Raw genomic sequence first — 63121 nt, forward strand, 5'->3', positions numbered from 1 at the left:
TTTACCTGCCATGTGTTTTGTAACTTTCCAAACTCCTTCCTGTCTGGCTAACACACAGGTGGAGTCCTCTGTCTGTCTCTTCAGTTTGTTATTAGGGTCGTTTGGGTGAAAGTGACCGCAGAAAGGGGAAACCCAGGGATCCTCTCGTCTGCCTCTGGAATAGTGCTACACAGCCAGTGACCTAAAGGCAGACACCAGAGTGGGGCTGTCATTCTAGAACTCAAGACTGAGTTAAAGGCTAGCCTGGGAGATAGAGATATATACTGTCATAAAACAAGAATAGCAACAACAAAAGGCCACAGAAAACAAACCCCTCACCTGAATGCAGAAACAGCACACTGAGCCGCATTAATACGGACAACCAGTGAAAGTATTTTTGTTTAAAAATAGAGTATTACTAATCCAGTTTTAAAGGGAAAGTAGAAAGTGTGGAAGTTGGAGTGGGGACTGGGGTAGAGTTCATGAGCTGCACTCTGGGTAACGTCTGGATCATTCATATCTACAGGTTAAACCGTCTTCCCCACAGAGGGAAGGTCGGAAGCACCATGATGGACTCAGGAGCGCATGACAAGAGGCCTCCAATGCTGACCTCGGCAAACCAGGATTTGTCACCTCACCTCGGGGACGTGGGGGAGATAAAGCATTACCTGTGTGGGTGCTGCGCTGCTTTCAACAACGTGGCGATCACGTACCCCGTCCAGAAGATCCTCTTCCGGCAGCAGCTGTACGGCATCAAAACCCGGGATGCGATCCTGCAGCTGAGGAAGGATGGGTTCCGCAACTTGTACCGAGGAATCCTCCCCCCACTGATGCAGAAGACGACCACACTGGCGCTGATGTTTGGTCTGTATGAGGACCTGTCGCGCCTGCTCCGAAAGCATGTGAGCAGCGCTCCCGAGTTCGCCACCGGAAGTGTGGCGGCGGTGCTCGCCGGGACAACGGAAGCCATTCTCACTCCATTTGAAAGGGTTCAGACTCTGCTTCAGGACCACAAGCACCATGACAAGTTCACAAACACTTACCAAGCCTTCCGGGCGCTCAGACGTCACGGGGTTGCAGAGTATTACCGAGGCCTGGTGCCCATCCTTTTCCGAAATGGGTTCAGCAATATCCTTTTTTTTGGCCTTCGAGGGCCCATTAAGGAGCATCTGCCTACTGCCACCACACATAGCGCACATCTGGTCAACGACTTCATCTGTGGAGGTGTGCTCGGAGCCATGCTGGGGTTCCTAAGCTTCCCAGTTAATGTTGTAAAAGCTCGAATCCAGTCTCAGATTGGCGGGCCGTTCCAGTCCCTCCCCATGGTTTTCAAGACAATCTGGATAGAACGGGACAGGAAACTGATCAATCTTTTCAGAGGTGCACATCTGAATTACCACCGCTCTCTCATCTCCTGGGGAATAATCAATGCAACTTACGAGTTTTTGTTAAAGATCGTGTGATGAGGTCACTACATGGGGTGTTATTCTCAACTAACCAGACCTAAGAGAGATGCAGTTTGGCTTACGGAGCGGCTGCTGTGGTCGCTCGGTACCCAGAGCTTTAGGCTGTTGCCTGGGAACCAGCCTGGACCTGATGACCTGTCAGGGCAGCTGTCACCCGGGTGGGTTTCTTTTCCTCCCGGAAGGGTTGCTACACCGTCAGTGCGGAAACTGGCGTCAGCAGCCATAGCGCGTGCTCCCGGCCCAGGGCTTCTCAGGCTCGCTCTGCCCTCGTTCATTTAGTCTCTGCTCTTAGGAGGGTCATCGTCATTAACGCCAAGCTCTGCACGGAGGAGCAGAGATGGCGCTCGGCGCCGTGGCTGTCGCTCCAGGATGAATTGCTGGGGTTAGCTCTGGAACCAGCGCTGTGAGAGAGCCGAGATCCAGCCATTTCTGGTCCGTTTGATAGACCCGAGCAGCCAGTGAAGGCTTCCATTTGCTGTTTCTCTTTGAACACTTTGTTTAATTCTGAACATGACTTTAGGCCTTTCCACATGTCTTTGTGCCGTTTTTACTGAATTCATTGCCAAAAGGTGGGGTGTCCTCCTTAATACTGTTCTTCACCATGGTCTGCTGTTCACCTCTACTGCTTTGCTCGACTTCTCTGTGCTGCTGGTGGGGACACAGCCGACCAGTGGGGACACTGTCCCTGTGAGGAGAAACTGTCATGTCCATCCTGTTCTCTGGTACTAGAGTTTAAAAAAATAAACACTTCCATAAAGTTTTATTTCGGGAGTCTTAATCCAATCCCAGGTCTTCTCTGTTTCTCAGTGCTGCAGAGTGAGTGAGGAGCTTCCTTTCCAGTTGCCCTCCTCCCTTTCCTCTGAAAAGGAAGATGTCAGGGTTCTGACACTCTGGGAGCCGCGCGTTACCACTGGAGCTCAGGCAGGAGCCCAGCCAGGGAGTCACATAGTTATTTTCTGGGTAAATGTAACAAGACTCACAGTTACACAGGGAAGCTTGTTTTCCAGGATTTGACATAAGAAAGTCAACTTGGTTTTTTTAAACGGTGCTAGGGATTGAACCCAGGGCCTCGCACGTCCCAGGCAAATGCCGACCCACCGAGCTGCACTCCAGCCTCCCCAGTTTTGGTTTCACTTGATTTTATTTTGAGACGGGTTCTCAGCATGTAGCCCAGGCTGGTGTTGAACTCACGTGGCTCTGCTGTCTGAGTGCTGGGATTGAAAGCATCCCCAGTCCTTAAAGATAGGTTTCTTACTAAAGGTTTTCATCTCTGGGTAATTGCATACGTGCGTGTGTGTGAGTGTGTGTGTGTACCTACAAACTGAAATCAGACCCTCAGCTGGGAGTTTGAGAGAAGTTTCTGGGGAAGGTAATTCAGAACAGCTCTTTACCTCTGGCTACACTAAAGTTGGTTAAATAAAACTAACATTGCCCCACTGTAAAGGTTGGGAGCCTAGTAAGTACTGGGGTGGCTTTGGAGCGACGCTGATGGATGAGTTTGTGCAGTGTGGTGTGGCCATTAAGGGGCAAATGTGAGGACTCGGCGGACAAGGATTTGGCCGGATCCATCTAATCAGTGCTGTGTCTTCAGTGACAATCTGAAGGTGAGAGCGCTCACCAGTGAGATAGCGCCCAGGTTCCTGACCGCCGTGTCCCGTGCGTGTCCCAGTGCGGTATTGCGCACCACGGGCCTGTCCGGATGCAGCGCAGGGGAGGTGAGTTAACCAGGGACTGACTTGGCCTGAGCATTGGTCTTCAGAGAGAGGGAGGCCTTGTTTTCCTTACACTCCATGCAGGCGGTTTAAGTTTTAGTTGTAAAGCGCCCCCATGAAGTACACAGGCTTGTACAACGCTTTGCCTTGCTGTCTCAATTATGTGGCATTTTAAAGCAAAATCAAACTTCCTAATGCTTTCTGACTTCTAAGCACTTTGCCACCCTTAGAGCTCTTGAAGACTAGATTGCAGTACATTACAGAGATGGCTTTATCTCTAATAAATTTAAGTTTGACCAAAAAAAAAAATTGGAATTTGTAGCCCACTTTGAACTTTTATGTCAGAATGTAATTGATAGAAGCTTAACTAGCGTGGTGATACTTTTTAAAGCAAAAAGACTAAAGAACTCTCTGAAAAGCTTTAAAGGGGCCTCTGTGTTACATGTGTGGCACGGGTGGCTCATGAGTGCAGGATACGGAGTGTCCTGTGTCCTATCTGATGCCACCAGAAACCTACGAGTATATTTAACGCACACCAGTGCTGTGAGCCCTCAGGACTTCAGCAGAGTCAGCACAGCCTTTGCGTTATGGCACATTGGTGTTTCGCTTCCTTTGTGGTTAGAGACAGATGTTTGTGCCTGTCAACATAGTTTATCTAGTGGTTGGTCATCTAATCATTTGCTACATATTGTGACCCTGTGCAGTAAAGCAGAGCTGTACACAATAGTTACAGTGGGGCCCTGGGATTCCTAAGCTCAGCTACAGTGTAGATAAACCTGGAAGGGTTAGAGCGCTGGCCTCATGGAAGCGGTTAACAGAGAGCGAACCCTGGTTGGAGGGTGGTAAGAGCAGTGTGTGCACTCTCGGCTGGGCCGGCCTGAGGGCAGTAAGGCATTCATACTTGGGTTCCCTATGTCAAATGTATTTTTTCTCATATACAAATAAATGTATATAAAAACTTGAATATGTTCTCTCTAGATTTCAAGATTTTTTTAGTTTCTAATGCTCTTTGTATAAGCTTGATGTTGCTTGCCAAATTGGTGAGGAGGCGGGTCTGCATATATTTCCTCTTTTCATTATTAAAAGTGGCTGAACACAAAGCTTTGGTTGCTCTTTTTAGTTGTGACTATGAGTAAGGTTAAACTTTGGGGATGTTGGAGTAGAACTTAGTGTTTTGTGGTTGGGTAGTCTCTTACCATTAGAAACTGTGTGTGTGTGCGTGTGTGTGCGTGTGTGTGTGTGTGTGTGTGTGTGTACATGTGCGTGTGCACGTGCGTGTGTGTGTGTGGTGTGTGTGTGTATGTGTGTGTATGTGTGTGTATGTGTGTGTGTGTGTGTGTGTGTGTTTGTGTGCACGCGTGTGTGTGTGCCTGCCGTGCTCATTAGATTAGCCCACCAGTCTTTATAGTACATTTAGTGTACTGGCTCAGCAGTCCCGAAGGCTCAACAAGGACAAGGGCTCTAACCTCTACAGCAAAGCACTTCTCAGGTGCTTTCCTCTACGCTAGTGTGCGGCCTCACCCCACACTGATTCAGTTTGACAGTCATTTCTGCTGTAGTGACTCCCCTGTAATCATGCTTCCTGGCATGAACGGTCTGGATGTTTGCACTTTTTCATTTCTTTGGTCCCACTGAGGAATTGCTGCCATCAAATAATGGCCTACGAGCGTCTCTATAGGGACGGTTTTTTTTTTTTTTTTTTTTTTTTAAGTGGGCCTGGAACTCGCTGTATAGACATGTTTGCTTGGAACTCACAGATCTACCTGCCTGTGCCTTTAAGAACGGGGATATTTTCTGATTGCTAATTGCTCAAGGAGGAATGGGCGGTGCCTAGCGGGCCTATAGAAGGGGGTTTCCTGTGAGGCTGGAAACAAGCCCGTTAGCAGCACCCCCATTTTCCATTTGGGGTTGCAGGTTAGGGCTCCCACCCTGGATCCCCTCCATGGGATTGGCCCTTTCTTTCCTCGGGCTGTTTAGTGTTCTGTCACAGCAACCGGAAAGCAAGCATCTGATTTTAAGTTACTCCTGTTTCTGGGAAAAGCAGAGGTCCAGGCTAGGTGAGGCAGGAGGCCCAATTGTAGCATTTCTGTTTCTGATTTTGTTTAGGACATTTTAATATACTTGTCCATCATTGTAAAACTGGGTCTGCCCTCAACACAGAACAAGTTCTGAAGGAAAACAGAGCGTCTTTTTACTGAAATTCTGCCTCCTGTGCTGAATTAAACTGTGTCCTTGGCAGGAGTGACACTCATCTATGTACAGGATGCGTTTAGACTCCAGTGAGTCACAGATAAGCACTAGACCCTTCCGCGGCTGACAGCTGGCAGGGGCTTCACTGGAGGCTAGTTTCTCTTAGGACTAAAAAGTTCTGGGCTGGAGAGGTTGCTCAGTGGTTAGAGCACTGACTGCTCTTCCAGAGGTCCTGAGTTCAATTCCCAGAAACCACATGGTGACTCACAACCATCTGTAATGGGATCCGATTCTGGTGTGTCTGAAGACAGTGAGAGTGTACTCATATGCATAAAATAAATAATTTTTTTAAAAGTTATAATTTTCCGTGGAACTAAACTCGAGTGATAGAAAAAGAAGAGGATCTTGAGCCACAGAGAATGGGGGTTGGAGTAGAACCATGAAAGGAAAGCAGGAAAACACCTGAAGCACCCAGACAATCCTCAAGGGGCAGGGAAATGTAATTAGGATCACAAAAATCACTGTTTTCTCACATCATGTGAAGGCTGCACTCTTGGTCCATCTGTAATCCTCGAGTTTGCCCCTGGTCAGGAGCTTGGGGAATGGGCTGTGTGAAAGGCAGTTGGACCCACTAAGCTTCACCTCCCACACAGGAGGTATCTCATCCCACATCTCTTTACCATAGTTCTGTTTCAAAGGTGTTAATTGCTTAGGAATTTTTTTCTAAAAATCGGATCTATGTCACACATGGCCCCACTTTAAACAAGATTTGCTACTCCCCTCAAAAGTTAAATATTTAACAGAGTTACTTAAACTCACAATCACATAACTGAAAAATACAAGCAAGATTTTATGTCTAGCCATGATGAAAGACGAGAAGAGGAAATACTTGGGGAGCCACCACCCACTCAAATCTATCCTGAGGGACTAGGAAGGGGTCTGAGTATTTTATTTAAGAAGTTGGGGTTCACCGGCACATACGTTTGTCTAATCTTAGCTAAAGTGTAGTTAATACCTGTTACAGTTAATAACTATTTCATATGTAAATTTTAGAATTAAACGGAATGATGTATATTGGGTGATAGAAGCCGTTAAATGTCAGCAGAGAATCTTGGCCACTGTAGAATCCTTTCTGCTTTGCTGTGAGCATTTCATAGTGAAGAGTCCACAGTAGATCAGAACACGCTGTTCTATTGTACTGCCAAGACAGCGTGAGGCTGTGGGGCCAAAGGAAGCTCACAGGAAAAGGTCATCTGGACTAGGAGCTTCTCCACTAGTGACAAGCAAGGTGCATGCCCCTACTAAAACCCCAAGTGCTCCCCTTAGATTGTGACAGGTTTTTTTTTCATTTGTATGTTTGGTGTTGGGGATCAAATCCAGGACTTGTGCATGCAAGGCGGGGACTCCCCCGTCAGCTCCTCAGTGGGGCACTTTCACTTTGTTCTTAGAACTGCCACGGTCTGTCTGCCACTCTGACCAGCAGGCTCTCAAGTAAGAGAGTTTTCCCGTAGGGAATTGTCATGTTTAAGAAATGCTAGGAACTCCTTCAATGAAATACATTTGTTTGGTTTGTTTTGAATTTTATGTGTATGGCTGTTTGGTACCCACAGAGACCAGAAGAGGGCATCAAATTCCCCTCCTGGAACTGGAGTTAGAGAGGCGGGTGAGCTGCCACCTGGGAATTGGATTCTGGTCCTCTGGAGAAGCGGTCAGTGTGATTAACCGCTGAGCTATCTCTCTAACCCACGGTGTTCTGTAAGACAAATGATTTTGGGTTGGGAACAGTAGTTCATGGCTATAATTCCAGCACTCTAGCGGGCAGGAGGTGGACAATGGCTACAAGTTGAAGACCAAACTATTGGCAGCCACTTCAGGCCAGCCAGGGCTACAGTGTATCCTGTCTCATAAAGAACAACCCACCCAAGGAAAAATTTAGGCTAACTGCTTAAGAATAAATATTATGTCTCAATGCTTCATACGAACTGATACTTTGTATCTTTTTGCCCTTGTTACTTAGTATTTCATGTTTCAAACACATTCTGGTCACAATGAGATTTGGATCTTTAACATTTTACCCTAACAAAACTAATTTCTATTGCAAAGAGCTTACTAGTTAATGCAAACACAGCAGTTTGTCATTCTCATAATGTAAATGACTCCAAGGAAATGCTAAAGATATTAACCGGAGCCAAGATTTCTCCCGTTTAGCATCTACAGCAGTTATACCGAGATCACCTTTCTAGGAACAGAATTATGCTGTGGGGCTTTTCTAAATCAAGAGGAGGGTGGCTGTTAAAACACTCCGGTAGGAGCCGTAAGTAGTTGTCCTTGCTGTTGGTGGTAACAATGAACGAAAGCAAACAGCTAAAAGTGCACAATTCAAAACATTTGTTTAGGGATTAAGTAGAGAGCCTACTTATCAGCCCAGAGGTAGAGTTGGATACCCAACCTTGGAAAATACATACATACATGCATACGTACATGCACACACACACACATATAAAGGTGTTGAGAACTGAGGCCCTGAAAGTTGTCTTCTGACCTCTAAAGGAAGAAATTTAGAACCCTGGCTTTTAAATATTACACTTTATCTTATGCCTATGTTTTAAAATAATAGCTTAATATAACCGGTAAATAATCAAAATGTGGACCCAGCACTGTACGGTGGCACATGCCTTTATTCTCAGTAATTAGGAGGCAGAGGCAGGTGGACTTCTATGAGTTTGAGGTCAACCTGGTCTATAGGGTGAGTTCCAGGCCAATAAGAGCTGCATTGTGAGACCTTTTCTCAAACCAACCAACCAACCAACAAATGCCAAAAAAGAAATTAACAAAAATTTGGCATGAATTTATAATTTTTTCCGGAAGTTGTATGATCAGAAAAGTTATCATTAACAAATTATTCTATTGCCTTATACTCAGATTCTGTCCAAAAATGCATGCCCACATGGTGAAATCAAATTATTTCAAGCCACTATGATGAAATGTTGATATTCCACCAATATTTCAACCATGTTAATTACACACAAAAGCGTGTCAAATGTTTGCAAGCCACATCTATTTTATCATAGTATAATTTTTAAAATTATACTATGAGGTAGACCGATACTAAAATATATTTATAAGGGTTTAATAAAGCCTGGAGACGTTATGTAGGTATGTACTGTTGTCTGTAATTCTGTCTGTTCACTCAAAGACCGGAAACAATTCAGTGGGAAAGAGAAAAGCCATTTACATTTGTAGAAAGCTTTTCTATTCCGAAATGAACATTTCACATACCAAAGACCTTCTGGAAGTAGCTTTAATTATAGATTATGAATTAAGGTCTGAAATCATGCATCTAATAGCTACCTTTGAATGGATATCTTTACTTAAAAGCAGGTAAAAGTGTGTAACTCATGGTTACCTAGATGGTAAGAGGTGTGAGCCCAGGGCCACAGGCAAGTGCAGCTCTGTGCTCACAGAGGGCATGGTGCAAGCATGGAACCTCTGTTAGTGCACATACAGTGACACCTGCCCCGATGTCCCTCTCATATGCTCCTACAGAGACCTGAGTTTAATCTCAAACTAACATACAGTAGGGATTCAAATCCATGCTCAGTGACAAATGGAGTCCTAATTTAGGTTTCAAACTCACTAAGAGATACCCAGATGATGACAGCCTGTTAATTATCAGAAAACCAAACAAACAAATATAACCCAAGGCTACCTTTGAGGCTTGATATTTCCCATCACATTCTGACTCATGAGAACTTGAGGCCACACGTACTGCAGGTTTGTTTAATTCATTCAACAGATATTTATTAAACAACTACTCTGCCAGATCTTATCCCAGGACCGTGGATACAAGAATAAAGATGGCCCTGCTCTCCAGGAGCGTACAGTCTAGCAGAAGGACCAATAGCACCTTAGAACCTGCTGAGAATGTGTTCTGGTTGACAGCACATTAGCTAGAATATTCCAAGCTTGCCAAAAATACATATCTAAGTTTTTGTGCCCCCTCCCAAAAGAAGCAGAGTTTGAAAACAAGGATGCAGTCAAATTTAAAAGAAAATTCAGATATCTATTCTTTGTGTAGGGGAAAGTACAAATTGGGCCTATCTCAAAGACTGTGACCAGGTCTAAATCCTGAATGTTATTTTATTATTCCTGGGGTGTCACTTATAGCAACATTTATATATACATACATTCAAAAGATGCCTGCATGAGATAAACTCCTTGGGACTTTTCTTTTAAAGAATTATTTATGTATGTGACCACACTGTAGGTGTCTCAGATGCACCAGAAGAGGACATCAGATTCCTGAACTCAGGACCTCTGGAAGAGCAGTCAGTGCTCTTAACCACTGAGCCATCTCTCCAGCCCCTGGGACTTCTGGTTAAACCTCTCAGGTCATTCACAACTCAAGACAGCAACATTCAGGCAACTGGAGACTTTCCTCTTGGTGCCGGTTTCCATTACCATCTGGGAGAACTGGGGACCAGTTCTCAGGACATAATAGTCTGGAGTCCTCTAGAGGATGTCCACGTTATTGTCACTAAACTGTCTTAAGGTGACAATCAAGAGTACGTTTTAGTGGTTATTCAGTGTCATCTCCTAGTCTTCAGCCTACCTGGATTTTCCTTCCTTCCTTCTGCTTTTTCTTTGTTCTTAGAAGAGCCTTTGTTACCAGACTACTTCCACTCAACTAGCCCTTAACCCAGCATCAGCCCATCTTACACCCCTTACTCGGTTGCAGCTGAAAAGTAGCCCCCACCTTAACTGGGAGCTTTTTGTCTAGTTATTTTGTAGGCACCAGCCGGGGCTGGTTAGTTCCTGTCACAGCCCGTAACTTGAAGACCGCACAGAAGAAAGTGGAAGTCTGTTAGAAACGGACATATTGACAGAACACATTACTTTGCAGATATGAAGCACTTTTTAAAGCTAATATAATGAGGTAAATAATGACACAGTTGCGGGAATTGCTTACCTAGAGATATTCTTCCAATTGGTTATAGCCCTTTGTGTCCATGAAATGTCTTACGTGTATCAGAGCTCACTGGGCATCTGCAATAAAACATCATGAATATAACTTCATGATGGAGTGAATTAGACTGAGCATGCTGTTTAAAAGGCAGGGAGGTAGACTACCATCCCTAAGGAGACTTCCATCAAAAAAAAAAAAAAAAAAAAAAAACCAAAAAAACTGAAAAATTTAAAATTTGGCACTTAAAAGACATGCATTAGTCACCCAAGCAGAAGTCATCATATATATGGACCCCATCATGATGGCAGAAGGTGTTACTGAGTGACTTACACAGTGCCCCAGACTGGCCACAGAATAAAGATGATTGTCATCAGGAAGTTATCAGGCCCGTCTCCTGTTCTCAAAGGCCGAATGGAAGCCAGGTGTGGTGGCACAGGCCTTTAATCTCAGCATTTGGCAGACAGAGGCAGGGCAAACTCTGAATTGTGGGCCAGCCTGGGTTACAAAGTGAGTTCTAAGACAGCCAAAAGACACAGAGAAATCTTGTCTTGGAATAAATGAATAAAAATAAAAGCCAAGTGTAATAGACACTTGTGGACACTGCTGTATACTCCAGTGTGAGAAACGCCTGCCTTCTAAGACTCATGGTGTGCTTTCTGTATTCTAGAGGACACAGCCTTAAAAACTGTTTTACATGATTTGGTCCTCAATGCAGGAGTAGAGAATATGAAATTTATATTTTCCTTTATTTTTTGCTGTGCTGCCTTCTCAGGAATACAATGGGGAGAAAAAACAAAATATAATCATGCTTTGGGTTCTGAGGGGGGAAAAAGACTTTTTTTTTTTTTTTTTTAAATAAACAGGTTCTCACTGTATAACTCTGGCTAGCCCAGAACTTTATTATATAGACCAGGATGACCTTAAACTCAGAGAGGATCCTCCTGCCTCTGCTTCCCACTTCTGGGATTAAAGACATATGCTCTCCCAGCCCCTGAGTTGTGATCACATATGTTTTTTTTTTTTTTTTTTTCTTAAGTAGAAGGGGTTTTTAAAAAATGTTTTAAAAAAGATTTATTTATTATCTGTGAGTACACTGTAGCTGTTCAGACACACCAAAAGAGGGCACCAGATCCCATCACAGATGGTTGTGAGCCACCATGTGGTTGCTGGGATTTGAACTCAGGACGTCTGGAAGAGTAGTCAGTGCTCTTAACTTCTGAGCCATCTCTCCAGCCCAAAAGTAGAAGTTTCTTACTTTAGCTCTTTATTCATGATTGAAATAAACAAGTACTGCATATTTGATATATTTATAAGTCATTCAGCACAGCATTCCCATTAATAAACTCTTCCAAAGGAAGCTTTTAGTTAAAAGACTGATTTATTTACCAATAGTAGTGACTTCATTATCAATTAAAATATTTCTGCCAATTATAATACAAATGACTAAATAAAACAGTGAAAAAATACCAGAGTTTTAGACTGTTAAAACGAGGCCCTAAGGCCAGGCTGTGGTGGCACTTGAAAGGCAGAGGCAGGCAGACATCTGTGGAATTTGAAGCCAGCCTGGTCTATACAAAGAAACATTGTTTCAAAAAGCCAAAAAACAAAACCCAAACCAAAAAGGGACCTTAAGATATGTAACTTTCTCCAATAGTAAAGGTTTTCTGAGGCCATTCAATTCCTTGGTTAATACTGATTTTGTCTTAATCCTGACTATACCTCAGAGAGGGCAGATTTTCCCTGCCAAGTTCGCTGGCTCTGTCAGCTCTCATCTGTGTGGCTTTGCTTTCTTACAAGGCTGACCACCCTCCACTTTTTCTACACCATGGGCTCATCTGCATAGTTTTCCTGTTAGAGATGGCCTGAGTTTATGATCTCCAATCTCACAGAAACAGCAGTGTTTGGAATGATCTTTTATGGAGTACTGAAGGGAATGACCAGCCTTGAATAAACATTAGCAGAAGCACATAGATTAACAGACCAGTGTACCTCATCCTTCATGAACTAAGGGGCACAACGTTAGAGGGTAAGTGCAGACTCGGCGATAAGGAGCCCAGTGCTGCCCCACTGCCACCTGTGGCTTCAGGCAAGCCACTTCATCTGACACACTGCTACTTTCAGCATGCTTTGATGCTCATCCCACCTACCTTGTAAGGGTCTTGGTAGGGGCCAGCAGTCTATTAAAGCAGACACATTCAACACATAGTAGGTATTTAAAGACGGTGATTCAAGGATCCCTGGCTTGAGTTAGGTGACATGTGGGTACACCAAGTGAAATAGAACTCATTCCAAACTGGTATCATTTATGGAATCTTCTTTTGAGTATCAACTTAATCCTTATACAAACTAGTCTTTAATTGTGAAAGTCTTGATTGTATTTCCCTCCCAGACTGTTCTCTTTGGGAGAATACACTTTTTTCAAAGCTCTGGCAGGAAGCCTCTGATTTTCATGTGCTTGGTTGTTTTCTTCAATGAGTACAAAATCTCCAGCCTTTCCAGCATCGGTGATAAGCGCTGACTTTTAAAGACTTAGCATTCTTCTCAGTGAGACACAAGCTCTGACAGGTGTGTGAACGGCTATTTGATGGGCCCCAGAGGGAATGTTGTGTTTATTTATATATTTGGGTTGCTTAAACATTTCTTTGAGTATTGAAGTATTCTTTTACTATGGACAAAACTCAGCATCTACTCCCATGCCTTCCTTTCCACTCTTATCATCTTATTTACAATAATGTAAATAAAGACAGAATGCCCACAATCACTGGTGTTTTTAAAAGCCAGCATATACAGAAAACACTGCCCTGGCTTTACCACTAACTTTGTATGACCACAGGCAAATCATGTGACTTCGTTCATTTGTCCAACAATGAATTGGATATCAAGTTATTTTCTACTCTATAAGTGTTTATTATTATTACTATTTAAATAGAGTGAACATCTTGTGGGAATTGTGTTAAGCACCAAATGGGTAAAGAGATACCTACTGCCATTGTAAGTTGTGTTTCAAACTATGACCGAGAGGCCACCTGGATGCAGATGTGAGCTTCCGTTTACACAGTCCTGTCCTTGCCCTGACCAGATTCCTGCATCTTCCACAAGTCCTTCAGGGATCTGCGTCCCTGCACTGTGTCCCTGTATTACAGAAACACTGGCCTAAAGGGCATGTGACCAAAGAGAACAAGGTCACTACTCCATCGCCTAAATGATTCCAGCTTCTAACACAGCTCAACACAGTACCGATCAACCCATCAGTCAGTCACCCGGCAAGACATTGTCTGTTCAAACAGGAGCAGCCTATGTTTAATGGCTGTCTCCCAGACTTTCCATAACCAAGCACAAGACAGCAGTGTCAGTCAGGCCCCTCCCCGACTCTAGGGTTATGACAGCAGCTTAAAGAGGACTCCAGCTCCCTTCTCACAAACACTGACAACTGACCCTGGTTGAAGGAACAAACACAACAAAATCTTTACCTGATTTCCCTCCCACCCATTACTATGAACACATCATCTGTGTGATTAAAAGAATCACAGCCAATCTCTGTCACATCAATCTCCTCTTTGGCCAGATACTGTGCCAACCTAAAGAATAAATCTTCTGTACAACAGAAATGACCACACTTCCTACTTCTGCTCTCCGATGTTGCTGACTGGAACAAAATACCAAGTAAAGACACATGCTGGAAATTTTAAATTCATACAGGTAAAATAAATTACAAAGAGAGGTTGTAGTATTTTTCTAGAATTTCACAACAAAATCTCACATGAGATAACATGTATAATTTTAACAGGAAACTTTAAAAGATATCTTGTTGCAAGAGTTTCTAACAGTTATGAGAATAATGCCATTACTGTGCTCAATATTCAACAGCAACTTTAAAGGCCAATTATACTGATAAATGAAGATGAACCTTTTCAGTAGCCAGTGTGCCAACATCCAACTTCCCGGTTTTATTTAATACTAGTGCCATGGGTTTCTCATCCCAACCAAGGCTCCTGCCAAATGTCCGTAAAATTCATACCAAAATCAAAAAAGAGGGAGGAGGCAGGGAGGAATGGTGGAGATGGGAATGGGGAGAACAAGAGCCACATGCAAAATGACCAGGAAAACCCAAGCTCAGTGGCATAGACGGAGCCAAGGAATGCTGGCAGGACAGGGCTGCGTGGCCAAGATGGAGGTGCCCGGATGATGCTGGAAGGCCAAGTACTCGTCACGCATCTGTTCACTGACCCAAAAGAACCAAGATCTTCATCCAAACTTATAAGATCTTCTAAAAAAGAAAATACTTCACCTAAATTGAAGTAATTTATAAGCCAAACACCAGAAGAGTTCCTCATTTGATGTAAGTTGTGCCTAAAACTTTGGCTGATACAAAGAGACCCGTCCACTAAGGCACCCTGAGGCGATCTGACAATGTGTTGGAGAGAACTTTGTTGTCAGAACCACATCATTATGCGAGTACAGAGAACGAATCACCCGCAGGGGACTGGCTTCTTTGGGTAAGCAGTCAACAAGCTCACTGCACTGTTTGTCAAATCCCAACAAGCGAATCCCGTAGCCATGTGGGGAAGAAATCATTCGTCCATCAGGGCTGAAGCAAAGTTCTTTGATGTAGCCCCTGCCTACATTCGCTTCTTCAATGTAATGAGTCAACCGCAGCGAACAGCGAGGTGAGACAGGTCGCACTGGAGCTCCTTCTTGGAATTCATAGACACAAGTCCACTGGAGGAGAGAGGAGACAAAGGGAGGTTAGAGATTCCCAAACAGTGCTGCAGAGATAGACCTTTTTCCTAAGCTCAGCAGAGAGCCAAAACCACAGGAATGTTGCAATACATCAATTAGATGAATACCATCCCTCTCTTAACTAACAAAACGTGCACTCTTCATACTTCATCTTCATGAACTAAGGTTACTGTGTGCTATGATGCTTTAAGACCTCTTATTCCTGAGGCTAGCTATAACTTCTATCGTACATCTTTTTTGAGGGCAGGACAATCCAGGACCCAGAGTACATCTATCCTCTGCACCCTTCTCCTTCCCTTCAGTCTGCAGAGCCACTGAACTCCTTCAGAGTCCTGCCTAGCACAGTGGTGAGGCCTCAGTCATTTAGCTCTCCCCAGGCATCAGATTAGCCCCTTCCTTTCTCAGTCCCCTGGTCTTTAAGGAGACATTGGTATAATTGTCTTACTAACCCTCAAACCTTACATTAGGTTAGCTTAGCTAAACAGCTCTGTGTATTAGGGGGAGAGGACATATTTTTTTGTATTTACATTTCAGATGTTATCTCCTTTCCCCCCAGGCACATTCCCCCTCCCCCCCCCAGTAAAATGTTTAATATATGGTTTTGTTTGTTTTCTTAGGTGATGGGGGTAAGAATGAAAAATCTAGACATACTGTTAGCTGATAGTGTTCTTTAGGGTACTTCCCAGCTCACAGTGCCAAGGCAAGAGAAGAAAAAGAGATTGCAAAAGATAAAGCAACAGAAGGGGGTGCAGGAGTTGAGAAGCAGGGTTTGGGTAGTAATGCCCTGAGGGCAGAGACTGAGCCTGGCTATGAGACTCAAGCCTGCACACGGGGCAGAGGCAATTTGTCCAATGAGCGCTGTTGAACATGAAGCACTGCAGCCAGTACCTCCTGGTCGTCAGTGTTGCTTGAGCACCGAAGAAGGGTGGCCCAGCCTTTGGGATGCAGCTGTAAGGATGTGATGCAGTTTCCCCGATCTCTCTCACCGGGAACTTCAGGGGTTAAGACTTCAAGACTATTCCGTGGTGAAACTCCTGAGACACAACAACAACAACAAAAAAAAAAAAAAAAAAAAAAAAGAAAGAAAGAAAGATTTTGGATTTTTGTTATCCAAGGACTAAGGCAGTTGCTTTCATGAATTAAAACTAAAGCAAAGAAAGCCATTTGGTAGAACTCACTGCTGTAAGATTGGAATCCCAACTTTTGACCTACCTTCTCGTTGAGAGGCTCGTGACGTGTGCTTCTCAGTCGGACTTGAATCATTGTGATGACAAGGTGAGCCAGAAACTCTAGAACCAGAAGAACTTGATGACGTGTTCAAATCTTGAAAAGAAAATTAAAAAATAAATATAACACTTTTATCATCTTTTAATTTTTTAATGGTCTACTTAAACGTTTAAAACATCTAAAGTGTGCAAACTCTCGTGCAAACTGAATGATGGAGGTGAAGGAAGGAGCTCCTGGCTCTGTCACAGCTCCACAACCTTGTTAACCTTTCTTAGTGAGGTCTTATGTGAGATAAGAGAAAAGGCCAAATAAACACACAGATACCTGTGCCTCTCTGATGTCTAAGATAGCAGGGAAAATGTGTTAAGTTACTCCACAGAGCGTGCTTCATCCTGAATTCTAGCAGCTGTGCACTTCCATGGGCACCCTTGGCAGCCTAACTTACACAGGGACCCTGGCAACCAGACCCCCTGTGACATCAGTTACAACTTGAGTCATCCTTAGGACACTGAACAGCTTTTTGGCTTTTCAGTCAAAAATGAACAACTTGAGGGCTGTCATTCACACACCTCTAGTCCCCGCACTCAGGAGGCAGAGGCAGGAGGCAGATCTCTGAGTCTGAGGCCAGCCTGGTCTACAGAGTGAGTTCCAAGACAGCCAGGGATACACAGGGGTCTCAGAGGGGCTGGTGGGGGACACCCAAAAAGTCAGCCAACCAGAAAACCAAAACCAAACCAATAATTATTTGTTGCATGGGTAGGGAGGTTAGAAGATGTGGAAGTTGGGTCCCTAACTGTGAGCTCCAGGGATGGAACTTGGGTTGTCACACTTGGTGTCAAGTGGCTTAATCCACTGAGCCATCACGTCAGCACCAAAAGGAATTTTCAGAAGTAGCCTGCGTACACAGGAGAAAGGGTCTAACCACTTGAAGTTATTTTCTTAGCCAAAGGTCTTTTTTTCACTTTGGGTTCTTGTTTATTAATAATATTAATAACAAATATATGTCTAGGCCAGTCTCTTCATTTCCATATGCAGATGCAATATGATGCCTCTCAACTAACATTAATATAGCCTGACTTCATTTACATTTAATGAGGTCAGCAAGGAAAGAATAACAAGAGGATGCTCCAAGATGGTACTGGCCTGTGAGTGGACACAGGAGGCACAGTACAGTTAGAGCTCTTGAAATGACTGTACCTAATACCTTAAGACAGGCATCATCTTGGGCCATTGCTAAGTTTGAGGCAAGGATGCTAATGCTCTGGCTAATGGAAATCTGAAAGAGTTTTTAGAGCTAAGAGTCATTCCAGACTCTTCATTCCAGTTAGCCCAAGCTAACACTATCAGAAGGACACGGAAGCTATCACACTCTGTGGAAACCTATGAGTAACTTTCTAGAGAACGGCTCTGACTCCTCCCTGGTAGCATACTCACAACAGAGACACCTGCCCCTCGATGGCTCAGTGCTTCAGAAGACTTGTAGTCAGAAAATCTTACCTGAACTTGAAGTAGTTCTTCTTGCTCTCAAAATGGGATAGCTGCCTACTTCTAAAGACTTAGTTAAGTCCAGATCATGCAAAATCAAGAGATATCCAGAGGATGTTGAGATCAACATTTTAGAACAATCTGGTGTTAACCTCATTCGCATGAGAAAACGTGTATGAAAGAATTTCTTATGTGGACACCCATCTTCTGTGCACCTATAGAAATCAGACCAACAAACCCAGTGTTACCACAAATATAATGACTCCCAGTACCAGTCAAACTGTTTTACTCTTAAAGCAGAACTGAGAACCACACATATATTTTATGATGCCTTTTAGCTCTGGTTGTCCTGGAACTCACTCTATATACAAGGGATTAAACTTGGGTTTCAGGGTTGGTGGCAAGTACTTTTATCCCCTGAGCCATCTTGCCAGCCCATAGAGCATATTTAGAGTTTTAGAAGAATAGCTGTGACTCCTTATCCCAAGGTTGAACAGTATTAGCCAATCAAAGGCCTTTCCACTATATCTGATTTTTGCTTCAAGCAATCAAGTTTATATTTAAGAGAGTGTGGGTAAGTAGTTAATATGTTTTCTTCTCCCTGTGTTGTGTCTCTGTTCCCAAACGTCCTATGTAGCATGTCTCCTGGATTAGAAGTTTTCTCAAGTGTCTGATTATCACTGCATGCTTACTCATTTAGTTAAGAGCAAGGAATTCAAGCTGACTAGGAACTCTTAAGTTCAAGGTAGGGTGAAACCATTTCTGAAGAAGCTCTTAGTACTAGTATCTTTGAGGCAACAACTGAAAGATGCTAAAACTATCTGAATTTTACTACTCAGTCACCTTGGTTTTGGCAGAGCAATGAAGCCTCAACTGTTTCTGGTATCCTTCAATATGGCAATATTTCTATATTACCCTGTTTATAGAGATAGAAACTTGTGGTAAAATGATCTACTGTCGTTGGGAGGGGTGAGGAGTAGAGCTAAAGGTTTTAAATGTTTCTCATTCAAGTCTCTACTTTAGCTGCCCCTCTCAGTAAGGATTCTCAGAGCTGCCAATCCCTATAGGTTTTTGAGGATTGTGGGCAAACTAACTGAAGTTTTGAACTTTTCCCTCTGCAACTTAGGAATTATGTTTGTTTGTTTTAATTATTTGTGTTTACATGTGTGTGTGGGTATATCACATGTGAGCAGGTGCCACGGGAGGGTGTAGTTACAGGAGGCTGTGAGCCATTTGACATGGGTCTTCTGGAAGAGCGGTAAGTGCCCTTCCACTCTGAATCACCTCTCCAGCTAATCCTGATTAGCGTTCCTGAACATCTCCAGTGAAGCCGTCTGAACGGTAGCTACTCAGTCAGCTGCCACTCATCCGCCCGACTCCAGCTTCTCAAAGTCCATTGTCAAGTTTCTTCTCTTTTTCTACCTTCTAAGTTCTGTCTTCTCTCTGGTCCTTCCCCACTTTGGTTTTTGAGACAGGGTCTCATTATGTAACCTTGACTGACCAGGAACTTCTTATGTAGACCAGGTTGTAATAGAATTGACTGAGATCCTACTGCTTCTGAGATTATTGTAGTTTTTGAGTCTTCTTTTCTATAGACTTTATTTAAATCTTATAAAGACTTAAATTTAGGCCTCAGAATTCCTATAAAGGCTATATATTTTCTGTAAAATTATATACTTTAGCAATATGTGGAGATACACCTGCAGTTCTAACACTTAGGAGAGTATTCATATTTGTGAATACCTTAAAAAATATATATGCAACACACATATACATGTTATTTTAAAAGTACTTGCCTATAAACTGATCTCTGGCAGAAAGATAGCAAGTTCAAGGATAAATTAGCTACAAAGTGAGATTTGTCTCAATAAGAAAAAACAACCTTTTAACTATTGGTAAGGATACACTCACAACAAAATAAGAACATGATTGATTTGTACATTATCTTATACTAAGCTTTAGTTATTTTTAATTAAACAATGTATAATTGTATATGAATACTGTGTATACTTCTGGTATACAACATTTTTCTCTGTTTGTGGTGCTAGGAATCACACCTGGGCTACACCTGTGCTCTCCTACTAAGCTACATTCCTAGCCCACAGCATGTTTTAAAATGTCTACCTTATTTAGCTAATTAAAATATTCATTGCTTTATTTACCTTCAGGAACTTTACTTTTTCCTTTTTTGGTTTTAAAACAGTCTCTCTACATAGCTCAGGCTGTTCTGGAACTCTCCTTGAACTCACATAGATAAGCCAGCCTCTGCCTCTCAAGTGCTGGGATTAAAGTGCCACCAAGGCCTTCTCACAGGGATTTTTAAGTATATATTGTTATTAACTGTGGCTACTATGTTACATAATGTATGCCTCTTCAATTTGTTTTCCCAACTGAGATTTTGTATTCTCCAACCAACCTCTTCCCTCTACACCAGTTTTCAGCCCCTTAGATAACTCAGCACCCTTTCAGTCATTGCTTCTCCAAATCTACTGTCCTAGACTCTATATAAAACAGAATCTCACTCCATGTTAGGCTTATTTCACTTAAGATGTGCCCTCAACCATCTATGTTGCTGGAAAAAAATTCTTTAAGAGGCTCAATAGTATCATGTGTGTATATATGTATCACATGAAAACAGGCCCGTCATCTGCTGGCTGCAGCAGTGAGTGAAGACCTTTAGCGGCAGGCTTAAGCTGCTTTGGATGTGTACCTAGTAGAAAAACTGCTGAGTAATTATGAGAGTTCTGTTTTTCTATTTTTCTTAGGAAATTCCATATTTTTCTATAATTTATATCTAACAATTTTGCTTAATCCTTAGTAATTCTGACTTTTCTCTGAAGACTTTCTAGGATTTTCTGTATAAACAAAGGTTGGAAAGCTATGACTATGGACCAAACATGGTTCACTGGCTGTTTTTATATAGTGTTCATGAACACAGCCACATTAACTCACGGACTGTTCCTGTGTAGCTGCTCAGAAATCACACACCTCCAAATGCTAAAATACTTATCACTTGGGTCTTGCACAGAAAGTCTGTCAATCGTTGAGAAACCTGTGAATGGTATTATATTTCCAATCCATATACATATATGATGATTTTTCTTTTATTGCACCATCTCACCCATACCAATTAACAACAGTAGTAATTAATGGTGGGCACATATTCTTACCCAGTTCTATAGAGAAACTTCTAGAGATTCACCATTAGAAACTGTGCTGAAGTACTGAGATGTTGCTCAGTTGGTAGAGTACTTGTCTAACATGCACAAAGCCTTGGGTTTGATCCCCAACAGCATGTAAACTGGCCATTGATGCACAAACCTGTAATCCCTGAACTCAGAGGGTGAAACTAGGAGGGTAAGTTCACGGTCCTTTTCAGTTACATGAGTTTCAGGCCAACCTGAGCTAGAAAACTTGTCTCAAAAACAAAAGTACTTGGGCTGGAGAGATGGCTTAGTGGTTAAGAGCACTGACTGCTCTTCCAGAGGTCCTGAGTTCAATTCCCAGCAACCACATGATGGCTCACAACCATCTGTAATGAAATCTGATGCCCTCTTCTGGTGTGTCTGAAGACAGTGACAGTGCACTCACATGCATAAAATAAATAAATCTTTAAAAAATGCAACTGGGCTTTGTGCATTAATCTTCTATCTTGCAGACTTGCTCAAATTGGCTATAGGGATTTTGTGGACTCATCAGATCTCCTCACAGAGTGCAGATCTTTTTCAATGGAAGCATTTTATTCTGTCTGCACCTCCACAGCCATGCTGTTCCTTTAGGACAATGTGCAGAAAAGAGGTGCTAGCTCTGTTCTCAACTTTTTTTTTTTTTTTAAAGATTTATTACATTTATGAGTACACTTTCGCTGGCTGTCTTCGGACACACCAGAAGAGGGCATCAGATCCCATTACAGATGGCTGTGAGTCACCATGTGGTTGCTGGAAATTGAACTCGGGACCTCTGGAAGAGCAGTGAGTGCTCTAACCACTGAGCCATCTCTCCAGCCCCATATATTTTGATTGTATCTTCCCCTCTCCCAGCTCCTCAAAGGTTTGGTTAGGGAAATGTTCTATTTTCTGACTCGTAAAATTCATTAGCAAAGTCATTTGGACCTGGTCTTTTAATTATGGAAAGATTTTAAATTATCAATTCAACTTCTTTACCTCCTTCCTACAAGTCCGTATTGTCTGTAGTTTATTGCTGAGTTGTCTGTGTTCTTGGCATCTGTTTACCTAAGTAAACTGTCCAGTTGCCAAAAGATGTTCACATTACTCCCTTAGATCCTTTACTTTCTAAGTATCTTCTCACCATTTTTTGTTTGTTGTTGAGACAAGATCTTGCTGTGGGTGTCACAGGTTGTCCTCAGACTCAGGGTTCCCTGCTTCAGCTAACACAGAGATGCTATTATTTCAATGTCTGTTACATTGTTGCTGCTGTACTGTTCTGCTTTTTAATTACCACTAAGTAAAATTGGTTAAGATAACTAGTATTATCCTAACACCAAAATCCTAATCACCAATTAGGATTAAATTATAATTTAATTTTATAAAACAGAATCAAAGATTATCTAGCTTACGTTAGTATAATTAGTAGAATAACTTCATTTTTAAGAATAAATCCAACTTGGTTTTAATATATTTGTGTAATAACTTTTAGAATTTAATTTTATTTAAAATATTAATATCAGCATTCATATTTCATACTGGATTTCCTTTTGTCTTTCTAACATTATCTTTGTTATGTTTGGCTGCCCAAGTCATACTATAATAGCTTTATACATGAGGTACAAATCCCCTTTCCTAGAATGGCCAATTTCATTCAAATGTTATTTAGAATATTTGGTAAAAGTCACCTATAAAACAGTCTGTGCTGTTTTTTTTATCAGTAGATAATTTTTAATTAACCTTTACTATCTAGTTGTATTAAGATTTATTTATGCATATACTTAGTATCCCGAGCAGGTATGCCCATGTAAATTCGGGTGCCCATGGAGGCCCAAAGAGACTGGCTCTGGACCCCCTGAAGCTGCAGGTGCATGCCATTTCCAGCTGTCCACTGTAGGTGCTGGAAGTCAAACTGTTTTTTGAAAGAGAGGAGAAGCTCTTAACCACTGAGGCATTTCTCCAGGCCCCAACTTTTGTTTTGTAATGGTCATAGCAAAAATAATGTCCGCTGGTGTGTAAACACTGGGTACTGAGAACAGGTGAGTGGAGCAGGGCCTCTGGGTGATACTACTGGGCAAGGGGGCTTCAACTGCTGGTTCATGGGCTGATCTAGAGGAGGAGAGGGTAACAGAGGGTGCAGAGTATGATCTAGAGCATGAATACTTACTGATTTGTATGGTAGAAGTTCAGTGTGTGTGCTGGAGATCAAACCTGGAATCCAGTACAGCTATGTATCTGAGGCCCAAGGAAATTCAATTTTCTAACAGCAGCTTTTGCTGAACCAGGACATGTTGGTCAAATATCAGACTTGGTAAGAAGTCAATTTTCATTGGTCAGATTTACTGAGATGCTGTTGTTATTGTTGGGGCTTCTTTGATTGTTTTGATTTGATTTAGACAAAGTCTCACCACATAGCTCATGCTGGCCTGGAATCCTCCGTAATCCTCCTGTTTCAATCTTTAAATGCTAGGACTATAGGCGAATGTGCCACACACCTAGCTTCTAATGGATATTGAATGAGATATCTATTTCATCAACGTTTTAAAGTATACTGGAATGGATGTATTGTTGCTGCTCTTTTAGCTTTTAAGTTTATTTTATGAACGTATGTGTGGGTACATGTGCACATGTGGAGGTCAGACGACTTTTAGAGATGGGTTTCACTTTCTACAGTGTAAGCCTGGGGGTGCTGTGCTGGTGGAGGCACCCTCAGGCTGTCAGGTTTGGTGGAAAGAGCCTTTATTTACCGAGCCATTTACGGGCCACACAGTTCCATTATGTAGCTGCTCTTCCTGCCTCAGGCTCAGTGCTGGGACAGCAGGACAGTCACTACACCTAGCTCCTACAGTCACGTCTCCTTTTTCATTGCTAGTACTGTCTTCTCTTTTCCCTCCTTCCTTTGGTGAATCTTACCCCCTCCTCTGATTAGTTTTTTCAAAGAACAGACTTATAAAAATCTTTTTATATTTTTGTTTTGTTTTCAAGACAGGCTCTCACTGTGTAGCTCTGGCTATCTTAGAACTCAATATATAGACCAGGCTGGCCTTGAACTCACAGAGATCCACCTGCCTCTTCCTCCCAATTGCTGAGATAAAGGTTGCATATTATTGTGCCTGTCTGTTACTGCCTCCTTCTCTTCCTTCTCTTTCTCCTCCTCCTCTTTAATGTGCACTGGTGTTTTGCCTTCAGGTGTGTCTATTTGAGAGCGTCAGATTACCTTGAGTTGGAGTTGGACAGCTGTGAGCTGACATGCCGGCACTGAGAATTGAGCCCTAGTCCTCTGGAAGAGCAGCTAATACTCTTAACCACTGAGTTATCTCTCTAGCTCTGTATTTTCATTTTCAATACTGAGTTTGTATTTCTATTTTTTTATTATTTCTATACATCGACTTTTACTAAGTTTCTCTCCCCCACTTCCTTCAATTTCTTTGAATAAGTTTCGAAACTTTCAGCCCTGTAATCATTTCACTACTCCTGACACTGTCTCTATCTTCCTCCCGGATGGAATCTCACTCTACGTAGCCAGCCCAGCATCAGTCTCATCATCCCGCCTCAGCTTCTCAAGTGCTCCAATTACAGTGCAGAAATGTAAATGTGGAAACTTCTAACAACTGTGTCAATTAAACTGGACTGAGTTCAGAGAAAATGGCATGTGTGATAGCATTTCTTACCTACCGTGTGGTTAAATACAAGTTGTTGTTTTAATTGGTTCTAGGTCTGTTTGAAGGAATACACACACACACACACACACACACACACACACACACACACACACACACACACACTGTTTGGGGGAGCAGAATTATTTAAAAAAAAAAACAAAAACAAAACCAAAAAACCTCATACTTTTCATAGTTTTAAATCTTCCAAAGCACCTTAATCAACTTAAAGCTTTGTTTTTTTTTGTTTTTTTTTTTTTTTTTTTTTTAAAGCATGGTGTGTGTGTGTGTGTGTGTGTGTGTGTGTGTGTGTGTGTGTGTGTGTGTGTGTGTGTGTGTGTGTGTGAAGGGGAGTGTATCGTGGCATGTGTATAGAGGTCAGAGGACATTGTAGAATCTGTTTTCTCCTTCATTAGATGGGTTCTGGGGATGGACCTCAGACCTCCAGGCATGCAGAGCAAATGCCTTAAGTACTAATCTATCTCCCTGACCTTTAAAAAGGTCTGCCTTATTTGTTAGAAAATTAAAAGAGTGGGCCTGATGTTTTCTAATTTCTTGCTTTTTTCCCCCCTTGTAATTCTTCCAATTTTTTTTCCTGTAATTTTGTCAAGTTTTACTTCAATGATGAGTTTTATTTTTAGGTGCATATAAGAATTCATTTATACTCTAGTAAAACTAGCCTTTTAATATAGTATCTTTTTATTGATTATGCTTCTTGCCTTACATTTCTTTTTGTCTGTTATTTATGTGGCTACAACTGTTTTCTTCTGGTGAATAGTTATGCTTTTCCCCTATTCTATTTACTGGTTGTGTGTGTTCATCTAGAGAACACACAGTTTGATTTTACTGTTTAATCTACAACTATCTTTTAACTGGCTACTTTAGTGTTGGAGACTGAACCTAAGACTTCATACACGCCAGGCATGTGTTCTGCCCTGAACCATTGGTCCTTTTATTACAGTATCTGGAGACAAGGTCTTAATTGCCTAGATTAGCCTTGAATTTACAGCTTTTTTGCCTAAACATTCCTAAACAGTAACCCAGGCTGGCCTTCAATTCCTCCTGACTCAGATTCTCAAGTACTGGGATTGCAGGAATGCCCATGGCCTATTTGCTTTTTAAATGACTCTATGTTCCCACTTTTATTGCTTCTATTGAGCTGATTGATTAAGTTTTTACTCTTCTAACTTGGAAATTATTGCTTACGTTCCTATCCAAGTTTTCTTCCTAACTTAACACCCCACCCCACCCCACTCCTTTGCATTTAGGTCTACATTTTAAAGGTGTGTTGTTTCTATTTGCTGGGAGACAGTAACTCTGTTCTTCATTCAAATGATTGGCTGTACCTATAATTTTTTTTAAACTACTAAGAATATCTCCTTTGTAACATAATATCTGAAGGCTCTAATACGTCAACTATATTAACCACACCATAGTCAGCAAAAGGCATACTTTAAGTATTTCCTAAGCTTCAACTCTGCAAACAATTTCTTCCTAAGGAAACATTTTCTTGCAGTGTTTCAGAGCTGAGGTCACTGTGTAAACTGTGCTGTGCACCATAAGATGCCGGGAACCCATAGTCCAGGCCTAACTGGTGCCAACAGCTATCCCCCTCCTTCCACAAACAATCCAAACCCACGAACAACTCAAAGATCCCACACATTAATCTAAACACTGCCTCTAGATTAGAATCATTTCAAAGGAGACCTGATCTTTTAATGCATGAAAATAAAATTTAAAAATTACAATATAGGTACATTTAGAACCAAAAGATCAAAGAGAAATAGTTTTGTTTCACATAGGAAATAAAAATATTTCCCTTGCACTTAGGAAATTCATTTTATAAACCAGTTTTCTTTCATGGAAAAATAAATGCCTTGGTCTCCTGCCCATATAATATAAATTCCATCTTCTTTACTTTTACAGTAATGGGCCCACGAAGCTTAGCAAAGCGTCCTGTCACTGAGTTATGCACACTTTTAGTTCCAAAATCTTTAGTTCTAAGTGTAATGAAAGAAGGAACCATGGTTTGCTTGTTTGGGTTTTTTGTTTCTTTTTCTTCTTCTAAAAAAAAAAAAAAGGACAGGGTTTCTCTACATAGCCCTTGGCTGACCTGGAACTCACTTTGTAGACCAGTGTGCTCTCAAATTCAGAAAAATCCCCCTGCCTCTGCCTCCTGAGTGCTGGGATTAAAGGCATGGACCACCACTACTGCTCTTTTCTTTCTTTTCTTCTGAGGCAAGAGCATCTCATTAAACCCAGGCTCTCCTCCCAGTTGCTATGGAACCAAAAATGACCTTGAACTTTTGATCTCCCGTGTCCATCTCGGAAGTGCTGGGATCACATTCTCACATCACCGTGTCTAGTTTTATGCTGTAATGAGGAGCAAACACCAGGTTTCATGCATGCTAAGTAAGCGCTTCAGTCGAGCCACATCCTCAGCCTAGGGATCACTTTTTGATTGCTCCCCCCCCCAAAAGCTAAGTTTTTGATACCCCACTCCCCAATTCTAGAGCAGGACAATTAAATTATTCCCCATCTTTTAGAGAGAAAATAAAGTTTTACAGTATTATATTCCTAACATGATCTCCTGCTTACAAACCTGTTAGTGTCCCAAATAATGACATTTCCATCAAATCCTGACGTTACTAACAGCCGTGTATTAGTGTCATACTCGATGTTCTTCACCCAGCTAGTGTGACCGTGTAAAGTGCATACTTTGGAGCTCAGCTTCCTCAGATCCCACAGTGCTATCGTGGTGTCATCAGAGCAGGTGGCAAACAGCCGGTTATCAAGAAATCTACAAAAGCAGAAAAGAAAAACTGGATCATTTAATCTACTGAAAGAAATATGACGTTAGAACAATCTCAGGAAACAAGACTGCAAGCTCCCTGTAGAAGCCCAGCCATTCCGACACAACAGCCACGCTGTCAGACTGCTGACCAACAATTAGACATACACTCTAACTGGCCATGTCACTGTTAGTTTTATTTAAAACTAAACATTGTAAATAGATGTTTTAGAGGACAGTTGATAGAAAGAAATGAAAGAACTCCAGAGTTTGCCCAGGAAGTAAAAAGAGAAAGTTGAATAGGCAACAGATTTTAAGGGCTTGATTGCTTAGAGGATGATGTATTAGATAAAGAATTCTAATAGGAGATCTGGTGCATGTTCTGTCTCTTCCTACTTATACTTATAACAGATTTACATATAAAACTTGCAATTCAAATCACCATCATTTAAATTTATTAATTCAAACTCATTCCCCAAATAACCTCCCACAATAACATTTTATTAGTCACAACTATAAGACAGACTTAGATTATAATATAGATTTTCTTATCATTTTTATTAATCTCAAATCCTTAGTAACAATATATTTTATATAAACACTTATAACTGAGCATTACACTTTCATTTCTGTCTAATTTAACGGTATCTTTAGCACATACGATTACATATAACTTCCTACTCTCAAGTAGAACAAAGAAACTATGGATCTTGTTCCAATATAAAATTATATATAATTCTTTCCAAAATAAATGCCGTTATCCACAACAAACAAACGAGCAAACGAACAAACATCATGCCCTTCCTGAGATGTTGCTCTTCCCTTGTCTGTGAGCACACAGCACCTGGGGTCCCCAGGCTATCCCCATCCAAGTACCACCCAGGCTTGGCCCCTGCTCTAAAGCTCTACATGTGCACTTGCCCCGAACTTCAGGGCAGTGTGGTCACAGACTTATCCTTAATTTTGTTTCCTTTTTAATATTTAGCTGTCATTTCCTGCAGGAAGCCTTCCCTCGATATCTAGTCTAGGGTAGTTTACACCTTTTCTAAAGCTCCCCAAGCAAGAGATAATGTTGCGTGCGTGTGTGGTGTATTTGTGTATGCACATGTTCTTGTTTATGGGGTCAGAAGTTGTCTTCCTTTATTGTTCTTCACCTTATTTTTTCAGGTAGCGTCTCTCCTCTGACCCTGAAGCTTCCTCCCCGTGTCTGCTAGAATGGGGTTCCCCATGAGTGCTGCCCAGCTCAGTTTTCTGTGGATTCCGGGGTCTGAGAGTCCTGTGCATGCACTTTATCTCTGACCTACTGTCCCAACACCAGTACTATACATTTCTTTTGTTTTTGTTTTTAGTTTTTGAGACAAGGTTTCTCTCTGTAGCCTTGGCTGTCCTGGAACTCATTTGGTAGACCAGGCTGGCCTTTGCTAAGGAGCAACTTTCTAAAGCTGTACACTCCCTGAGGACAGGAGAAAGGACCCGCCAGCACATGATGGGAGCTGCAGTACCATGCGCTTGCTTGTTTCCTTTTCATTCGTTTATGTGTTTAGTTTACTTAGGGACAACCTATCACAGAGGCCAGGTTGAGATGGAGCTGAGGACAACACCGAACTCATCTCACCGCGGGAGAGGACCACCATGCCAGTTTGTGTGGTGTTGAAGCTCAAACCTAGGGCCTGATGCATGCCAAGAAAGCACTTTACCAAGCCACATTTCCAGTTTCATCAGTAGATATTTATTAAGTGAATTAATTAAAAGAGTTCATTACCCAGAAGACAAAAACATATTGTACAAAAAATACTTATGTGAAATAAGCAAGGAGGTGGCTAGGAAAGAATAGGATGAGGGCTGACTGAAGATGGAAACACATGTAGCAATATAAAACACTGTCATATGTGTGCAAGGAGAGAAACGGGGAACTCATCATTAACTTATTCCAGTGATTCCTAATGGCTTTTCTCCTCTCTTCCTCCATCCCTGCCTCTTCTAAACAGGATCTCACTACGTAGCCCTGGTTGACTTCAGATTCCTATGAGCATGCTGGCCTGGAATTCAGAGACCCTGCTGCCACGATGCCTCTTCCTCCCCAGTGCTCGCACTAAACGTGTGAACCAGCACTCCCAGCCACCTCAAGGATTTTAAGGAAGAGAGATGATTATATAGTGTTTTAGAAAGATCATTTAGATAACGGTCCCCACATTTTGGGGTTTTATTTTTAAAGTAATATGAAGGAAACCAGCTTTTCAGTATTTGTTAATAAAAATAACTAAAAAGTCATTATTGTGGGAGGGGGAGAGGGAATGGGATTGTGGGAAAGGGATAACATCTGAAATGTAAATGCAGAGAATTTCCAATAAAAAAATTTGGGGGGGAGTAATTATTGTATAAGACATTTTAATATCCAAAACATACAAAAAAATCTTGGAGTAGAAGTTAATAATTTTGAGTTTACTTTAGTGTAATAAAAAAAATTAATACTTTCACTTTAGTTCACTCATTTCCCCCAAAGTATTAACTGATAAACTTTTTATATTGGTAAAGAGAATAAACCTTACAATAGTAAGAGTGGAGTGTGGAAGAAGATACTATCTATAGCAATTTTTATGCCCAAATATGTACATGTACAGAATGTAAAGTATTAGGTAAGTCCTTGGAAATGTGGCCCATTCCTCCCTAACTAAAACTTAGAATAGCTTAGAGAGTGTAAACTGTTGCACTAGGGATGCAGCTAAGTTGGTAGAGTGTGAAGCCCTGGGTGTGCACTCCTGGCATGTACAAGATGTGGAAGGAGGAGGATCAGAGAGAAGTTCAAGGTCATCTGTGGTCACACAGTGAGTTCCACTTGCAATGAAACAAGTTGGGAAATGTTTCTAACTCCACGTTCTCTGACAAATAGCTCCTCCTGCATAAACACTGAGATCTGAACCAGAACCTCTCAGCTGCTCCCACACAATGCTAAGTCGAAATAAAGCTCTGGGTGGACCTCTGTCTAAAGGAGCTGAGCTCTCTCTCTATTGGAAAACTGGTAAGGAATAAAAGCAACTGAAAGTGAATTCTTCTAGAACCTACATTTCACTGTCCAAGTCAAAATAGTGTTGTATATTTTTAAAGATTCAAGCTAAAAAATCACAAAGAAATTCTTCTCCATTTATTTAACTATATGCAAATTCTTAGAATGGATTGAATCTTTTTTGTTTTGGAATAATCTTTGCAAAGAAATTATAATAGAATATTATATCCACACTTTATGTTTGAATTTTGTACTATAATACTGTACTATTATTTCTATCACCTGTTTCTCTGATATTTTCTCTATTAAATCCTCTATTGCCAATGATTTATAGGTATCTTGACCACTTCTCCAAAATCACTTTCAGGGTTTTATGGAATTTACACATGAATCTCCCTCTCTCTCTCTCTCTCTCTCTCTCTCTATATATATATATATATATATATATATATATATATATGTGTGTGTGTGTGTGTGTGTGTGTGTGTGTGTGTGTGTGTTATAGGGAAATACTATATATGTAAAATAGAAATACACACATATATTTACATATAAGTACATATACACATATACACACATATATGTATGTATACAAAAATAAATGTATATCTATATATAGTATCTTCCCATAATATACCATATGTCTTTATATTGTGTGAAATAGACAAAATCACTCAACACCAACAAAAGACATCAAGAGGGAGAAACAGACTTGGGACTAGGAAGTAGGTACTACATTGGTTTGGTCACATCTCCACGTGAATATTCTTATAGTTTCTTTGGAGCTTTTTCCTTACAACCTTATAACTATAGGGATCCAAACTGCTACATGGACATCTAAATAGAACGTTCTCATGAATAAGAAGTAAGTTTGGGGGCTAGAGAGATGGTTTAGTGGTTTAGAGAATTGGCTGCTCTTCTAGGGGACCTCGGTTTAATTCCCAGCACCCACATGACAGATCACAACTGACTATAGCTCCAATTCCAGGGGATCTGACATCATCACAAACATACATACAGGCAAAACACCAAGGCACATAAAATAAATATAAGTAAATCTTAAGAAGTAAGCCTATAAAATAGATGTATTTAAATTAAACATTTTTCTTTCTTAAAACAGGAACAAAATATTCTCAGCTATCATTATTATTTTAGAAGATTAACAACTCACAGAACTAAAACACAAACTAAAAGACAATACAAGAATGTACAAGTGACTACCCAGAATGAAACCAGAAGATGTATGTCCACACCTCTGGGCAGCTAGGCTTGAGGTAGTCTCATGACTCCATTTCTACTATATATGAAGCCTTGGAAATCTCTTTGTAAGTGTGGCAGTTTCCTATTCTTAAAACAGATAAGACATCTTACACAGACATGGTAATCATTAAACAAGCTAAGGCAGAAGGACAAGTTCAAGACCAGCCAGTATGATACGGTGAGGTTAAGACCAGCCCGGCCTGTGTGTGACAAGACCCTACCTCAAAACACAAATGTAAAAAAACTTAGCTACTGTGCGTGTGTGTCTGTGTGTGTGTGTGTGTGTGTGTGGGTGGGTGTGTGTGTGTACACACTCACTCTTTGATGCACATGTAAAGGTCAGAGTTAACTTTGTGGAACTGATTCTCTCCATCCACCATGTGGGTTTAAACCCAGGTTGTCAGGCTTGGCAGCAAAGCACTTTGTCCTCTATACACCAAAAATTTTTAAAATATTAAACAATGTATCATATGAAAGGTGTTTTACATGTTTTTGACACACAGTAAGAACTCAAGAAATGGAAGTTAATATTATCAAGCAGTGCATACTTAGGTTCATGCACCCAGAGACCTCAGATTCTTAACCTGAGGTTACTTGTGTTTCTAAACAAACTTGAAAATCCACTTTCCTAGTCAAGAAATAGAGGCAGTAGGTTCACATTTGTAGGCATGGGTGCTGTGACAGCACCATGACAGCAGCACATGAACGCTGACACTAATAAGGAATTCCAGCAGGTTAGTCAAAGGTCATCTTGAGTAGGAGCAAACAACTTGACACAAGTCTATTCTTTCTGAGATATAAAAAATTCCAATTGTAAAATATTAGAAATATAGACAATTAGAACAAATATAACAAACACCTGTGATACCCACCACCCAGCTTTTTAACACTTCGTCATCTTTCAGAATTGTCTGAAAATACAAACATATTTGAAGTATATCATGAGTCCCTCCCCAAGCCCCTCCCCCTCCCTCCCTCTCCAGAGGGAACCACTATCCAAAGTTTGTCATTCCCCATGCACGTGTTTAATATGTAAATTAATAATATGTGTAACATCATTTTCATACTGTTTGTATCCAATTTATTCTGGAAATATTTAACAAGCACCCACCATGTACAAGGCACAGACAGTTCCATGTGCTAGGAGAAAAGAGCAAATGCACGCCTTCAAGCTTAGGTTTGTGATGTTTTAAAGTTTTATATAAATGGTATCACACCATACAGCTCGTTCTACAATTTGCCTTTCTGTCTCATTCTTACACTTCTGGGATATTTTTGGTTCATTTAGCTGATGTATAGTATTCCATTGAGTCTAAAATGTATCTACTTTCCTCTTAACAGACATTCAAGTTCTCCTTTTTATTACTCTAATGCTATAATGAATCTTTCCTTCTTTAAGCAACTAACTCATGTGCCTATGAATTAATCTTTTTAAATTATAATGACCTTTAATTTTACCAGGCATTGCTGAACTTTTTGGAAACCATTGCCTATTTAGACTGTATTAATATGCCTCAGGGTCCCTACTTCTCATCACTGTCAATACTTGTATTCTTCACTGGCAACTGATGAGTGCGCACTGTGATTCTCTGCACATTTTGTTAGAAGGTTTAATATATTTAAGATCATGGTCATGACTGGAAGTCTCTTCTATCAACCTGTATCTTCCCATATTGTTGGAGTTTCTATAAAAAAACTGCAATGATATTTTGTTTTATTTAGTTGAACTCACCAATCTTATTGGTTTATGCTTTTAGTGTCTTAGAAGTAATTTCTCACACTGAGGTATAAATACTCTATACTTTCTCCTGAAACTTTAAAGGTTTGCTCTTATAGTTAGGTCTTTAAATGGAAATTATTTCCAGCCATGGTGTGGGAAGGATCTGATTTTGTTTTATTTTTCATGTACATAATTAATTTCATCTTTTCCATTTTCTTTCCACCGATTTGCACTGCCTTTGCTCTTATGTAAAATGTTCATATTTCCCAGGGCTGCTTCTGAGTGACCTATTCCACCCACGGTCACTGGCTCTACTTCTCTGTCCCACATCAGGAAGGCTGTCAGCTGCTAATGCCAGACTACTCAACACAAATGTTAAAACTTAGTTTTATGAAAATCTCTGATGGTATGTATCTAAGTCAAAAGTTCCTGAATTGAAAGACTAATTTGGGGGTGAGTATGGTACTGAGTTTACTTAAGGGAGGACTTAAATATTTGTGGGTATTTTTGTTGTTTTCCTGAGACAGGGATTTTCTGTGTATCTGTGGCTGTCCTGGAACTCATTTTGTAGACCAAGCTGGCCTTGAACTCAAGAGATGCTCCTGCCTCTGCCTCCCTAGTGCTGGAACTAAAGGTACACACTACCATGTCTAGTTTTTTTTTTTTTAATGTGTAGTCCAGGCTAGCCTCAAACTTCTGATCCTCCTGGCTCCACCTCCTTCAGCAAATCCTATCAGCATGTACGACCTCAACTAGCATTTGCTTTTTTGTTTTGTTTTGAAGCCCCAGCCAGTCAGGAACTATAGACCAGACTACCCTCCAACTCAGAGATCTGACTAACTCTGCCTCTGGAGTGTGGGGATTAAAAGCTGTATGCCACCACACCTGGCTAACTTACATGTTTTTGTTTTATAGTTAATTTGGAAAGTCCTTTCAATCTGGATTTAACTTACAGTTGTTGGCTGGAGTTGTTGGTCTGTGTTGGCATGTATGAGGAATGGTTGGTTTGTAGTTAACTCTTTCCTAGATGGTAGACTAGATTTAGAGTGGTTTATTTCTTAGGTCACCTTTATCTGAAAGTGAGATCTTTCCTTCTATGAAATAGACCCTAGAATCAAGTCTCCTGTCCCCTGTACTCATTTCTATTAAATTAAAAGCCCAGGGTCACTAAGGTAACTAACAGATCTTACACAGTAAAAGATGAAACCTGTAGCCTCTCATTGTTCCTATTTCTACTTTCTTTGTAGCCCAAAGTTCCTTTCTTTCCTGTTCATGAAGTTCTGTAGTAAAATACCCAAACAGGTATATACTTTATTCAGCACCTGTTTTATTAGAAGTGTTATCAGGACATTTTGACTATCCATCTTAATTCAGCAGCTAGGCTTACACTGACTAGTTCTGTGCTCAGCTGTCAAACCTCATTGTCACTATGGCCCTGACCCTTGCTTTTGCTTTGTGATGTCAGGGCTCGGTTTAAGGTACAAAGTTTATCAGTATCTTGAGTTTTCCTTTTATGACAAATACTATTGCATTTTACCCTTTAATGCCTTTGATCTTTTATCTGTCTAAATCTTAGCTTTCTCGTTTATCTTCTTGTGATACCATTGTTAAAAATGCATACATATATACATACACACAAATATAAGTCATAATTCATTTTCTCATTCAAATTGCAGATTGTCTTTGTTGTTGCTGTTTTGTGTCTTTGAGATAGTCTCACTGTGTAGCCATGGCTGTCCTGGAACTCATAATATAGACCAGGCTGGTCTAGAACTCTGAGATCTTCCTACTTCTGCCTCCTGTGTGGTAGGATTAAAGGTACCACCATGCTCAGTTCCAGAATATTTTTTAATTAATATCCATCTATGTATCTATGTACGTTTTCTGTGAACAATCTTTATTTGGGACTTCTATTTCTTATCTTCCTTTGGTTTAAATTAAAATACTACAACAACACAAAAAGAAATGATTTAAGTTTTCCTACTTATATTGAACGGGCCACATCTCCCTTCTGGTGATCTGAAAGCTATAAACTATTTACAAGACTTTAGTTATTCCTTTAAATTAAAAGAAATGCATACATGTACCAATGTATGTACTTAACTATGTACCAATCTAAAAAAAATGTCTAAAATTGCTTAGTATTTCTACTCTCTAAACATGATGTGGGTCTTATTATACTGTACTATCCCACACTATAAAACTTTCACACATAAACTACTGTTGCCAGTGTATGAAGCCTCATTGTCAAATATGATATATATAAGCCTCATTTGGCTTTCAAACACTTGCTATGTGACCAGTTTTATACTTAGAACATCACAGTGCTCTAAGTATAACATTAGAAAGCCAACACTACAAAATGAAAGTAAAATATCTCAAAATATTTGTACTGGATATATGTTAAAATTATAGTATTTTGGGAATATTGAGCTAAATATATTAAAATTAATACTGCTTCCTTCTTTAGTAATAAAAATTACTATGTGGCTAGCACTCCATTTCTACTGGGCAGTATTTATCCACACGTCTTCCTGTCTTCTTTTGTTGTTTTTGATGCAATGCTAACAGTAAAACCCAGGGCCTTTCACAGGCTAAATGCTAGGCAAGCACTGACCACTAGGCTACATCTAGCACTGTTTCTGTTTGCAGATGAGGTTTGTATGGTCCCGAGAACTTTGGGCTTCAAGTGATCTTTCCAATTTAGCTCCCTAAGTAACTGAGCTTATAGGCACACATCACTGCACCAAGCTTATTTCTTTCAGTAAAACTAAAGAAAAATCCTCACAATTACATTTTCTGCACTATTAACAGTTATAATTACATTTCACCTAATTAAAATTCTTCAGTCTAGACGATTTAACTGACATAATGAGGTACATAGCCTTGCCTTATCAAGCATGCTCCATTTTCTTCTCATATCAGCTAAGAAGAAGCCCTCTGCCAGCTTATCACACTTCCACACGTAACTGACCTCTAACATTACTAGCTTTTGAGCACTTTTAATATTTTTAAATTGTGTGTACGGGTATGCTGCCTGTATGTATGTCTGTGCACATGTGCCTGGTACCCACAGAGGCCAGAAGAGGGTGTGGGAGCCACTGGAAAGAGGAGTTAAGGGTGAACCCCATGTGGGTGCTGGGAACTGAAGCCAGGCCTCTGAGGAGCAGCCAGTGCTCTTAAGCACTCAGCCATCTCTCCAGCCCACTTAAGACTTTAGTCTAGAGTTTTACTACAACCTGTCCAAACACAGATCCACCTTGACCTTCTCACACTCTGCATAGAAGTGGTTCTCCCTCATTACTAGGTATTATAAGCAATTATCAAGTTAATTTCCCAGAATTCCTACAATTTATTATTTATAATTAATTAATTGCCTTAATTTTGGAATAATATTCCACTTAAGGGACAGGCTGGTCTTAAACTTGAGATCTCCCAGTTTCCCAAGTGCTTGGGCTACAGGTGTGCACCACAATGCTTACAATTTTACAATCTTTGTTTATTTTTTAAAATTTGTATTATTATTATTTCTTTTTTATTGTTTTTAAGTCAGGGTTTCACATAATCCAGGCTGACCTCCAACTCTGCATATAGCCAAAGATTACCTTGAATCCCTCCCAGTCTTCCTGTTTCCCTCCCAAGTGCTTAGATTACAGGCCTGAGTCAGCACATTCAATTCTAGGAGGCAATACAGGGCTTCACATATGCTAAGCACGAACTCATCCACAAATTGGAGCTATACCCTTTAAGTGTCAGCCTTTTTTTTTTTGGTCTTCCCCAGGATTGTTGTAGGATCCAACCTAGGACCTTGCACATGCTCAGTAAGCCCTAGCCACTCCCTTTAAAATACATTGTATATAGCAACATTTTTAATTTCCATATGTTACTTCTTTACTATATAAACCTGTTTCTTTTTAATTTACATTCTTTGTTCTTTTTAAGGGAGAGTATTCTTTACCTCTTTAAGCATCCTAAAAATATTTAAAAGTTTCTCCCAATCAATGGAATACTATGCAGCCATTAAAAAGAGTGAGATCATCCCATGGATACTAATATAAAATGATCTCTGAATATGTTCAGTTTAAAAGGTCAGGCATATATTAGTATGTGTACAATGCTACCATTTATACAAAAGTATATGTGGGGTGTGTGTGTGTATGTGTGTATTTATATGCTTGTACATGCATAAACTATCTCAAAAAAGATAGCAAATTAGTAATAGTGGTTGCCTCTGGGGAGAGAAACTGGGTGGCTAGGCGACAGAGGTGGAAATAGACTTACTTTTCACTGTTTACCCTTTTGTACCTTTGAATTTTGTACCACGTGCATGTATTACCTAGTCAAAAAAAAAATAAATAATTTATTTTTAAAAATAAAGTCTTTGTTGGACTACTTACTCCATAAAGTTAATTTCATCCAGAGAAATCCCTGTTCTGGTGATCTGAATTTGTTGTATTAATATTAAATGTCTTCATGAATGTTGAAATTTTGTGACAGGCTTGGGTGGGAGAAGTTAGCATTTTTCTTTTCCTTCCTATTTAAGGGTTAAAATTGCCTCTACTTGGCCATCAGAGCCCCTAGTCTATTACTGGGGTTTATAATGATACTTCAGGGCTTCAGTTTCATGGTGATGTTGGAAATGACACACATATAACCTCAGTCACTGACCCAGCAAGGGCCTTCCCTCAATTCCTGTCATGAGGCTGTGTTTTAATTAGCTAAAACCTATAGTCCAGGGAGCAAAACAGCCTTTCCTTTTTTCAGCCTTTCAAAAATGAGACACACTCAACTAAAGCCCTGGCTTTCTGTGGTGATTGGGGCTCTTTCTCTACAGGAAATTTCTCTGTGCTTTGGCCTTTTTAACTAACAGGACCAGCGTGGCACTGTCCAGATCCCAGCCTGCCCTCTTTGGAGGTTGCTTTGGAACCGGTCTGCAACTCTGTACTGTGAATTCTCAGTTCTGCATGTGTGGGTCAGTGGAAGTGCAAAGTATAGCAAACTACCTAAACCAAAAGCAATTTTCACATTCTTTTTTTTTTTTAGGTAACACTGAAAGTAATAATTATAAAACTAACACAACTTCACATTTTCATATTTATAGTTTTATACATTAGAAAATAGAAAATGGCAAATTACCCACTTTAAACTGCTGCTAAGAGTCAAAAACAATCATTTAATCTTTTCTCTATCATTTCTATTTGTATAATTTGTATGACTAACTTACATAATCTAAACACTTGTCTGTGGCTTATATAGTCTACAGTCACCATTTTAAGGACTGCATATTAATCCACCAAACTTCTCAACTGTAATTTACTCTCAGATCATTCAATAGATGTTACACGAGTGTGGCTGTGGTGAGGTGTGACTGAGCCGTGTGAAGCCACTGCTGTGGTTCAGTCCATGGTTAAGGCTCATAATGATGACCTTGATACGGAGGAAGGAAAAACCACATGGAGGTGAACGACATATTGCAGAAAGATTCCAACCCAAAAACCGTTAACAGTAAAGTGTATAATTACAAGGAGAGTTTTACGACTGGATAGTGCATGGCATTTTCACTAGCTGGTGAACCGGATTCTGAGTCACACTAAGGCTCACTGAGTCACCAGCACACTCACCTGATATTATTCACACAGTCCTCATGTGCTTCAGAAAGGGTTTTTATGTGCTTTGAAGATATGGGGTCAAAAAGGAGAACTTCAGTCTGTTCACAGGCAACTGTGAGCACTGACCTGGAAGGAAGAACACACTTCCTGGTTACTTCTCTAACACTCCCCGAGTCACCTACTGAGAATCATGCACACTATAAATGTGTTACCCAGGTTTTATGTCACTAGCAGATTTTAGAAGGTTGGCACTATCTGTGCTGGCAGGGCCCACCACATAAACAAGTGTGTGAGCTGACGCTGCTCACATTCAAGCAGCACCTCTCAAGTACCCACCAGAATTTTAAACTTGTGAACTGTTGGACTCAGCAATATTTTCTGGGATTTAGTAGAATGAAATAATTATTAATGAATACAAAGAAACATATAAAGATAAGGTTCACTGTAAAAAGGAGAGAGCAACCTAAGAATGCATGAGAGAATGAGGACTGCATAAACCATGGGCCATTGTAATCGTCCTACAAACCCCGAGTGGATATCTGAGACTCCAAACAGTACAGAGTCCTATACATACTGCCTCCCTCCTGCAAAGACTCACAATCAAGTTTATCTACAAGTTAGACTCAGCAGAGTAACAAGTGATCAAAAACATAACAGTTTCCACAGTTACATTGTGGTGTGCACACAAGTGTGCTTGCTCTAAAACATGTTATCCCACTGCAGATCTTAGCAGTTTACTGCTCTCAACGAGGCTCCAAGTTCAGTTCCCAGCACCACATGGTGGCTCCCAGGGACGCCACAACTCTCTAGTCCTTCTTCAGGCAGCTGAGTCCATGTGGTGCACATCAACTCATATAAAGTGGGCTGGGTCCTCCTACATCACCTAACAATTATATTACAGATCTAAATGCCTGCCGTGTAAGCTGAGGGCCTCGGCTCCGCTATTGTCCTAGTACAGACAGGGATGGCTCAGGGGCTTTCTTACCAGCCAATCTAGCTCACATCCTGAGTTCCAAGTTAAGAGAAAAATAAGGTAAAAGAAATCGAACTAAGTCTGTTAAAAAAATTTTTTTTTAATTAAAAATAATAATAAAAAAAAAGAAATTGAAAAGAGACACTCAATGACCTCTGGCCCCTGTATACATGCACATTCCCCCCAACATGAAAATACACACACACACACACACACACACACACACACACACACACACACACCCCAAAGATAATTTAAAATAATGGCTCATAGCAAGTGAATTCAATAAAAAAATTCTGAGTTAGATTTTGTAACTCTCTATCATACATCCCTGGACCTCTTCCCCACTACCCTAACCTTTTTTAATTTTTGAGACAAAAGTTTCATTCTGTAGCCCCTGCTGGTCTAGACTTTAGTAGGCAAGGCTGGTCTTGAAGTCTCAGTGATACACTCAGCTTCCCAAATGCTGGGATTACAGGAGTGAGACACACCTGGCTGTGAACATCTTAATCTACTAGGGAATGAGGTGATGTGAAGTTGCCTTCAGTGCTATGGAAACAACCTCTGCTCCAACCTTAGTCCTAGGGTATATTCTTATACTTCCCCTCCATTCTAAGCCATGTGTCCATTACAAACCCTCTTAGTCTCTCTGCTGCTGCTCTTGGAATTTACAGATGCCGCTCAGAGAAAAGTAACTTCAAACACAGAGCCCAACTCTTTAGATTTTGGGCCTGCACTTTCTTCATTATCTTGGTAATTTTACAATCCCTTCAAAAGTAATCTTTTTTATACTTCAAATTGACTATTACATACTTTTCTAATTATTCTCTGTTGGAAGGCTGTCAATGCACTTCTACTTATCTGGAAGTTAAACTTTGCATCTACCATACCTGGTTAAGGATTATTGATAAATGCTCCCTTTTTCATCCTGAATGCTGTTTTCATAACCTCTTGATCAGTGCTACATGTCTTCATTATCATGAATCGAGACATACTTTTCTGCATGTTGAGTATTTCACTTTCAAATTTTATTAATTTCTGCATTTAAAAAACTTTATTTCCAAAGCCAGGTGATAGTGGAACACACCTTCAATCCTAGCATTTAGGAGACAGAGGCAAGTGGATTTCTGATTTGAAGGCCAGCCTGGTCTACAATGAGTTCCAAGACAGCCAGGCTACAGAGAGACCCTGTCTAGAAAAAAAAAAAAAAACCAAAATAAGTAAAAAACCTTTATTTTCAGGTCAGTAAGATAGCTCACTGGATAACAGTGCTTGGGGCTGAGCCTAGAGACCTGAGTTCGACCCTGGTATAAAGAGAGAGAGAATCAACTTCTCCAAATTGCCTTCCTCCACATTCACAAATAAATAAATGTAACCAAACCAAACCCTTAAGCTATATTTCCTGCCGTTTTGCTTTCTTCAGATTTACTTTTATATTATTTGTAAATAATGTTAATTCTCCTTGTGATAGTTTACTCATTAATTTTCCATTCCTTTCTGCTTTGTTAATTTAATGAATTTACATTTATTTTATCTACTTATGCATGCAATTTTGTTTGTGGGCACACTGTGCACATGTGGAGGTCAGAGAGCCATTAGAAGGACTCAGTTCTCTCTTCCCAGTATGTGGCTCTGGAGATCAAGCTCAGGTTGTGGGCTTAGTGACAACTGACCCACTGAACTGTCTTACTGACTCCATCTTACTAGTTTAGAAATTCAGAATGAGATGCCAGCTTTAAAAACAAACTAGGCACTGGGAAGATGGCTCAGTGTCCAAGTATGAATACCTGAGCTTGGATGCCCACTATTCACATAAGTACAAGTGACCTTGTGAGAGTAATGGGAGGAATGTGCCTAAGAAAACTAAGCAGCCTGTATTGGCTGGTTTTGTGTGTCAGCTTGACAAAAGTCATCAGCCTCAGTTGAGGAAATGCCTCCATGAGATCCAGATATAAGAAATTTTCTCAACTGGTGATCCATGGGGGAGGCCCAGCCCACTGTGGGTGGTGTGATGCATCCCTGGGCTGATGGTCTTAGGTTCTATAACAAAGCAGGTAGAGCAAACCAGGGGAAGCAAGCCGGAAACAGCTCCCTCCATGGCCTCTGCATCAGCTCCTGCCTCCAGGTTTCTGCCCTGCTTGGGTTCCTGTCCTGCCTTCTTCCAACGATGAACTATGATCTGCAAGTGCCAGCGGAATAAACCCTTTCATCCCAACTTGCTTTTTGGTGGTGGTGTTGGAATAGAAATGCTAAGACACAGCTCTACCCTCAGGTGTATGGGGGCACACAGGAGCATTTTATATGTGGGGGAGGGTGAATGAAAACAGATGTAGGGCTATAATTCTCCAGACAGATTATTGTTAATCTCCCACTATGCTAGTTCTTAATTCCATAATTGCTAATGAATGGGTAACTCTAGGGAAGTCAAGGAATGTGTTGAAGCATCACAATGGTGACAGAGTCAGTCACTAGGAACGAGCCAATACTCCAAGCACGCACAGCTGAACCAGTGTGTAGAGGCTGAGTGTCATGGCAGTAGAGTGCCTGCCCATGGACGTGCCCTTAAAGATCTTAAGTGATACTTTTTAAAAAAATGGTGATTTTGGTCTTTCTGTATTCTTCTGTTTAGGTCTGTCTAATTAACAGAGGTATATTATATATACTAAATTTTCCCTTAAGGTGATAAATCTGCCCTTTTCCCCTAGAAGTGTCAAGCACTGTTATATTTTAAATCTAATACTTGTTTAATCTTTATGTAAATACATTCAAGTTACTCAGAGAGAGCTGAGCCCTCACATTATGATGTAACTTAGTCACCTTTCCCCCTTCAAGCCTACTTTATTCTCCTTTTAATATAGTTTGCCAGTTGTTTTATAATGTTTTTAACATATAAGTCTTGATATATTGTCAAAACCTGCCTCAAGCTAATGGACCAAGTAGTATTTCTACCTTCAGACTACTGGCAGCTTAGCTATGTTTTTTCTTTGTTTGTGTGTGGGGTACTGAGATTAACCCCACATGTTGGGCAAATGCTTATCACTAAACAATATCAATTAGTATCAAGAGGTTTTTCTTTTCCTTCTGTTCCTTTCTTACCTTTGCGCATCTGTGCATGTGAATAAACCTCTGTTAGTGTGTTTGTGTGGTCTTCCTCTATTGCTGTCTACCTTAGTAAGATTTACTTATTCAGTGTGTGGTGCCTGTGTGTATATGCACCACATATGTACATGGTGAATCCCCTGGAGCTAGTTACAGACAGTTGTGTACTTAACCACCGAGCTATCTCTCCAGCCTCTCTACTTTACTTTTTTGAAACGGAGTCTTTAACTGAACATGGAACTCACTGTTTGGGCTGGAATAGCTACTTAGAAGCCCGAGATCAGCCTTTCTCCTTTCACTAGGTGCTGGGCTAGGGATATGAGACACCACAGCCTATACATGGGTGCTAGGGACACAAAAATCAGGTCTTCATTGCACAGCAAGCTCTTTACCCACTGAGAATCACATTCTTCTTTTTGTAATCTCTTTTATTTCATACTTTTCCTCTACTAGTTTTCTTAAAGATGTATTTATTTATTATATATAAGTACACTGTCGCTGTCTTCAGACACACCAGAAGAGGGCATCAGATTCCATTACAGATGGTTGTGAGCCACCATGTGGTTGCTGGGAATTGAACTTCAGGACCTTTAGAAGAGCAGTCTGTGTTCTTAACCACTGAGCCATCTTTCCAACCCCCTCTACTAGTTTAGAAGAAAATTATCTATTTTTTTCTTTTTCTTTTTTGAAAATTTACTACATATTAATTTATTATTATTAAAGTCTCTTAAATTATTATTATTGGTGTGTGTGTGTGTGTGTGTGTGTGTGTGATGTATGGGTGCATGTGCAGGACGGAAGACAACTTAATACTGAGCTAGTTCTCTCCTTCACCTTTACCTGGGCTCCAGGGATCAGAACTCAGATCACTAGGTTTGCACAGCAGTACCTTGACTTGCTAAGCCAACTTGATGGTTGAGTGCTGGAACAATTACTTTTTAAAAAGTGCTTCTGGGGCCTGGTAGGGTGGCTTATTGGGTAGAGAAAAGACACCAAGGCTGACTACCCTTGTTTCATCCCTGGGATCCACATGATGGAAGGCAAGAAAAGACTCCTTCAGGTTATCCTCTTATCTCCACACACGTGCCTCCACACGGAAGCCATGGCATGACCGGAGCCTGTATGAATGTGAGGCAGAGGAAGGTGGATCTCTGAGATATGAGCCAGCTTGGTCTACATATTAAGTATCAGGGCAACCAGGGCTATTATGAGAGACAAAGAATAAATAAATTTCTCTGGAAGAATACAAATAAGAACTGTGTGCAATGTATCTCTCATTCTAATAGCTCTGGGGAATCGGAATCAAAATTTTCACAATTAATTCTAGAATCACCATTTTCTATTTAAAAAATGTACTCCTAGAGAATGAACACAACTTCTTAAGCCCTGAAGGTATAAATAGGAGTCTGCTAAGAGAGAGACTGAACTATAGAGAAGAGAGACAGACAATTTGAAGCTAACACTTCAGCTGACTGCTGTGAAGAGAAGCCCCAGAGATGCTCGTATCAGGTCTAATTAGGAAGAAGCATTTTGTCAATAAACTAGAATGGCTCTTACTTTCTCAGTAACTGTTCCCTTGCTACGTTCTCAGCATATTTTAGTCTTTCTCCTTTGAAATGTTTTATCATTTCCATCTCCTCTAATATGATATGTAATATGGCCCCTCAGCTTAAGTTCAGAGTCATATGAAATACTTCTATTTACCCAGCAATCTTGATTCCTTTATCTCCTGCAACTTTTTTTCTGATCTTGATTCAAGTGTCACTTTCTCAAGGCATCCTTAAATACCCTAGATCAACAGGCTTCAAGCCTTCATCTCAATCTGTAGGTATTCACTGCATTACTTAAAACTTCATACCCCATATCCAGTTGATCTAACAGAGGTCAGGCTCAGAGTAAAAGGAGTGTGTCATTAGCTAGGTTTACTCACCAGCTAGCCATACATTTGTAACCTATCAAGAGTTCCAGGAGCATCTGGTAAACGAGGAATTGAATGAATGCATGCATTAACTAAGCAAAGACTAATAACCCAGGGGCCAGATGTGATAAGAATGTTATTACGTCATCTTATGGTAAAACCACAAGCAGTATTTTCCTCTGACTGCTGTTAAACTTGTACACTCACAAGATAGAGTACGAAATAGATATGGGATAGCTTGAAGTAAACCATGAGCAAATATCTTAGCAGTCTCAGCATGCAGGCTAGCCCACGAACGTATTTCTGCGGGCTTAGTATCTTTCCAAAGCTTTCACATGGCAGGATCTGGCACAAGGTCCAAAGATTCTGCCAGCTTTCTACCTTTAACTTAAACTCAGATCAGGGAAAAAAAAAAAAAAAAAAAAAAAAAAAAAAGCTAATCGAAGATAACAGTAAAACGATGGGCATTTATTTAAAGTATATTTGCTGACCACTTACGATGTACCAGAACGCCCTAGTTGTGTTACTGGCTGACAGCCCTGCAGCGACGGCTTAAAGTATTTCTCGTTCACCGAGCCTCCAAGGACCCCGAAGGGAAGCAATGGGTCTGCCTACCCCAAAAGGCCAGGACAGGGCTCACAGGCGACAGACAAGGTGCTTCTGAAAGTACCAGGGGCACGGAAGGCTAGCAGCTGCGACCAACCTGACCGCAGGGAGCCAGCTGGGGTGTGGGAGCTTACCCGTCCGGCGAGTACTCGAGGTTGAAGACAGCACCGTGGGTGCGGGTGCTGAGGTACACCGAGTCCGCGGGATGGATGGAACCATACAGGTTAGTCATCGTGCGGAAATTGTCCCGAGCCGGGTCCACGAACAGCCCGCGACCGAGGCTTCGCTCTCTCAGCCACCCGAACAGTCTGGCACCAGGGCCGCCCAGGCCGGCGCTGAGGCCCTGCGGGCTCCGACTGCCTGCCCTACAGTCTGGCCTCGAGCGTCTGCGCGGCGACGAGGAGGGTGACAGCTCTGCCTGCGACGCGGCAGCGGACAACTCCAGAGCTCCGGGGCCCGCGAGCTCTGCGGCGCGCTCGGCCGGGGACACTGCGGGGCTGCCCGGGAGGCGAGGGCTCCCGGCGGCCGGCGGGGGAGAGGCCGCGTCAGCTCCTCGCAGTGTAGACGGCGGCCGCGGAGCTGGAGAGGGCGGTCTGGAAGCGGCCGCCGGCCCTCCGAGAGGCGGCGGCTCCTCAGCTCCAGCCGCCCCGTCCCCGCCCGGGCTGTGGGGCCCGAAGGGAAACATGACCAACGCCCCCGCCCCCTAATCCGGGCCGCTGTCCCGCCGCCCGACAACTCAGCGCTCCCGCTCCAGCCGCCACTTCCGGGTGTCGCGCCCTAAACCCGCCGGCTGGGAAACCCGCGCCGCCGCTAGGCTGCCCTCCGCCGGGGACGTAAAAGCAGGGACACCACCTCAAAGGACTGTGAAGTCAGGAGCTACTAGCCCTCTGTGTGCAATGTAAGACGCACAGGATCCGACTACCGACTACATGCATCAGAGTCGGCCCGCAGCTGTCAGTGAGCACTGGCTGGCTGTGTGCCTGACCAGTCCGACCAGGCTGGGTCGGATTACCTGCTGTTGTCTTTACACTGAGATTGGGAAAGGGGGTGGGGGATGGGGAGGGTGATTACTATATTATATGTAGGTCACACAGTAAATCTCTTGGCACACTGCCTACTCAGCCTAAAAGTCTAAAGACTCAAGAACAGTCGAATTTAAAAAGCGCTGGATCGTACAGGGCCTAGACTAAAGGAACCTATTGGTGTCATAAATATCTGTCCAAATCTTGGTTGCTGCGTAGTCAGGTAAATCTTTATCAAGGTCGGAGCCTTCTTCTCTTCCCTGTACAAGTGGGTTGGTGTAATTGTGCGGGAGCTGGAGAGCTGAATCAATTCAAATCCACAAAGCAAGAGTCCACTTGTCAGTCGTACGCATGGTGCACTGCACGGTCCCTGAGGATATTTCTTTCTGTTCCGGCCGCTGAGGACCGATTTTCAGGGAAAGTGTTAATAGGGAATGGGGGTTTTCAGTGCAGGGACGTTTAGTCCTCAAAAGGGAGAGCTTGAGGTAAAAGGAAAGGCAGATAGATTAAAAACCAACCAGTTCTCGAGGTCTGTAACCTTGTAGGGAGTTCACATTTGGTAACTGATAGAAGCCCTGAGGATGATCCAGCCAAGGGAGATAGACCTGGAAGATGTCTGGTGAGAGGGAATTAGATATTTAATGGTTGGACTTTAAACAGAATATCAAGAAATTGTCATTCGGTTTGGATTGGCTCCACATAATCAGATTTCACAGGACAGGGGATTCAACATGAAAAGCCTACCAAGGTCCCAAAGCCATCCAAGAGCTGTTCACTGGGCTGAGGATGTGGTTCAGTGGTAGAACATTTGTCTAACACGTGCGAAGCCCTGATTTCAACCCCTGGTACTGTAGGGGGAAAAAAGCCAACCATGTTCACTGAGAATTTAGAGAATTTAAGGAAACAAGATGAAAGTAAAAAAGAGTTTGTAAGTTTATATGTTCTCTGTTCATGTCATAGTGACTCTCAAAACGTTAAAATGAAAATAAGTTCAGGGTGATAGTGGTTGTCGCACAGAATAATAGGTGGTTTTTAAAATGCTTGTATCTAAAATGTGAATATTCACTTATTCCAAATAGTTTTACTACAACATAAAATAAGAGCATATTATATTAAGACTATGATTCTATAACATCAGTAAAAAAAAAAAAAAAAAAAAAAAAAAAAAAACCTGAGAAGCACTAAAAATAGCACTGAAATTTGGTTGCACACACTACCTTTGAGTGTTTATGCACAACCATGTCAATAAGGAATCAACTTCAAATCTATCAACACTGACCAAGGTCTACATAATAATACCATTTGGAAAGCTTAAGAATTTTCAACTTTAGTAGCCAATATTCAGTTAGATGTCTACTCACATTTAAAGCATCATTGGAACTCTGGATTTCTGCTTTTTTTGAATCCCAAAGGAAGTAAATGATCAAAATGTTTTTCTGAACTGTGTCCCCAAGTCTCAATTCTACTGCAACATATCTGAAAGAAAAAACACAGATCTTTCCTGTCTGTCTCTGATGGCTCCGGAGCAGGAAGTTCATTCTCAATCTGACAACTGAATAGGATGATGTTGATAATATGGACAAGGCAGGTGGCCATAGCATAGAAGGCTGTAATGGGAGCTTTGTCCCAGGCATCTTCTCTACTGAAACCATGCATTTCAAGCTTTTTAAAATGATCATCTGTCATGTCATCAGCTTGGGAAACAGCAAGTGCAAACTCCACCACTGCTTCTTCTCAAGCAGGGAGTCAGACTTTCTCCGGTTGCTATAGACCTGTAATGAAACACACAGTCAGTATTTTGGTCCGTTACAACACAGGTAATAAAATCCAAGGTCTGATGAAACCAATGGGGGAAAGCCCTCGGGGTTACTCTAGAACAGAGGGAGCAAAGTCAGACCAGAAAGATAGCTTGGCCAAGCTTAATGGCATATAAACTTGGAAATCTAGTTCAAAACCATGTCTACCAAGAAGTCTTTTTGAAGGACTAGAGAAATGCCTCAGTTAAGAGTACTTGCTCTTGCAGAGAATCTAGATTCAGTTCACAAACAGCTGTAACTCCAGTTTCATGAGGTCTGACACTCTCTTCTAACCTCCAGGGGTACCAAGTATACACATGATGCATGCATGCAGGCAAAGTGCACACACACACACACACACACACACACACAGAGAGAGAGAGAGAGAGAGAGAGAGAGAGAGAGAGAGAGAGAGAGAGAGTTTTAAAAGTCTTCTTGCTTATTCTAACTTAAAAGTCCTCTTTATTTTCAGGCTGGAAAGATGGACCAATGGTTAAGGGCATTTACTGTTCTTGCACAGGACCCAGGTTCAGTGTCCAGCATCCACACAGTGGCCCACACATGCAGTAACCCCATTTCCAGGGGATCCAATACCCTCTTCTACCTCTGAGGACCCCTGCATGTATGTGGAGCACTTAGACTTATGCAGGCTCACATACATACTCATAACTTTAAAAAAGAAAACAATTTCTTCTTTCCACCTGGACACAGTGGCTGTCCCTTCTACTCAAAGCTGAGGCATGGGGATTACTTAATTCACTTTAGTAATGGTCTGGGCAAAAGAGCAAGACTCTGTCTCTTAAAAACAATTTCTCCCTTTTTCTTTAAACATCCATGACTTAAAATAAAAAAGTCTCAGAGCTGGGCCAGGTGGGGCAGTGCACGCCTTTAATCCCAGCAAGTGAGAGACAGAGGCAGGTGAATCTGAGTTCAAGGCCAGCCAGGTCTACAGAGTGAGTTCTAGAACAGCTAGGGCTACACAGAGAACCCTTGTCTCAAAAAAACAAACAGGTAGCTGGGTAGGCAGTGGCCAGGCAGGCGGACAGATGGACAGACGGATGGATGATAATCTCACAGTTAAGGACAGAACTTCATCATACTTGAAGAACTTGCCTTCTAGATGACAATAATAGAGCTCACAAGCTGTCCCTCTGTCCCCAGTGAAGCCCAAATAGGACACGATATTTGTGAAATTAATAGTTTATATTTATCCAAGTATGATGGCTCATGCTGAGACAAGAGGGTCCCTGAGAGCTTGAGTCCGCCTAGACCACACAGTAAATCCCAGGTCATCCTGAGTTACAAGCACAAGAGACAGCCTCACAAAGCTAAAGCCAAGAATGACACCAAATCCACCTGCACACTTAGCCAGCGACGCACTACGAATGTGTCTGTTTCACACTTATGGACTCAACCTCTGAGCAGCAGCTTTGTTATTGAAGAAGAAACGAGCTCAAAGGAACATAGTAACTTCCCTAAGGTCACAGGGCTGTGCCACTGCAGAGCTGAGCTCAGGTTCCAAGTACATGAAGTCCCACACACTGCACTAGTAACCACGTTCTCTGCTGGTAAAATACTGAAAGGCGCTAAAAACTGAAGATATTAGACCAACTTAGCAAACAATGTATGGCAACTTACTTAATGACAAGGAGGAGGCGATGCTGGACAGAGCCAGGATGAGCAAGGACGTGGGGGGCTATGCAGGACAAAGGGGCTGATGTTGAAGCTAGCTGCAGACTCATGAAAGAAGACTGTGGGGTAGAGACGGGTCAGCGTTAGGATAAACTTGGAGGTTTGGTTTGTTGCTGTTGTTTTCAGTTCCCCAGCTCCCAAAACAAGGGGTTTTGTTGTAGGAAGCAGAAGTGGAGAGACTTGGTGGCAAGACTCCGTGTGCTGTCTCCTTCCTCAGCCCACTTTCTGAAAATAGTTAGGATGGCCTCCCAGATGAATCAAGGGCAGAGTGAATTGGTTTACTGGGAAACAGGACCGATTTCACAGTCAGTCTTGGTGGCAAGAGAGGACAGAGACCAATCAAGAAAGATAGGCAGAATGGAGCCGAGTCTGGCCAGCACTAAGAAATAAAAGCTAAGAGATCTGACTTGGGTCCTCTAAGAATAGTCAGTGGGTGCATCATTTCACACTGGAAAATGCAAGCGGTAAAGCAAACCACAAAAGGACAGCTTTGAAACAAGACCTTGCCTTCTTATAGTCGGACGCTCCCCATCACGTGCTCCTCTGAACTGAGACCGTGAATGACTAAAGTAAGACTCTCTTTAAAGAGGAGAGAACACAGGTCAAACAACCGGTGCGCCCAGCATAAAGCTGGGTGTCTCGGTCACCCCTGACCTCCAAATCCCACGAACGGAAACAGGTGGGAAGAATGCTAGGATCCAGAAGGGAACTCAGATGGTGGGAAGAGCTTGAGTTGTATGCCCTGCGCCATAGAATGACCCAAGTTTTGCCTTCTCTAGGTACAGAGAGACCCTAAAACTGACGCAGGGGAGGTGGGCACCAGCCCGGTCAGAGAGTGCTGGGTTCTTCGTGTAGGCCCGGGATGGCCACTGTGATGATGAGTTCCTTGTCAGCTTGGCTCAGCCAGCCTGGAGAGGAAAAAGAAAGGTGACCCATTCAATAACCCCAAACAGCAGCTTAGAAAGAGCCTATTCTGCCCAGGTGTGTTCCTCTGTACAGATCTGTCCATCTACCTACTTGCCTAACCTCACCCACACATTCATTTTATTTCCTTGTCTTCATTTCATCGGATTCTTTCTAAAGTCAATTTGTTCTTTTATCGCCTCTTTCTCGTCTCAAGAGCGCTTGTGAAACAGCTGGGAAGGCCCTACTGCTGAAGACAACATCTCTATTTCTCATTGAAATTTAGGAAAGTTGTACTGGTGCCTAATTGAAGCTTTTCCTCTGCTGACTAGTGTTCCTGCTACTAGAAGGCATTTTGCATATTACCAAAGGAGAAAGGTAAAATCCAACCCAGCTACAAGCTACAGGTCAACCAACCACTATCTAACTGGATTTAAGCCCCACTCTGTGAGATGACGTCATGCCTGGTGCTGCTCAGGGAGCCAAGAACAGGAGACTAGATAGGGTATGAACCAAGGGGAAGAGAACAATGAAATGACTGTCTTGTGCTATTTCCATAGATCAGTGTCTCATTCAGCCATCGTTACAAAGCTTCCTTCTGCAGTAGATGGGAACTAGTAAAGAGACCCACAGCTGGACCATGTGCCGAGTGAGAGACTTTGGAACACTAAATGAGACATATTCACCAAATCCCTTCCCTCAGGCCTTAGGGAGCTATATGGAAGATGAGGCAGAATGGTTTTAAGACCCAGTAGGGATAGGAGGAGACTCCAAGGAAACTGCCTTTCTAGACACATGACTGATACATATATGAACACACAGAGAGCACAGCAGAGTGCTCAAGGCCTGCACAGGTCTAAGCCAGATGAGGTCCCAGTGTGGAAGGGGAAAGGAAACATGAGCCCCAATCCTAACCCAGAAGCTATCTCTAATTGTCAATCACTCAAAAGGAAAAATGAGTTTTATCCAATAGAATCTCACTGGGTATATAAACCACAAGAGTAGTCCCCATGCTGAGCGGTAGGCAGCCAGCACCAGATGAATTCAACAGCACTTCTGGAGATTTTTGTGTCATGATGCAGTGCTTGGGTTGTTTTGTTGTTGTTTAATTTTACTTGTCTTTTGCTTCTATATTATGGTTTCTGATAATTTTGTGTTTTTATGAGTTTGTGTGTGTCTGATGTGCATTTCTCCTGTTTTTGTTGTTGTTGTTGTTGTGTGTTTATTTTGGTTTGTTTGGGTTTTATTTGCCTGTTTTTTTTTTTAAAGATTTATTTATTTAATGTATATGAGTACATTGTATATTCAGACACACCAGTATAGGGCACCAGATCTCATTACAGATGGTTGTGAGCCACCATGTGGTTGCTGGGAATTGAACTCAGGACCTCTGGAAGAGCAGTCAGTGCTCTTAACCACTGAGCCATCTCTCCAGCTCATGTTTGTTTTCTAAAGAAAGCATAAAGTTGGATGGGAAAGGATGGCTGCAAGGATCTGGGAGGAAATAAGGGAACGGAACCTACAATCAGAATATATTGTACAAAAAAAGTCATTTGAAAGAAAACTGTATGTAAAAGTCTCTATACTCCTATGACTTTAAGAAGCTACTATAGTCCCAAAGGACTACTGACATACGGCAGTTACTTCAGAAGATGTGCTAAATGAATTTATGAATTTCTGGGCTAACAATTTTTAGAATAGTTTCCTAACCTCGGCAAACCTGCGACCTACAACTAGGGAGAGCATGAGTAGGGAAAACCGCTTCGGTGCCTGGCACAGTTTAGAGAGCTTTCTACACGCTACCTCCTTTTCTCTTCACACCTGCTTCATGATGTTTAACATTTCACTAGTAAGAAAAGCAAGGCTCTGAATCATTACGATACCCTGCTGATATTTGTTTGGATTCTTTTTAGCACAATTCATATTTGAGTAAACATGCGTCTTCTGCAGGTGAAAGAGCAGCTGCAGGAAGATGTGCAGTTAATCCAGGCGAGGTAAATGCTACGCTGCACCGGGAAGGGAAAGCTGGTGTCTGTGATAGATCACAGGAGGAACTGGACTTTGGAGGAAAGAGCTGGTGCGTAAGGCAGGAATAAGCAAAGGGACATCTGGGTCACGGCAGAGTGAGACCCCTTCCTGTGAGAATCAGCTGCAGCCTCTGCTGACACAAACTGAACATAGCAAAGGATTGGAGATGAGGCTGGGAAGGGTGCCTAGGGACAGCCATGAAGACCTACTGTGACACACCTGTTGGCTGTCTCCTGATATCTATTATTCATAGGTCATGAGGTCAATTGCCATGAGGGAAGAAGCATGGGGATCTCTGTAATGCTAGCCTGGTCTACACAGTGAGCTTCAGGCCAGCCAAGACTCATAGTGAGACCCTGTCTTAACAGACAGACAGACAGACAAAACTCAAGCAGTCCATAGCTTATCTGTCCCTCCTTTTTTCCTTTAGTAATAGAATCTCCTAATGCAGCTGAACACATAGTCAGGGACCTTCCTTTGAGGCTAAACGTGATAGTCAAAATCTGGCCTGTGAGGCATAAGTGGGAACAACGTGTGCAACTGTGTCCCAACCTCATGACAAGGGACAAGGGACAAGGGACCACCACCACTGCTACTTTTTTCTTTTTGGATATTTTTTAAATTTACACTTTAAATGTTATCCCCTTTCCTGGTTTCCCTTCCGGAATCCACCTATCCCATCCCTCCTCCCCCTGCCTCACCCACCCACTCCTTCCCTCCCTCCCCGACCTGGCATTCCCCTACACTGGGGCATCGAACCTTCACAGGACCGAGGGCCTTTCTTCCTGTTGATGCTGGATAATGTCATTCTCTGCTACACATGTGGCTGGAACCATGGGTGGCTTCATGTGTACTCTGGTTGGTGGTTTAGTCCCTGGGAACTCGGGGTGGGGGGTCTGGTTGGTTGATATTGTTGTTCTTATGGGGCTGCAAACCCCTTCAGCTCCTTCAGTCCTTTAACTCTTCCATTGGGAACCCGATTCTCAGTAACCAGGGTGTGGCCCTTTTTGAAAGGATTAAAATGATTGGGGTGTGTGACTTTGTTGGAGGAAGTGTATCACTAGGGGGTGGGCTTTGAGGATATGTACATTTCACACCACGTCTTTCCTTCTTTCTCTTTCTCTCTTTCTTCCTTTCTTAAAGATTTATTTATTATATATAAGCACACTGTAGCTGTGACAAGAATCAAGAGTTAAAAGCCAAGACACGGGGTCCTTCCAACTATGGAGACTTCTAAGGTTCAATCCACTGTACTCAGAAGAAAAGCACTCCTATCACATAGCCTTCATAGAAAGAAAAAGCCAAACACCCCTAGAATATGCCCAGTATGCTCCTAATCGGCTATAGATACAGAGACAGACTGACTCAAAACTCAAGATTAATTTGTGGGCATTCATCCCATTTTAGAAGTGAGAAACAGGTACCAAAAGCCAGGATTCAATTCAGGTAATTTAGTCCCAAAAATTCACACTGAGAACCATGTGCTACTCTATCTATACAAGCTCAGCACCTACATGGTAACCCAGTAGTAACTGTTTCAAACCTTCTAAGGCCATGTGTGGTTGTGTAAATCTCAGCATTTGGAAGGCACAGGAGACAGATCTCTGTGAGCTCAAGGCCATCCTGGACTTCATGGCAAACCCCAGGACAGCCAGCCAGAATTACATTAGAGAGACTGTCTCAATAAACAAACCAACAAAACCTTTAAAGAGTTATTATCATTTAAAAAATTATGTGTATGGGCTGGAGAGATGGTTCAATGGTTAAGAGCACTGACTGCTCTTCCAGAGGTCCTGAGTTCAATTCCCAGAACCCACGTGGTGGCTCACAACCATCTGTAATGGGATCTGATGCCCTCTTCTGGTGTGTCTGAAGACAGCTACAGTGGACTCATATACATAAAATAAATACATCTTAAAAAATTATGTGTATGCACATGTGGCTGTAAGTGCCCATGGAGACTAGAAATGTCTGGGTTCCTCGGGGCTGCATTTATAGTTGGTTATAAGTTGTCTAATGTGAGGACCGAACTCTAGCCCACTGCAAGATCACAGGCTCTTAGCCACTAAGCCATCTCTCTGGTCTCTTCTACAGGAAACCGCGGAGTTGGCTTGGCCTAGCTGCCTTGAGAGGCAGGTGATAGGATTTTCAGGTGGAGGCGGGGTTCCTGGGGCACCACGTGCCTTCCAGTTCCCGAGAGCGCCCTCATTTAGCAGTGAAGCATGCAGATCACCGTGCTTCTGTGTGTCCCCTTGGGAGTCAAGGAAGCATGGAAGCTTGACAGGACAATTTGCCTTAGACGTTAACCTCACCTCGCGTACCCTGAGTATCTTGCAAATGTCACTGTATCCTGGCAACGGCTACTGGATCGATCTTGACAGTTATATTCCGTTTCTGACAAAGGTATAACATGTCTGATCAGCCTCAGCCTTTCTGCAGCCCCCTGGTTTCATCCCTTGCAGCCAAAGCACAGCCTTGGCCCAGAAAGTAAGTGCAAACATTTACATCCTTCATTTCATCAGCTCTATGAGCCTGAAGTCGGTTCCCTGCGTTCTCCAAATACATTCATGAAACTTAATCCTGAATCTATAACATCATAAAAAAAACTTTCATCCGTTAAATACTTCACCAGACTACTGGTAGGTGCCCAACCCTAACAGATGTCATTGCTGTTATAGTTTGGGTTTGGAGTGTCTTCAAACGACAGTGATAAAGGATTTGACTGGTGGATAGCCAGCCTCCGGTATGCCTGGAAGATGGCTGAATCTCTAATGAAAAACAAGTTAGGTCACTAGAGGTGTGCTGGGGTAACCTTTGGTACATTGTGTGAAGGCTGTCTTTGTATTGCCAAAAACAACTGATTGGCAAGCCAGCTGGCTGGATCTTGTTATTCCAAAGGCCAGTCACCAGTCTCTTATTCTGTAACCATTCATCCTTCCTTATTTGCTGATTGGCTTCAATAAAGAGTCGACAGCCAATAGCTGGGCAGGAAATGAAACGTGGAACTTCTGTGTAGAGAGAGGGTCTCAGGGAGAAGAAATCAGACTTGAGGTGGGTGGATGGATCACAGTGGAGCAGAAACGTAGATCTGGCCACGTGGCGGAAGTAGGCAGAAGTAGTTGGGTTAGAGTAGTTGGGAGACTGCACAGTTAAGCCTAAGCTTTGAAATATTCAAAAGACTCCGTGTCATTATTTATGTACCTGGCAATCCAAAAAAGTCCCATTATAAAGGTGTGCTCTTAAGACCAGAGAACTTAAAATTTTATTAATATGGTTATTAGCATATCTGTATATCTTCTTTAGAAAAATGTCTATTTAGATCCTGTACCCACTTATATTTGTAAACAAGATTTAAAAAAATTTTTATATATGTATGTGTGCTAGCAAGTGTGCAAGTACGCATGCCCTGGAGCTCAGAAAGAGGATGCTGGATTTCTCAGAGCCAGTTACAAGCAGCTGTGAACCACTGGACATGTTCTTAACTACTGAGCCACATCTTCAGCCCGTTTTATTTAATAAAATGATATTTAGAAATCACATTTATTTATTTATCAGGGGTGGGAGTCAGGCTTGCCACCGTGCATGAGGGGCAGACAGGATAAGTCTTTGCTGAGGTAACCTTCTTCCGTGGCGTGGGTGGGTGGGTTCTGCTGATTCAGCTCTCATTATCAGGATTGGCAGCAAGCACCTCTTTACCTGAACTATCTCTCAAGCCCTCTCACCCACTTTTACATCAGGAAGACTGTCTCTTTATTGAGATGTAAACTTGGGTTTCATCATGACATTTCCCAGATAACTTTTAACATATTCTCCTATGTGTCTTTCTGCATTAATTGTGACAAAGCCTACTTTTTCTCCCTTTTTTTTCCCTTTGAGTGTCTGTGGTTTTGATGATTTTCTATCTAGGAATCTACTGTCAGATTACCCCTGTCTACTAAGAATTTTAATGTAGTTCTGATATTAAGGTCTTTGATCTACCGAGAGCATTTTGTATGTCATTTGAAACAGGGGTTCAACTTCCTTTATTTGCATGTATCAGGTGCCCTAACATTTGCTGGAAAACACAGTGTTTTCTTCTACTGAACTGTTTTGGCATCTTTGTAAAGAGTAAGCTGAACTTTGTTCTGGGTTCAGTTGCACATGCAGAGGCAGGCAGGTCTCTAAGAGTTTCAAGCTGTCTGATCTACATAGCAAGTTCCAGGTAATCCAGGGCTACACAGCAAAACCCCATCTCAAGCAAACAAACAAATCAGTTGATCCTAAGCATGGGGTTTCCCTCTTTTTGAAATATGGTCTTTGTAGCTCAGGCTGATCGCAAACTCGTGATCCCGGTGCCTCTACGCCAAAATGCTGATTCTCCATGAGACTGCCTGGTCTTCTCACGTTCATCTCTCTCTTGTGTGGGCCTTGTCTTCATCTCCGAAGTCTCGTCGGTTTGAATCCGCAACACAACTCCTTCAACTGGTGTTCTGCACGGCTGTGTTATTCTGGGTCCTTTGAATTTTCACATGAATGTGAAGGGCCATTTCTCAGTTTCTGCAGTGCGGTCGGTGGGAATTTTGATGTTTTATAGGTCACTCAGCTCTGACCGCCCAAGCCTGCCTCTGCTTTCTAAGTCCTAGCATTGCAGGTGTGCACCACCATAGCTGTTCCATCTTAACATGTGTCTGCCATCTTAGGAAATAGGCTTTAGAGTTTGCACTTGGTGTTTGCATTTTCAGGGGTAAAAGTTCAGTTTGGCTCAACTACACTTTTTTAAAGTTTAATTTGGTGTTCTGAGAGGATGTGGTCCACAATCACCTTGGAAGGGAAACCACAGCACTGGCTCTGTGACAGCGAGAACGTGCCCCTTATGTTTTGGCTGGAACAGCTCCTCTGGCAGCTTCTCCTGTTCTTCATTTGTTCTTTAGTATTCGTTGATGTCGCTCTTACTGGGATCATTTCCAGACTTCATCTATGGGCCGCTTCTTTCCTTTTTTTTTTTTTATTTTTTCCCTAGACAGGACTTTATATAGCCCAGGCTGACTTGGAAATCACTATGCTGTGGTGTTGGTTTCAAGTGTACAAACATGCACTTGATTTCCTTATATTGTTCTTGAGTCCTGTGCCCCCATTGAACTTGTGGATTCCTTGGGGTGTTCTATATGCCAGATCATGTCACCTGCACATATACATCTTTACTCCTGTTGACAATTTTCATTACCTTTTCTTGCAAAATTGTTCTGTCTTTTTTTTTTTTTTTTTCAGAGCTGAGGATCGAACCCAGGGCCTTGTGCTTGCTAGGCAAGCGCTCTACCACGGAGCCAAATCCCCAACCCCACAAAATTGCTCTAGGTCGAATTTCTATTATGATGTTGAATGGAAGCACCAGGAGCAGACTTCCTTGGATTTGTCACATGGCATACGTGTATCCCCTGAGCTGTACATCACTTCCTCGTGTTTGGTATGAAGTCATAAGGGCCTAGGCAGACTCTTTATTGCTGTAACTGCAAAGCTGGGTCTTAAAACTCCATGACAGAACTTCTGCTAATATTTATCAATATCGTCTTAGGGTTTCCATTGCTGTGAAGAGACACCATGACCAAGGCAACTCTTACTAAAGACAACATTTAATTGGGGCTGGCTTACAGGTTCTGAGGTTCAGTCCATTATCATCAAGGCAGGAAGCATGGCAGCATCCAGGCAGACATGGAGCTAGAGGAACTGAACGTTTTCCATCTTGATCCAAAGAGCCAGGAGAAGACTCTTCCCACAGTGGGTGGAGCTTGAATATAGGACCTCAAAGCCCACCCCTACAGTGACACACTTTTTCCCACAAGGCCATACCTCATCACAGAGCCACTTCCTATGAACCAAGCATATTCAAACCACCATATTCCACTCCCTGGCCCCCACAGGCTTGTTCAAACACATGGGTCTATGGAGGCCAAACCTAGCCATAGTGTAATGCAATATACATTTATTTCAGCTTCAAAAGTCCTATAGTGTGTAACAGTGTTATAGTCTCAACAATGTTAAAAGTCCAAAGTCTCTTCTGAGATTCACAGACTCTCTTAGCTGTAATCTCTCTAAAATAAAGATTAAAAAAAAAGCAGATCACATACTTCCCAGCATATCATGGCACAGGATACACTTTACTGTTCCAAACATCACAGTGAGGAAACACTGGGACAAAGCGAGACAAAAACCAGCTGGGCAAACTCCAAATTCTGCATCTCCACGTCTGATGTCCAACTCCTGTCAGCTTTGATGACTGCAACATATTTCTTTCTTCTGAGCTGGTTACACTCCCTGCTAGCAGCTTTCCTCAGCAGGTATCCCATGGCTCTGGCATCTCTAACATACTGGAGTCTCCAAGGCAACTTCAACTTCATAGCTACTTGTTCCGGTGTCTGGGATCCACACATGATCTTCTGGGCTCCCCCACAGGGCTGGCCTCACTTCTCCAGCTCTGCCCTCTGTATTACTCTAGGCTCTAGTTGACTCCACTCCACTGCTGCTGCTGTTCTTGGTTGACATCCCATGGTACTGGCATCTCCAACACACTGGGGTCTTCTGCTGCAACTAGGCTTCACCAGTGGCCTCTCACAGGCTCTCTTCATGCTGCCAAGCCTCAACTCCTTTGCATGACCCCTTCAGTCCTGGACCATCAACTGCAACTGAGGCTGCACCTTCACCAAAGGCCTTCTGTGGCCTTGCACAGTGCTGAGCCTCAGCTGCTCTTCATGACCCCTGCATGCCTTCAAAACCAGTACCACCTGGGTGACTCTTACACATTACCAAGTCCAGCTGAAGCATGAAGTACAACCTTGGCTCTCTCTGGAACACAGTTTCTTTGTGCTCCCACAAAAACACTTCTCAGAAGATTTCACCTCAGTGATGCCTCTCTCTCTCTCTCTCTCTCTCTCTCTCTCTCTCAAGATTTATTTATTATATGTAAGTACACTGTAGCTGTCTTCCAATATACCAGAAAAGGGCGTCAGATCTTATTAAAGATGGTTGAGAGCCACTATGTGGTTGGTTGCTGGGAATTGAACTCAGGACCTCTGGAAGAGCAGTTGGTGCTCTTAACCGCTGAGCCATCTCTCCAGCCCCTGGTGTCTTCTTAGCTACTGTTAATTTCTTAGCTCAGCTAACCAGCACAATTGTCCCAGTAGTTCCTTCTATTCTTGACTCTAAAGCCAGGTCCACATGGCTGCTAAGGTCTGCGGCTCATACCCCTTGTTCTACTCCATTCCCACCTGCTTTCTTTTTTCCAACTTCTTCATTTTCTAAGCTTGGCTGTCCTGGAAGTTGCTCTGTAGATGGACCTTGGACTCAGAGATCTTGCTTCTGTCTCCTGGGACTGAAGGTGTGTACCACCATGCCTGTCCCTATGCTTTTCATCATAGATTTCAATCAAGTTGAAAACTGAGACTAGCCATTGCAACCCACCCTGTCAAACTGACACATAATCGTATCTCCTTGTGTCCAAATGAAAACAATAATCAAGCTGTAAAAACACCAACACGATCTAACTCCCCTGGAACAACAGCGGGTGCCTGAGTTCAGCTGGGTGGGTCTTGCCCTGAGGGTGCCTCTCCCTTTATTCCATGTGTCAGGTCCTTAATCTGTGAACACAGGACTTGGCTCCAGCCCACTTCTGGTGCCCCTTTACTCCCTGAACCATACATTTTGTATTTTTCCTTCCTAAGTTTGCTATGCTTGATCAAATCGCTCTTCAGGAGAGTAAGACAGAGAACAACGTCTATGCTGGGCTCCCCCCCCCCAAAAGTAAACAAGAAACGGTCTCTCTAAGGTTTTAATGCTCAGTTTTCACAATCACAAGTTTCTACCCAGTTCTACAATGTATAATAAAATGTTCTAGCCTTTAAAATGTGCATTATTTAACTGTTCCTCATATTCTTTTCCAATCTTTTAAAATCATCAGGAGTTTCTACCCTATGTAATACTCTATTTACATTTGAATTGCATGTCTTAAGAACAAACAAAATCCATGGTTTTAATTAACACAGTGTATTTATAAAATGAAAAGCTCTACCAAAATACTTTTCACTGGAAAAATAGAACAGACAATAGATCTACAAAAGTCACATTCCCCTTGGTGGATGTCAGAGTGGAACAGTTCATGACAAGCACAATTTGCCCTTATTCCCACAGAGCTGATCAGCTTCCAAGCTGTTCAATTATTTCACTGAGATTCATCATGTCGGCATCTGGCTCATCCCACATCATCTTCAGCCAAGAGCATCTGTCACACTGAGGCTGTCCACACACAGCAACTGAGCATTTGTCAGGTGGTCCACACCCTTCCTGTGCTACCAAGCCGCATCTCTTCAAGGTAGAATTCCTGAACAGCTTCAGTGTCTTTTAAATCAGGTTACTTGGAAAGCCCAGCTCTCTCCGCGGCAAGCTTCCGCTTCTTTCTCGAAACCTGTTCTTGAAGTTGGGGTCACTCTGCCTTTTGCGGTCGAAGTAGACGCAACACCCGATGAAGAGGGCACTGTACATGCGCACGTCGATGGCGCTCTTCTGGTCCACCATCTTCACTTGACTGTGGCGTGCACCGGGTTGGGCAGCCTGTCAGGCACGTTAGCTCAGGCTGATCAGAGCACACTGGCCACTCGCTGCCACCGCCAGTCTGCAGTTCAGATGGAAAAGGCCTGTGCTGGGCTTTCGTAAGACTTCCTTTATCAGGCTGGAGAGATGGCTCCGAGGTTAAGAGCACTGCCTGCTCTTCCAGAGGTCCTGAGTTCAATTCCCAGCAACCACATGGTGGCCTATGATCATCTATAATGAGATATAGTGCCCTCTTCTGGCCTGCAGGCAAAATGCTGTACATAAAATAAATAAATCTTTAATAAAGAGTTCCTTTGTCAATACAATTATTATAAATTTCTTTATCTTGGTCTGAGGCAGACTCTTCAGACAAGGGCAAAAAGAGGCAACATTCTTCACCAAAACATCACAAGAATGATCTCCAGAGTCCAAATCACCCTCAGCACCAGTGTCTTCCATAGTCCTACTAGGATGGCCCATTAAGTCTTGCTTTAATCATTCCATGGCTCTCCAAATCCAAAGTCCCACAATCCACATTCCCCCAAATAAAAACGTGGTCAAGCCTATCACAGCAATTGTCCCTAGTAACCATTTCTAACTTAGTTGTTGTGGATTGCTGTCTGGTTTTTTTGTCTTTCATCAAGGAGGGGGCGGAGCTAAAAGTTTTAAAGAGGAAAAAGGAGACTGGGAAAGACATGAGATAGGAGAGAGAGAGAGAGGAGAGAGAGAGAGAGAGAGAGAGAGAGAGAGAGAGAGAGAGAGAGAGAGAGAGAGAGAGAGACTGGAACCTGAAGGAGATGATGCTCCTAGGAGCCATTAGTCATAGATGATTGTGGGACACAGTTGTCCAGTCTAGGTGTGCAGACTGTATTTATATCAGTTGAGTGTTGTGTTCTTTGTGAAGTCATTTTGGGGTTGGAGATTTACCATTACAAACCTGGCTGGTCATTCCAAGTCTCTAATGTTAACCTTTTACAAGGCTAAGGGGATCTCAGTGAGCGGTAACTGGCCTTCTGCAGGCTGGCCACAGTGGGAAATGTGAGCAGCTCAACAGCAAGCTAGCCTCGGGAACCATGGGGGTGGGCTAGACCAACAATGCGGTGCCTAGCCAGCCATACCGTGGATCTGTTTTAAAACTACATGCTACACTTAGTTAAGGTGAACAGACACCATGACCAAGACAACTTTTATAAGGGACAACATTTAATTGGGGCTGGCTTACAGGTTCAGAGGATCAGTCCACTATCATCACGGCAGGAAGCATGGCAGTGTCCATGCAGATGTGGGGCTGGAAGAGCAGAGTTCTACATCTTGATCCAAAGGCGGCGGCAGTAGACTCTTCTGCAGGCAGCCAGAAGGGGGCTCTCTTCTGCATTGGAGTATTAGGAGGCCCCAAAGCCTGCCTACACAGTGACACAATTCCTCCAAGGCCACACCTTGTAATAAGGTCTCTTCCCCGGGCCAAGTATACTCAAACCACCAGAGAGGTTTGCATCCTGGATTCTTAGCAGAGAGAGAAGTGGGGAGCAGGGAGGGACACACACACACACACA

General features: G+C 42.2%; 2 protein-coding genes across 2 annotated transcripts in view; one reads left to right on the top strand and one right to left on the bottom strand.

Moving 5' to 3' along the window:
• The window catches only part of SLC25A51 (solute carrier family 25 member 51), a 10323-nt gene extending 8115 nt beyond the window's left edge, over positions 1-2208 (top strand). The window contains exon 3 of the mRNA XM_080940373.1: positions 506-2208. Coding sequence (XP_080796499.1) covers positions 546-1442 — 897 coding nt within the window. The 5' untranslated portion in view covers positions 506-545 and the 3' untranslated portion in view covers positions 1443-2208. The remainder of the gene's footprint in view (positions 1-505) is intronic.
• Positions 2209-14242: 12034 nt separating this feature from the next.
• Positions 14243-46292, bottom strand: DCAF10 (DDB1 and CUL4 associated factor 10). Its single transcript, XM_080940000.1, has 7 exons — positions 45703-46292; positions 38985-39098; positions 27191-27388; positions 17778-17980; positions 16266-16376; positions 15942-16087; positions 14243-15032 (listed from the first exon to the last, which is right to left on the bottom strand). Exons 1-7 carry the CDS (start codon positions 46251-46253, stop codon positions 14664-14666), a joined length of 1692 nt encoding a protein of 563 aa, XP_080796126.1. The 5' UTR covers positions 46254-46292; the 3' UTR covers positions 14243-14663.
• Positions 46293-63121: the final 16829 nt, after the last annotated feature.

The sequence above is a fragment of the Micromys minutus genome (genome assembly GCF_963924665.1).
Source record: "Micromys minutus genome assembly, chromosome: 28".
Classification (NCBI taxonomy): domain Eukaryota; kingdom Metazoa; phylum Chordata; class Mammalia; order Rodentia; family Muridae; genus Micromys; species Micromys minutus.

What these genes read in the sequence shown, in the direction of transcription:
- DCAF10 (XM_080940000.1), bottom strand. Translation starts at nt 46,253, where the DNA reads ATGTTTCCCTTCGGGCCCCACAGCCCGGGCGGGGACGGGGCGGCTGGA. An exon ending in CTCGAGTACTCGCCGGACGG is followed by an intron (nt 39,099 to 45,702) that starts GTAAGCTCCCAC and finishes TCTTCCTTCCAG; the next exon opens with GTCAGTGCTCACAGTTGCCT. An exon ending in AAGAACTACTTCAAGTTCAG is followed by an intron (nt 16,377 to 17,777) that starts GTAAGATTTTCT and finishes TTTCTTTTCAAG; the next exon opens with ATTTGAACACGTCATCAAGT.